This window comes from Cryptomeria japonica, chromosome 4 (assembly GCF_030272615.1).
Source record: "Cryptomeria japonica chromosome 4, Sugi_1.0, whole genome shotgun sequence".
Classification (NCBI taxonomy): Eukaryota; Viridiplantae; Streptophyta; class Pinopsida; order Cupressales; family Cupressaceae; genus Cryptomeria; species Cryptomeria japonica.
This window is the reverse complement of record NC_081408.1, coordinates 655946061-656018149: the sequence shown is the minus strand read 5'-3', so window position 1 is coordinate 656018149 and position 72089 is coordinate 655946061. Positions and strand designations below refer to the sequence as shown.

The window sequence follows — 72089 nt, the reverse complement described above, 5'->3', positions numbered from 1 at the left end:
TCACTTGACAATTAATGCTTCTGACTCTGTTTCGGTTGAATCCTCTCAAGATGAAGTGCCCCTTACTGCTGATGATGCCTTTCGGAGGTTACTACGGTTGTAGACTCTTCTGTCCCCTTGGCTCCTACATCCGTTGCTCCTGATCCTCAGCTTCGCTCTTCTCCTGACAATTTTGTTCTTCTTCAGCAGCAGTCTACTGTGTCTCTGCAGCATCTAGTTGCTGGTGTTTTGTTGCAGCAGTCTGACAGTGTATCTGCGGGATCTCCCCCACCTGATTTGTCTTTGAATATTCCTAATGATAGTGTTGCCTGGACGGTTGTTTGTCGTAGGCGGAAAGGAAAATCTACCCCCCTTCCCCAGCCCCCCCTTCGTCAAGGTGTGGATTCTCCCCACTCTTGAGTTGGGTTGGTTTGTTGATGGTTTGACAATGGGTTTGTTTGCCATGTCTAACTTTGTTTGTTCGGGGTTTCACCCTTGCTTGGTCCGTTTATTTCTGTTAGCAGTTTAGCTTTGTAATGGGTCAGCGCCCTTGTTATCGTTGCTTTATTTATCAAAAACATAATTGAAATTTACAAAAAAAAATGGTTAAAATGCCAATACAAAGATTAACGTTATTGTGGTATTTTTTTACTCAACATTGAAAGACACAAACCTAATGAATATTGCACTAAAGATCTAGTTATTTTCTTTCAATTTACAAAAATATGCTTTTCGGCATTGACATGCAAGTTTGGATGCCCAAGGAAAATCCAACCCTAAGGATTGGCAATAACCAAAGCAATTACAAATGCAAGTGCATTATAGTGTGTTCATGTTTAATGTGAGTATGGTGGAAAGGGTTCCCTATACATCTTACCACTCATGCATCTTTTGCATACAATTTTAGAACAAACAATACTAGGCAATCCTTCTACAATATGAGATTTTTGCATCAAGACAATATTGTTAGCATTGATACAACCAAGTCTTTCATGTCAAACATTGAAATTATGATAGTAAGTAAATAATATTTTGAATGAGAAAAATCATAAAAATTGAATAAATTGGCATTGTCCCACTTAGCATTAGCAATAACTTTTCTCTACGAGAGAAAATTAACATTTTCAATTAGATCAAGAGGCAACCACAAAACCTGAATCTAACTAACAAATTCGGTTGCAATTCAATAAAGAAATATAATTGAAATCAATAATAAAACGATATGAAATTACAAAATGATTAAACCCATGTTGACTTCGATACGCGTGCTCTCCATTGTCCTTCTTCTTCTTGTGGAGAAAGGTGGCTCTCAAAGTTGCACTTTGGAAGTACCTACAATATTGTTAGCACAAGAATTACGAAGATCATGGTTGATGAAAAGGGAGGATTTATGTTCAATTTATAGATTTTGAGAGGTTTGATTCAATGGCTAAGATTGATTGTAAGATATAATTGATCAATGGTTGAGATTTAATTTGACAGGTTGGCGAGAGATAATTACTCATTCTGACTGAATCTAATTGAGAGAATAACTCACTTGATTGACTAGTCAAGAGATTTCATTAAGAGTAGAACTGAGAGAATTGATTGAATTGTTAACTAATTTGATTGATTTGAAGACCAAATTGATTGATTAGTCAGAAAAAGCTAATTTCAAAAAAAGGGGAAGTGACTAACTAGTTAGAAAAAGATGATCGAGGATTGACTGAGAGTTGGTTGCAATTAGGAATTTCCACATGTGATGTGAGAATTTTATGATGAAATGTCATTTAGATTGAATTTAGATTTTCAAAAACTTGAAATAAAATTGGAATTAGAGAGAAATGAATTTGAATTGAATTTGGAGGGAAATGAAACTCTTTTGAAATGAGAGTGAAATGAAATTAAACAAATTTAAGAATTTATTTAATTTCAGAATGTATCATTAGATAATTAAATAATTTGAAGAAACTATTTATTTAATTATTGCAATCTTAAATGTTCCCTTCTTTCTTCTATTTATAATGGAATATTTAAAATTATATATTGTGTCTACTAAAATTTTACTTGAGACCACCAAAAATTTTACTTGTCTTCACCCGTCTCTTTGAGCTTCTAGCTTCTAGGTTCTAGGTTCTCTTGCTTATTGTCTTGGACTTCCTTCACTCCATCTATTTGTTTTGCTTGGTTTGCTAACATCCTTGAATTTTGTTCTCTTCTTATCTGTAATGATGATGGATCATAGAGTTGGATCTAAAACGTTGGCAACAAAAAATCTACATGGCCAAATCCTGAAGAAAAATCTTAATATCATTATAGATTGTGGAAATTTCATGAAATTAAGACTTAAATCTCAAAATAAACTAAATTGTAAGAAGGCAAACCATTTAAGCACTTTATTTATTCTTATATACCAATTTTTAAAATCATAGTTGAGTTCTTAATGATATATTTTCACTACAAATTATTCATATTCATAATTGATTATGGTATTTTATTTGTAAAGAACAAAACATATTTTGCAAAATATTTAAGTTAATGAATTGATTTTAATTCAAATTTTAGATTAAAAAAAAAAAAGTTCAATGTGTTAATTTAATTTATATAGAAATTATGCAGAATAAAATCAAATTGCTTGAAGGATTATGGTTTATTTGATTTTAATAGTTGATAAAGAGCTTTTTATTATTTTGATTATGTTTTTAAAGTAAAATTTGAAACCACTTAAATTTGAATGCATGAGAAATAAGTGCCACGTAGTAGCCATTACTTGTCATTTTAGATTTGTAATAGTAATTGAATATTATATTTTGCAAACAATTATCAAGTAGAAGAGATTAAATATTGTATTTTGCAAACAATTATCGAGTAGAAGAGATTAAATATTGTATTTTGCAAACAATTATCAAGTAGAAGAAATTAATAACACACTGTAATTAGTCGTATAACACAATAAAAGAAAGTAATGATACATTGCAAAGAAATATCTATGTAAGATATTAATTAAAATATGAATTTGAATAGTGAAGTTAAAAAAATATTAAAGTCACAAAGTGTCATGTGTATTGGAATCTAAATAAGGAATTTTACTTTCCATATTTAAATATGTTTAATGCAAATAAAATTAGACTAAAAATTCAAGTAATCTTCAACAAAGTTTTAACATAATAGTTATTTAATTTAATATAATATTAATTTTTTATCAGCCTTTTAAAATTAATAAATCTAGTTGTTGAATTGTTCTAATTTATTATTGCATACTTAACAGTTTCAACCTTAGGGCTGCAAATAAAATTTCCAAGAAAAATATGAGTATAAGATTATGAGTGAGGAGAGTGGTATTCTCTTTGTAAAAGGATAGGATTATGGTTAAGTAAGGGTTACGTTTAAAGTTGGTGTTAGGTTAGGCTTAGGTTAAATATGTTAAGGTTCAATTAGAGATATGATTAGATTTAAGATTAACTTAGGTTTAGTGATATATAGAAATCTTATAATTATTATATTATTAATATATTATAGTTATATACCAATAAATAAATGATATATTAAATACAATCCAAATTAAGTTTGGATTATGGTTAAGTTAGAGTTATGTTAAAAATTGATGTTAGGTTAGACTTAGGTTAAATATTATGATTCTTATATTATTGCATTTTAATTATTATATTATTATTAATATACTATAACTATAATATAATATTATTGTATAATTTTTTATATATTTATTATTATATTGTTATTTATTAATTTATTATTATAAATATTAGTATTATATTATTAATAACATTCTTTTATTATCAAAATTTTAAAATCTAAAGACAACCCACGTAATATTTTGGCCTTGAATGTTCCCAGATTTAATTTTATGACCATACAAGCTCACATGATGTATTATTTTAATATTTTTTCGGTGCAACAATATGGTTGGCAAGGTCAGTTTACAAAGGAAGTATCATGATTTGGTGAGTTGTTCAAAAATGGTTAAAAACCCATCTGTAATTTTAATTATCACAACTCCTCGCAAATTTCCACAGCCCCAGGATGTATGGTTAGTTTCTGGTGAATTTAATAACAAGTGGTTGCAGGAAAAATTAACTTTCTTAGTCATTTATGTGCAACAATTTAAAACATTTTAAAAAATGTTTTAAATCAATTGGAGAGTAGCAATTTCATGGGAAGATGAAAGGTTAAAAGAAATATTCATTTCCAAGAATAAGTTATTTTAAAATTGAAAGTCTCATCGAAAAAGGAGGCTATATATATAATGAAAAGAAAGAGTATGCAAGGTTTTTTATTTTTTCTACTGTAAAAAAAGGGGCAGCAAGGGGAATTTTTTTATTTTATCATTGTAATGGGGAGAGTATATTTGGATTGTCTTTGATCATTGTACAAGGGAATAATGGTTTGTGCACCATTTCTTTTACATTAGAAATAAAGAGGGAATGCATTTTAAATCTATGTTTATATATGTATCCCTTGGCTGCATAATTCCCTTGTACACCATTTCTTTTACATCTTGTACACCATTTCTTTTACATTAGAAATAAAGAGGGAATGCATTTTAAATCTGTGTTTATATATGTATCCCTTGGTTACAGAATTGCCTGTGAGTTGTTGTAGTTATTTTCTAATGTTTTCCCCTGTTATCTTTGATTGTGCATGCAATTATTACAAAGACTGTGAGCTCTGAATTCTTTGAAATTTTAAATCTTCTCCTTGAATCATCTATTGAAAGTATCTAGAGAATGAACTTTGTATCATTTTCTATTTTCCTTTGTTTATAAATCTGTTATTCGAATATGTGCCATGGCTATGACTAGATGTTAGTTGTCCTTATTGCTTTCTGGTTAAAAGCATATTAAAAAAATGTACATTTTATCCAACGAAAGGAGTTGTACCTTCATATCAAAATTTAGAGAGCACTTGCACTTACCATTACAAGTGACTCAATTGTTGGTTCTTTTTTGTCTTTAAATTTGGGACTTTGTGAATCATTTTTGAAAGGTATTTAAGGACACACACACACACACACACACACACACACACACACACACACACACACACACACACACACACACACACACACACACACACACACATGTAACCTTAGAGAAACTAACCATCTAGAAAATTAGAGATTTTTTTTTTTTTTTTTAAAAGAGTTACAATAACACATAAAACTTAAGAGGAACACATACATTAAATTAATATGATCACACAAACACACACACACACACACACACACACACACACACACACACACACACACACACACACACAGTGTGTGTGTGTGTGTGTACATATATGTAACCCTAGAGAAACTAACCATCTAGAAAATTAGAAAATTAGAGTATTTTTTTTTTTTTAAAGAGTTACAACAACACATAAAACTTAAGAGGAACAAATACATTAAATTAATATGATAACATAAGCTTAAGTGCACAAGTGGAATTATTTATAATATCTAAATTTCATTCCCTAGGGTAACTCAACAACATTGCTTAGATACAACAATAATAAAGGCATGTGCAACATTAACCAACAATGATACATGATTTTCACCTACTTACACAAATGTTCATTTCATCACATAAAACATAGGAAAGAAACCATTAAACCCATTGAATAATTAATCATGAATTATATCATATTTAACTCTTCTAACATATTAAGAACATTTTAATACCCAATTATCAAATTTCCTAAATTAATATTCCTAATATACAAGATTATCCGTACACCCCTAAAATATAGCCAATACCTTTCTATATAGAAGGAATCACATAACTCATCATTACATTACATATTGCATCTCATACAGGGTAATCATTACAAATATACATTATCTACTTGAAATAGGAGATCATGATACACTAATTGCATGATTAATATCCAGGTTACATATTACAATGATATTCCTTGAACATATAGAATAGATCACATTTGCTCCATGAATCTATAGCACGAGAACTGAAGAGAAGTAGAATCCTCAATGACGCACATGAACATCCAACATGAAATCCCAATGGAAGAAGGCATCAAACCACCCGACCATGTGGAACCAAAAAGGCCCACCCCCATGCTTCGGAGAATGACATAAGGCCTCACACACACTCTAAACCTAGGCTGACACCTAATATCCAAGGAAACATAATACATAGGAAAGATAGTAGCAAACTAAGAACTAACAACATAATATATAGGCTTAACCACAATGCAAAGACTTAACAGAGGCATCCAAAAAAACATAGAAACTAAGGTTGTAGGACACACATGGGAAAGAGTGTCACTGCATGCCATCAACAAGGGTTATCTTGTCAGTCTCTCACTAGACCCCAATACACACACACATGTGTGTGTATATGTACATGTATATGTATGCATATACATATATATATGTATGTATGTATGCATGTGTGTGTGTGTATCTATGTATCTGTGTACATATGTGTGTGTGTGTGTGTGTGTATCCCTTCCTCCCTATCCATCTCTCGCTCCCTCGCTAGATCTCCCTCCCCCTCCATTTCTATCTCCCCCTTTTATCTCTACCTCTCTCCATCTCTCTCTCTCTCTCTCTCTCTCTCTCTCTCTCTCTCTCTCAATTTCTCTCTCTCTACTCTATATATCTCTTTCTTTCCCCCTCCATCTTTCTCTAGATATCCCCCCTCTCCCTCTCTATGCAATGAGTTATCTCTCTTTACTTCTCTCTTTCTCTACCCACATTCCCCCATCTCTCCCCCTTTCTCTTTTCCTCTATCCCTCTCTTTCTCTATCTATATCTATTTATCTATCTCTACTTCCATCTTGAATCTCTCTCTCTATATCTCTCCCCTTCCTCCTCTCTCTTTATATTGACCTCTCTCTCCATCCCTCTCTATCTCTCCCTCTTTCCATCTCTATGTGTGTATAGATCTGCTTCTCACTATCCCACATCTCTCTATATATTTCACACTCCCCCCTCTTCCTCTCTAGACCTGTCTCTCTCCTCTCTCCCTCCCTCCCCCTCTCTCTATATCCCACAATTTCCCCCTCGTGCTCCCTCACTTACCCCTCTCTTTATCTCCCACAAGGAAACACTTCACATAATAAAGAGTACAAAATATTCTGTATGGTTAATTGGATTGAATTGGTTAGATGAATCTTAAGTTGTACATAGTTTGTAAGCATTCTCTATAGTATTGAATTTATTTGACCATGTTATTGATGCTAGTAAACAATTTGTTCTCTATGGAAACTAGCTAAATTTCAACTCCATTTGCTCGATTAGTAAAGACAAATGTTACTAACTATTGGAGAGACCACAAATGTTACATTATTGTTGTTATGGGAATTTTTGTAATATTCCAATGTTTTTTATATTAAAACCAACAAAACAAGGGTGTTGTCCCTAAATACAACATCCCAGAGGGCATAAAGACAACCAGAAAACAATTAACAACACATTAATCACAAGCTACGAAGAAAAAAACAAAGACAAGTCATTATTTATGGTGAAAATGGATAAAACAATATTGAAAGACTAAATGAATTCAACCACAAAACCCTAGCCTAACAACAACAAAGATCCACCATAACATATGAAGATTACCTAAGACAATGCAAATCAAATAAAATCACAAAGATTATACCATCACATGTACAATAGGGTTTGGATCTCCATTCTTCCTATCTCCATTGATCTTGCTTGATATATTTGTTCTCAGATTTTATGTGTGCACAAGAGCTCAACAAAGAACAGAAATGTGGTTGCAAGTAGGCTTGATCGCATGTGAAAGTTTGAAAGCGTAGAGTAGTCGAGGTTGAATGATTAGAATTGAATAGCTTATTAGAATAGATTGATTAGGAGAGATAATGAAGGAAGCATATCCTTATATAGAAGACACTATAAGAAATGGAGGGATAAGATTGAGAGGTGTAAAAGATAAATGGTCGGCTAGGATTAGAGGGTAGGTAGAGAAAATAAGAAAATAATGAGAGGGTAGGTAGTGTAGGAATTAAGAGATGAATGACATGTGTCATAGGTAGAAAAGGTTAATGAATTAATTAAATAAATAAAAATTTATTTAATTAATAGAAGAAATGGGATCAATTAAATAAATAAGATATTTATTTAATTTAGGGATATGATAATTTAAATAAATAAATGTATTTATTTAAATGAAAAATAAGGCTAGAAGAGGATAAATGAATTAATTAAATAAATAAAGATTTATTTAATTAATAGAAGAATTAGGCTCAAATAATTAAATAAATAAAGATATTTATTTAATTAGACAGGACAATTTTAGGTGTCAACATTTTGCCCCTCTTTGAGACAATGTCGCTTGTCGCGTTGTTCCAAAGAAGATAATATGAACTGATACAAAGTTGCCCCAAGATGGGAATGATATGCCCCCTCGAGAGATTGGATGAAAATGTCTGAAAAGATCGCAGACAATCTCTCGATAAGAAAGAAAGGCTAGAATGGATTGATCGAATAGCATAGACTGATAGAGTCACGGGATAAATAAGACTGACTTGGGAGACTAGGGCTAGGGTAGTCTATAAGATAGACTACGAGGGAACACATCCTCATTGTCATCCACACATCTAAGAGATCATAGTACAGAGAGAGCAAAGAGCAGTCAGCAGCGATGACATTGGTGCATAGATTCGATCGCGTTCGCCGATATCAAAGGCCAACAGATGCAGGAGAGCCGGTGAGTATCACAAAACCTCCTTGTACTTTGGTGCATTAATTGTTGTCATAAATGCATGCTAGGTAGGGTAATGAATGTGGATTAGGTATGTTTAGAAAAATGTCAAGCAGGAGGAAAAACACTAAGGCGTGTCTGCGTTGGTGCTAGGCGTGTCTGGGTAGGCTAGGCACGTTTGTGTCATGAATGCACGTTTATGTCTCCAAGGTCGAATCGACTTTTTTGTGATAAACATACATTGTCGATTGGATAAGCTGCTTAGAGGATATATTCAAGCAGGTCCTCTAGGGAAGACTAGGATAGCAGATAGGGCTGGGATCGACAATTCTGTGATAGAACATACGTTGCCAATCAAGAAACTACTCAAGAGGATACAATCAAGCAGAGGCCCTAGGATATGATAGAACAAGGCACTTTGTGATGAACAAGGAGTACCAAAAAAAATTGACAATTCTATGATAGAACATACGTTGCCAATTGGATTAGGTTGAAATTGGCAATTTTGTGATAGAACATACGTTGTCAATTGGATAAGCTACTCAAGAGGATACACTCAAGTAGGTGCCCTAAAAGATAGGATCAAAGCAACACTTTGTGATGAATAGGGAATGCCACTAGGATAAAAAGCAACACTTTGTGATGAACAGGGAGTGCCACTAGGATAGGAAGCAACACTTTGTGATGAACAAGGAGTGCCGCTAGGATAGGAAGCAGTACTTTGTGATGAACAAGGAGTACTAAAAAGAGCAAAACTTTGTGATGAACATGGAATGCCACTAGGATAGAATGCAGTACTTTGTGATAAACAAGGAGTACCACTAAGATAAAAAGCAACACTTTGTGATAAACAAGGAATGCCACTAGGATTGACACAGTTGATTTGCCTGACTGTAGGAGGACCTACCGATGTTGGAGTCATGAGAGAGATTCCCTTCGACTCAGAGTTTACGACTAGAGATGACATTCTAGGATAGAGCAGTAGTTCAGGCTATGGGCTTGCGATATATTTTGTATGGGCTTGAGTTTTGGGCAAACATGGGATTGCTTACTACTTTAGCTGAGAGATGGCACTCAAAGACTTGCACATTTCATTTGCCGATGGGTTAGATGATAGTCACCTTGGAGGATGTATAGAGGATACTGAGAATGTCGATCGATGGGGAGTTAGTTCCTTACAATCGAGAGGGAGACAACAATGCATTGAGATGAGTGTTTCAAGATCAAGGACTGGAGATGAGGGTTGGACATGTGGCTTGGGATACCATGACAGTGACGAGATTGTCTCTATTGGCGGTGCTGGTAGGAGTGATCAGTGGGTTCCTATGTCCGGATAGGGTGACATGAGGGTTGGTTGTGGGATGGGGGAGGAGAGGAGGAGGATGAACTACTATCCTTGAGAGAGATCTGACAGGGATAGGAAGATGAGATCTAGGATCTGGAGAGGGATGCAACTAGACTCAGGAGATACCTGAGAGATACTGAGCGGGAGAGGGATTAGGCTATTCAGTGCTATACATAGGTTGAGACAACATTGAGGGCAGGGAGGCAAGCAGCAGAGGACATAGGGGTCAGATACGCCTATGTTTTGCGAGAAGGGGAGGAGATAGCCTATTGGAGAGACTTGTACTATGGAGTGGTGTCACCAGATCAGTGAGCTAGGAGCTTCTGGAGACCATCCCGGACTGCGACGACCACTGGAGGGAGAGACAAGAGAAAAGCGTCTAGTGGTGGGGTCATGGGTCCTCCACCACCACCAGATAGAGGGGATAAGAGAGATGATCCTGGGGCGGGTCCTTCCAGGGCTCAGACTTCATCAAGGCCAGTCGGCTCCGAGGGAGGGAGTTCATCATAGCCTTAGAGGGCTCCCTATGTATCAGTGTTGTACCATTTTTGTATGATGATGTAGACACCTTTGGGTGATTGTAGCCATATGATTTTGACATCATTCTATCATGACACTTATGATGTTTGACATATATGTATATGAGATGATTCATCCTTGCAGAAGCTATATGCATGTGTACCTATGTGATGCTTATGATATGTCTTATGATGTATGTTTCTATGTGATGCTTATGATATGGATGCAAATATGCACATGATGGAATGCAATATATTTTTGTTATTTTATGTTTTTTAAATATGTTATGCAAATGCAAATGTGAATGTATGATATGCAAATGAGTATGATAATGCAAATAACTATTTATATGATGAGAATATAAAATGTGCTAATATGTGTTGTGTGCAGGATATGGTACAATTGTGATATCTATATGTATGTTTGAAATGCTTAATATGTGGTAATGCAGGTGCAAACTACATGAAATGCAAATGTTTTTGGTGTGTCGTTATACTTAGTCATGTGATAATAGGCTACGCAAACTCAGGAAGGACTATGGGGGTCAATCAAGAAAGGGGGATGGAAGATAGAAGATATGAAAGTGAAAGAGATTCTTGTGCGTTATCATCATTGAGCTTTATTATGGAAAATAGGTTATGACAATCGAGGTATATGTTCGACCTAGAAAGTCATTGTACTTGTTTGCATGGAGATAGGACAGTCGCAAACAAAGAATGCCCTAGTTCATACTAGACTCACAGTATCCTCATATCCTTGGACAAGTCATAGCATTACTAAGAGACAATCCACAAACAACAAAGAAAAATAGGTGGTGATACCCCATCCTCGCCTTTCTAGTCAAAGACATCCTAGAGATAGAATCTCTAGTCAGAGACATCCCGGAAAAGCTAAAAGACATGTCACCAAATGAAAAAATCAAAAGAAAACCAAGAATCAACACAAACATCCACTGTAGTCCTCAAGATTAGTGTCTCTTGTCACTTGTATAAGTCGATTGATTGTGGTCACAATGTTTACTTTCACAAAAGGATAGATAGCATTGAACCATAATGTTGTCTGAGTCTGCTGAAAGATTTGATTTGTTGAAGCCCATTGTTGTTGTTGTGTCTCATCTGAAACTGACTGAATCCATAAAACTGATACTTTATTGTGGAGAAGACGAAACTTTATTGCGGATTTGTGATGCAAGTGTTGCTTTATTGTGGATTGTGCGCAGATAGACTGAAGAAAACTGGAAGAAATTGTACTCCTTAGAACGTGTGATGCTCTCCATTCCACACCCATCACTAGACGTAGGATTTGCCTTAGCCACAGATAGGAGCTGATTTATTATGGATGGAAAAGGGGTGAAAAAGGAGGTTTATTATGAATGGCTAACCAATCTTGGGTAGATCAATAACAAGCCATGATGGGAATGGGTAAGTTTATTATGGATGAAGAGGTTGTGAGTGTGTGCAAAGTGAAGGATGAAATGGAATCTTGAAAGAGGGAGGAGCAATGTCTCTACGCATAGCGCAGGATGAAATGGAATCCTGAAGGAGGGAGGAGCAATGTCTCTATGCATGGCATCGGTGACCCGATTTTCACCATGGTACTTTCCTAGGGCGCCACCAAAGTGGTTTTCACCGTTGGACGAAATATTTTTCTTTACTTTATTTATTTATTTATTTTTGTGTCACAAAGCGCCTGTTTGCCAGGTTTTCACCAAGTAACGATTTTTTTTTTTTATGATTTTTTTTTGTATTTTTGATTTTTATTTTTATTTTTGTATTTTTGAATTTTATTTGATTTTTTTGTATTTTTGAATTAGGATATTCTGAAGAGCTATGTGTAAAACCTGCGAAGGTGCATGTTGTTGATAGGATCCTCCAAAGGTTTGCCCTCTGTGGTTGAGAGTTGATATGCACCAGATCCATAAACTGTTGTAATGATGTAAGGACCAAGCCAATTTGGTTTGAACTTGCCCTTCTTCTCTCTGTCTTGTTGATTTTTAGGATTCTCTTTGAGAACTAAGTGACCTACCTCAAATGTACAAGGCTTAACCTTATGATTGTAGCTGCATTGTTCCTTGACTGAATGATGTGTAGCTTGACTGATTGTCTTCCTTGACAAAGGAACTGAGATAGAATTACTAGCGTGTAGACTACACAGGCTCGTATGCGTGTCACCTAAAGAATTTTGGGCATCCCTCATAACAAAGTCCCTTGAGGAAGTTCCATTAGAGGTCCATGATGTATTGCCAAAAGGCAAAGGATGTGCGGAACAAGTGGATGGGTGATGAAGGCTTATGATTGCAAAAAGAAGTGAAAGTATCGTGACATGATGGAGACTTAGGATCAATAAGTATGCTTTTTGACTTTAAATTTTAGAACTTTTGCTCCCAGTTATTTTGATATTAGGGGAGATCAACTCTTGTTCTTTTTCTTTCATAGAATTTCTATCCTTAACCTTGATTTTTTTAGAGTCCAATAGCTTTTGATTTTGATTTGGACTAAAGGACTTCTCTTTATTTTTTACTTTTAGATTTTTCTTTTCAAAGCTTGATTTTTCATCCCCAATGAGTAAGGGCTTTTCTGATTCTTGTTGATCCAAGTCTGGGAAAGGAGTGGAAATGGAATAAATGGTAAAGCTATGTGATTTCTCAAGAGGGTTGGCGATATGCTCAATATATTCTTTGTTGGAACCACTCTTAGGATTATTGATATCAAGAGTTGCTTGCACCACCAGAGGAGATTTGCATTCAGACTTAGTAGCCACAACCCTAGGTGGTTCATACCCAATTCCTTGGCATTGCAAATTATTTGTAGGTTGTTCATGTCAACTGAATACCTTAGGAGATAGTGGGAGTTGATCAACATGGAAGATATACTCACCACATCCCAGGTCTTTAACCTTGAATTTTTCTTTGAGCTCTGCTTGTGTGGATGTAGAAGTATTTAATGATTCTAGATCAACATATGCTAATGAAGGAACAACCTCTTGATTGATCGGGATTGTTATTTCTGATCTAAGTCACAAATTGTTGCAATATATGAATGGATTTTGGTCCGCTTTGATGGTCACTTCAACTCCATTGTCTGGAAACTTGATACATTGATGATATGTTGAAGGAACAACTCTCATTTCATGAATCCATGGAAGTCCCAAGAGTATATTGTATATGAGATCTAAATCAAGGACTTGACAAACCACATCCTTTGTAATTGGCCCAACTCTGAGAGGTAAGGTGATTGTGCCTTTGGATGAGCGCTCTTCATCATCATATGCCTTGATGGTAATTTTGTTTGTAGCATTCACAACTTTTTCAGAATATCCCAATTTCTTAAGAGTGTTCAATGTACAAATGTTCAGACCTTCTCCTCCATCTATCAGAAGTCTTTTTATTCGATGCTTGTGTAGGAAGGCTTCAATGTGTAAAGGTGCATTATGTGGCTAGCTCACGGTTGCGTCGTCAGCTTCTGTTAATGTAAGGGAATGTGGAACAGAAAGGTATCCTACCATGGATTGAAACTGGTCCACATTCATATCAATGGGGACATAAGTGTCTCTCAAAGTTTTGTCAAGAATGGCTTTATGTGTGGGGGATATGCGTAAAAGTTCAAGGATGGAGATAAGCGTGGGTGTCTTCCCTAACTGTTCTACAAGGTCATACTCAGGTTTGGTTGATGAGGAAGCGATGGTTTTAGTTGGAGCACCTTGCAAAGTGAATTTACCTCGATGGGTTGTGACATTACATTTAGAGGTAGGTTCAGAAGAAGATCCAATGCCTTTTAGGACAACCTTGGGTCTTTGGGTAGAATTTTTAGGTGTTTTGTCCTTGATGATAATGGTAGAGACATAATTGTCCATTGAAATGTGATCATAGTTATAGGATGCTCTGGTATAGTTGGTCTTCTCATCTGTGGCTTTAGCTTTTCCCTTGTCATGTTTTGGGAATGGTTCTTTAAACATTTCATGTTCTTGATTGGATGAGTGTCCTTCAATCTCAATGTCACCTCTATCAATGGGATCTTGTATGATGTTCTTCAATCGATGATAATTTCATGTTTTATGTCCCTTGCTTTTATGAAATTCACAATATTCATCATCATTCCACCAATTTGGTTTGACCTTTGGCTCATATGGATGCAGATCTAGAATTGTTATTATCTTGTTTGCCACTAGCTTTTTGAAAACTGACTCTAGTGGTTCTCCCAATGGGGTGTACTTCCTTCGTGATTTGGAAGTTGTTTGAGTATTCACTTGATTGTTTGTAGAGATTGATTTCAAAAAAATGATTCTGGGTCGTATTGTATTGGCATCCACAAAACCATCATTGACTGTGTTTTTGCTTTTATTCCAAAATCTTGGTTTGTCTTTTCCTTTAAAGTCCTCTTTGTTTTCTTTGAATATTTTGACGATGCCTTGCTCAATTAAGACCTTTTCTGTCGCTAAGCCTTTTTCAATGACATCCTTGAAGGTGGACAAACAAGCTTTTCTCAAGTCATTACCAATGTCTTTGCTAACATTTTGGGTGAACATCTCTACCATTTGTTTATGTGGAATTTCACAAGAGCATCTGCTGGCTAGATTCCTCCATCTTTGTAAAAATGATGAAAAAGATTCCCCATCCCTTTGTTTGGTGTTGCACAAGGTAGTGACTGATATGTTTGTCTCTATGTTGTATGAGAAATGTTGGATAAATGCCTCTGCTAAGTCACCCCATGACTTAATTCCAGGTGGGAGTTGGGGAAACCATTCCATAGCTTGATCACATAAGCTTTGTGGGAATATTCTCATCAAATATGTCTCTTCTGTTGCTACCTCAATGCAAGTTGTGAAACATTGTCTTATATGTGCCTCAGGATCTCCTTTTCCTTTGTACTTATCTAACTTAGGTGTCATAAAGTGTGTAGGAAATGAAGGCATTGGAATGCTTTTGTCAAATGGATAAGGACATATGTCTCTCAATGTGTAAGCTGGTTTCGATCTATTTATGTCCTCCATTTTCTTTTGTAAGTCCTTAATTTGCTATTCCAAATTGTTCTTAGGTGGAGACCAACTTCTTGGACCATATCCCATGCTTGAACCACCGGATGGAGGAGGAGCATGTTGCATATATGCATGGTATTGATCATACACATGTTCATATGGAGGAGGTCTATAGTGATGTTGCGTATAAGGACCACTTGGTATAGAGTCATGATGAGGAATGGAATATCTATTTTGTTCATGTATACCATACTCTATAGGCATGTCATGAGTTTTTTCTAATGTGTTGCCCCCAAATTTGACGCGGGGTTTCCTTGTGTCCAAATTTTGAACATGCCTTTGGATATCCAATTGCTTTGGTGGTTGGTCCTTAGCATTGGCATGTGATTGAGTATATTTTGCTATATAAGACTTCCATAAAGGTCTGCGAAGGTGAGTATCATACGCTTGACCATGTGTGTATGGGACCTCAGGTTTTTGAAACAAAGATGATGGTGATTCAGGTACAAGATGTGGTCCTCTATTGCCTCCACTATTAGGCATCCTTTGATCCATGTTGAGGTGAGGTTGTTGCAAAGGTCGATGTTCCATTATTTGAGACATGTCAAAATCATGAGGGATCTTGGCTCCACTTTGTGCCATCACTTGTAAGAAGTATTGTCTATCTCTCCTCATTATTTCCTCAACCAATCGATTGAAATGGGGATCCATAATGGAGTCTTCCACTTCTGTTGAATGTACGGAAAAGTTGTTCGTATTGTCATTGTGTGTATCATTGTTGTTTATAGTGTCCATGTTCTCAACATTTGGAATGTTTCTATAGGCATCCATGTCAGGTAATGTAGTATGATCAGAATTGAAAAAGACATCATTGTCATACTCATAGGCACTCATGTTTGCGGACTCTTGAGCCTCTTTAGCTGCTCTCCTAGATTTTTGGGAATGGGTTTCAACCATGAACTAGGTATTGACCAAGATGTTTGAGACTAGATGAAAATGGAAAGAGTATGGAGGACCAAGAGTTGGATGGAACATAAATGAATCTGAGGTGTACTTGCAATGTCCAAAGTGTAAGACCAAGTATGTATGTAGTAGAGTAGGTGTGACTTCCAAAGAGATGATAGTTTCTCTTGATGAGGTAAGTTGACCTTGACTCTAAGTAAGCCAAATGAGACCCAAAGGTGATAGACCTTGATGAGGGACCACCTAGCAAAATGTTGTTGTATGTAGTATGTTGACAAAGCAAGATGAGGACGAGCAAGTGACCTTTTGACTCAAGTTTAGATAAATGTGAATGTAATGCAAGATGTAAAGCAATGATGGACTTTGTGAGACCCAAAGACAAGTTGAATGCTAGATGAAAACCTGGAGAAATAACCTAGGAAGATCAAGAATTCTGAAACTGATTGCTCTTGTTTGTTGGATTGTAAATTTTTCCAATTTGTGAAGTTGTTTGTTGTGACCAATTCTAAATTTTTTACTATTTTTCGTGACAAGATGACACAATGTTGATGAAGACTCAATGTTTGCAAGTGTTTAGACTCAAAATGACTCAAAGAAAAGTGTGTTGTTTGATGTAAAAATGTTTTGCATACACTTGAAGACACAATGTTATGATGTTTGGTCTTGAATGTTTGAATGTTTAAAAGAAGACAAGCACAATTCCTATGTCTGGCCAGGACAATAGTTGTTGATCCCACATGGGGTTTCCCCCGAGGCTACGCTATTCAAAGCAGATACTTAGATGCTTGACCCTGCTGGCTCCACCCTCGACACTCACTTCTCTGGGGAAGCCAAGCATCAGTCCCCACGAAAACTCCCCGTGGTGAACTTTGTATCTCTACTAAGAACCGTATGTGTGTGGGTCGCTCCAAAGGTTCGACCTTCTGACCCAACAACTAGAAGGATTTTGGCTTTCTAAAACAAAAAGGTGCTAGTAAGAGCATCCACTCATGTGGCCATACATGCGACACTTTCATCTCTGTAAATACAGAAGGCTCCCAACCGATAGGGGTTACGCCCTACAACTAATCAAATAAATTTGATCAAACGGGTTTATGGGGAGACATAGTGTCGGTACGAACTAATCAGCACACGTTACCCATGACTTTCACCATGGATACAATTTTTTATAGTTGTTCGGAAGAGGATGGCTTTTCCTCGCTACCACTTGGGTCGTTCTCTCCTCACTAGTAGTCCTAATGACCACACGGGGAGACAGGCCCTTTAGAGATTAAACAAAAAGAGCTTATTGCCCAAGACACAAAAGACACTGGTTCAATTTTAGTGCACCAATTGAATTGTTTGATAATCTATGAAAACAAGGCGCACAATGAAAATCAAAAACCCTTGCCAAAATTCTGCAACAAAGATTTGTTAGTAGTTTTGCAATAACACCCCTCCTGCAAGCACACAAGTTAGGTAAATTTTAGATCCAAAAGGACTTTGTGAAATAGGGGCCTTCAACAATGCATTTTTTTGACTAATTCAAAGATCTTATTCATTATAAAAAAAGACCACCTATAAAATTTCAAGAAATTTTCAAAAATGTAAGAAAATCCAAAAAAATTGCTAATTTGCTCCAAAAATTAATTTTTTATGAAAAATCATAAATATAAAAAAGCAAAATTGATCCAAAAAATATGAAATTTTTACCGGACACTCCTAATGGTCTTCCAAACCCGCATAAAAAAATTCTGCAAAAAATCCAAGCAATTTGTGAGATATGAGCAAAATAATGCAAAACCCTAATTTTTAAAGATCCAATTTTTTAGGAATGATTTTGCATCAAATTTAAAATTATAAAAAATAGATCCTGTGTATAATTCTGATAGATTTTCAAAAATGTAAGAAAATCCGAAAAATTCGCTAATTTTCTCTCAAAATTAATTTTTTATGAAAATACATAAAAAATTCATAGAAATTTCAAATATGATCCAAAAACTCTATTTTTTTACTGAGAATTTTTGATAATGTTCTTGACCTGTAAAAAATTGTTTATGTCAAAATTCAAAACCGTTTGTGAGATCTGATCAAAATAATGAAAAACCCTAATTTTTAAAAATCCAATTTTTTAGGAAAGATTTTGCATCAAAATTAAAATGACAAAGAACAGATCATGTGTATAAATCAGAGAGCTTTCCAAAAGTATAAGAAAATCTGAAAAATTCACTCATTTTCTCTCAAAATTATTTTTTATGAAAATTCATTAAAAAATCATAGAAAATTAAAATATGCTCCAATAGATCTGAATTTTAGTTTGAGAGCTATTGATACTGTCTTCAACCTACCAAAACATTTTGGTGCAAAATTTCTAAGTTGTTTGTGAGATCGGATCAAATCTCTCCAAGATCTTGATTTTGTGTCCAAAACCCTAGCTGCACAAGGTTATTCTCCAAATTGTTTTACAAAATAGCAATATAGGGTTAGAAAAGCCTGCAAAAAACACAAATATAACAAAAATCCATGTCCCACGGGGCGTGCCAAAATGTTTATGGTGAAAATGGATAAAACAATTTTGAAAGACTAAATGAATTCAACCACAAAACCCTAGCCTAACAACAACAAAGATCCACCATAACATATGAAGATTACCTAAGACAATGCAAATCAAATAAAATCACAAAGATTTTACCATCACATGTCCAATAGGGTTTGGATCTCCATTCTTCCTATCTCCATTGATCTTGCTTGATATATTTGCTCTCAGATTTTATGTGTGCACAAGAGCTCAACAAAGAACGGAAATGTGGTTGCAAGTAGGCTTGATTGCATGTGAAAGTTCGAAAGCGTAGAGTAGTCAGGGTTGAATGATTAGAATTGAATAGCTGATTAGAATAGATTGATTAGGAGAGATAATGAAGGAAGCATCTCCTTATGTAGAAGACACTATAAGAAATGGAGGGATAAGATTGAGAGGTGTAAAAGATAAATGGTTGGATAGGATTAGAGGGTAGGTAGAGAAAATAAGAAAATAATGAGAGGGTCGACAGTGTAGGAATTAAGAGATGAATGACATGTGTCATAGGTAGAAAAGGTTAATGAATTAATTAAATAAATAAAAATTTATTTAATTAATAGAAGAAATGGGATCAATTAAATAAATAACATATTTATTTAATTTAGGGAAATGATAATTTAAATAAATAAATTTATTTATTTAAATGAGAAATAAGGCTAGAAGAGGATAAATGAATTAATTAAATAAATAAAGATTTATTTTAATTAATAGAAGAATTAGGCTCAAATAATTAAATAAATAAAGATATATATTTAATTAGACAGGACAATTTTAGGTGTCTACAGTCATAACGACACTTCCATAGATACTAACAAACAATCGAAAAGGCGAAAAGGAAAAACCTGTCAAACCAACAACCCAAACCCAACTCAAGGAGGGTAGAGGCACCCAAGCCTTGACAAGGAGGAGTTTGGGGGAGAAGGGAAGACTTTCCCTTTTGCCTGCGACAACCCACAATCCAGGTGATACTCTCATTAGGACCATCAAGAGAGAGATCATCGGGGAGGGACCTCACAGGGTTACAATCAACATCGCTAGCAACATGTTGTTGTAGAACAACAATAGGTTGTTGCAAAATAGCAACAGTCTATTGCAAAGGAACAACATCAGGAGCAGAATCAATAGGCGTAGGGCGGAGCTGCACAATAGGGGCAATAGGAGTTGAATCCTCGAGGATAGAAGGAGCCACAATAGTGGCATCAACTATAGAATTAGCAGCAGTAAGAGGCTCCTCATCCTCCCAAGAGGAGCCAACTGAATTAGAGTCATAAGCATAGATAATCAAGTGATTAGCAGTAGCATCTTTCCACCAAGTAGCAACACCTTTATGACATGAAATGGAGCAATATGAAGCTAAGTGACCCATAGAGAAGCATTTCCGACAGCAAAAGGGGAAGCCTTCAAAATCCAATGATTGTCTCCAAGGCCTATCCCCCACCATGAGAACCATGTCCCTTGGAAGAGGCAAAGAGGTGTGAATATCGACTAAGATACGAGAAAAGGTGGAATTGCCTTGACAATGTGGCATCATCAACCTTCAATAAGTATCCATTAGAGTTACCAATGGCCTATTAGTAAGAGTGCTCCCAAAAATGAAGTGGATGATTTGGAGGCGAACCCAAACTAGACACACATTAAGTGGTTTAGTAAGAGGGTTAAAAGAAGTTGTCCAAGGCTTAAGAGAGAGAGTGAACTCCCCAAGCCCACAACTTGTCAAAAACGAAATCTTGATCATCCAAAGAAGTGAAAGAAGAAATGAAAAAGCCTTTAGCACACGGAAAGAGCTCAATACTATGAGTAATCAAAGGCTTCTAGGAGTCACTTACCTAGCGATGGAGATTTGGCAACAAAAGACAGAATCCAGAGAATCTACACACCAAGGCATGGCATTGGTAGAACTCAATGTTGTCCACAACATCTTGTCCATAGACAACCACAAGGGAGGACTTGGCATAGGGAAGAGGACAAACACCACTAGAGGGTTGGGCGACAGATTTGGCCACATGAGAAAATTTGTGTTTACTAGCGAAAGGAGGTCTGAGAGAGACTTTAGCACCCACAGTATGGTCACCACTAGTAGTAGCATTAGTAGATTGAGAGGCATACCCATGAGCCAAAGATTCAACAACAAGAATACCCACTCGATGGGCATCCACAGGAGGGGGAGGGCACAAACCATTCGTTGATAGGGCAGGAGCACTATCGGCAAGCATAGAGGGACTCGAGCCTCCCACCACTAAGGGAAAAGCCCTAGCAACAACAACGTTCGAGAGAGCAGCAGGAAATGGGTGTGCAGAGCCATCGTTGGCCACATTGTAGGCGAGAGTTTTTGCTTTAGATACGGAACGGGCGGGAGGATGCAGGGATGTTGCATTTGAATCGGAACGGGCGGGAGCGTGCAAAGCCATTCCAATTTTAATGAGCATATATAATTATTAATTAATTAATACTAATTTTAAATTATTTTAACAAGATTTTTTCAGAATTTGAAGATGAAATTTAGAAATAAATGGAAAAAACGGAGGAAGGATAAAATATGTAGTTATGTGTAAATTAGTGTATGATTGCAACTTTTATTTTACCCTTCTTTCTTCTACTTAGAAATAGAAGATTTAAAATTGTATATTGTGTCAATTAAAGTTGTACTTGAGACCACTTAAAATTTTACTTGTCCCAACCAATCTCTTCTAGTTTCTAGCTTCTAGGTTTATGTGCTTCTTCTCTTGGACATCCTTTACCCTGTCTATTTACCCTACCTAGTTTGCTAACATCCTTTCAATTCTCTTCGCTTGCTATCTCTCGCGATGATAGATCGTAGCATTGATCCAAATCAAAATATATATACATGGTCAAATTCAAAAGAAAAATCTTAATATCATTATGGATTATCGAAATTTCATGAATTGACCACTTAAATCTGAAAAAAACACTAAATTTTATACCATTTAAACAATTTATTTGTTCTTACATACCAATTTTTGAAATCATAATTGATTTCTTAATAATATAATTTTCACTAGAAGTTATTCATATACATGATTGAATATGATATTTTATTTGAAGAGATAAAAACATGTTTTATGAAATATTTAAGTTAAAAAATTTGTTTTAATTCAAATTTTTTATGAAGAAAAAATATAATTTAATTTATATAGAAATTATATAGGTTCAATTAAATTGAGATGGATTGTGGTTTATTTGATTTAAATGGTTGATAAAGAGCTTTTTATTGTTTTGATTATATTTTTTAAACAATGTTTGAAAGCATTAGAAATAAAATGACAAATTTGAATCAAGTCATCTTCATAATTTTAGGGAGAAGTGCAATCATGGATAATTGTATTATGCATAGTGTGATAATCCCTCACAATGTTTCCTTCTATATAGAATTTTATCTCTTGTACTTACAAAAGATGTTTGTTGGATAAGGAAAATTTGATTGGTGCTAAGAAGCAATATTGCTAGGACCCACTATAATAAGGTGCAAGAGCAATGGACTTCCTTGTTGATAGTCAAGCCTTGAGATTGAATCAACAATGGTAGAAATTGAGGTTTTAGACATTAGTGAAAATAAAGTAACTTATAGTTAACTTACATGTTTTAGTGAAGCTAAGTGTATGGAAATGGAGAACCAAAAGGCCCTTGAGTGGTCACTTTTTTTTTTAAATAATTTTTTTTTTTTTTCGATGAGAAATTCTAGATATTTATGCTTAAAATTTGAAGACGTAACAATAACAAGAGTTGTAGTGCTCTAATCTTATTTTTTAAACTACTAATTTGTTTTGAAAATGGCAGATTAAGGTGTTCAAATAGGGAGAATATAAATTGCTCATATTTTTGTCAAAAAATATAACATCTTGTCTATAGTGCTCCCTTAAAATGATCTCCTTTGAAGTATTTAAAAAAATATTTTAGTGAAAAATTAGCTAATGCCATGTACTTTATGCTTAATTTTCTAGTAAATATATGATCTTTTACTAATTTTCAAAGTCAGCACATCCTAAAAAATAAAAAAATGAACTTGCACCCTCTTGACTTTTGGAACTAATTGAAAATCATTTTTAAATGTTTATAGAAGAGTCTAGATTATAAAAATGTAATTTGTTTCATTTTTTTATGAATGGATAAACTATACAAAAGTTTCCAACAAAAATGGAAGACACTAGAAAAAGAAATTAAATATCAAATCTTAACATAATTGAAATGTACAAAAAATTGCATGGTTAAAATGCCAATACAAAGCTTAACATTATTGTGGTATTTTTAACTCAACATTGGAAGACACAAAAACCTAACATATATCACACTCAAGATATAGTCATTTTCTTACAATTTAGAAAAATATGCTTCTAGTCATTGACATGCAAGTTTGGATCTGCCCAAGGCAAATCCAACCCTAAGGATTGGTAATACCCAAAGCAAATACAAATGTGAGTGTGTTATAATGCATTCATGTTTAATGTGAGCATAGTATAATATGCTAGCATTTGTGCGAAACCAAAATTTATTTCTCTTCCCCCTCTCCCTCTCTTTTCATCTCACTTCATTATCCTCTCTCCCTCTCTCTCCCCCTCCCTCTCTTTATAGACATCTATATCTATATCTCTATATGCCTCTCTCTCTCTCTACATATTTTTCCTTCTATCTTTATCTCCTTATCTCTCTCTCTTCTCCCCCTCTGTCCCTCCCTCTCTGTATCTACCTCTTTGTTTCTCTTCCCATATTTCCCTATATTCTCCTCTTTCTCTCTCCATCTCTCCTTCTCTATTGGTCTATCTCTACTCTTTATCTCATCCTTTCTCTCTTACTATCCTTATCTATCTCTCTATATCTCTTCCTCTCTCTATCTCTCTATCCATATCTTTCTCTACCTCTATCTCCCTATGTCTCTATTTATCTATCTACATATTTGTCCCTCTCTCTCCCACTCTATATATTGACTCTCTCTCTCTCTAGATCTCTCTAGATCTCTCCCCCCCCCCCTCTCTCTCTCTCTGTAGATCTCTCTCCCTCCCTTTCTCTCTTACTATCCTTATCTATCTCTCTATATCTCTTCCTCTCTCTATCTCTCTATCCATATCTTTCTCTACCTCTATCTCCCTATGTCTCTATTTATCTATCTACATATTTGTCTCTCTCTCTCTCTCTCTCTCTCTCTCTCTCTCTCTCTCTCTCTCTCTCTCTCTCTCTCTATCTCTCTCTCTCTCTCTCTCTCTCTCTCTCTCTCTCTCTCTCTCTCTCTCTCTCTCTCTCTCTCTCTCTCTCTCTCTCTCTCTCTCTCTCTCTCTCTATTTATCTATATCTAGTTCTCTTTATCCCACCCTTTCTCTTTTTTCATATACCTCTCCATCTCTTTATATCTTTTCCTTACATAGCCTTCTCCCAATGAAGTTGAGGTAAATGAACAGATTCCCAATCATATTCCTCTTGCATAGCCTTTTCCCAATGAGGTTGAGATTTAGCTTTCTCAAAAGATTGAGGATCATTTGTATTCATAACATTAGACATGAAAACATAATTGCAATAGGTGGTCTTTCTAACCTTAGATTGATTCATTCTAGCTAAAATATCTTGACTTTCTTGAAGCATATTTTTAAACCATTTAGGCTTTCTTTTAGATGTAATAGAATCATGAGCATGAGGAGTAGAATTATCATTATCATCATCACTATCACTATAAGTAAGAGATGCATTAGGAGGGTTTAGAGAAGGAGGATTATCCTCCACAACCACAACTTTACTTTGAGCAAATTCATTATCATGAACTTTAGAACAATCATCAACACCATTTTCAGCAACGCATACATCTCTAGAAACTTTAACTTTGTTAGTGATAGAATTAAGAACTCTACAAGCTTTAGAATGTTCATCATGCCCAACAAAAATATGAGAAGAAGATTTCAAAATTTATTTTTTCTTTTTTTGTTTAGGTTATTAACATGAGAAATCGAACCAAAAATCATTAAATGCTTTGGATTAGGCTTCCTACTAGACCAAACCTCTTTAGGAATTATATGTTTTAAATCTTTGGTAGGAGTCCTATCAATAAGATAAGTAGCACAAGACATAGCTTCAACCCAAAATTAATAAGGCATATTTCTAGCATGTTATATACATCTAGTCATTTCAACAATAGTTCTATGATTCCTTTCCACTACACTATTTTTTTGAAGTGTATAGGGAATGGTTAGCTCATTGTTTAATACAAAATGTTTTTAAATAACCAATGAAAGCATTATTCACATATTCCAAACCATTATCATTTCTAAGAGTTTTAATCTTAAACCATATTTCCTTTCAACAAACTTATGAAATTCAACAAAAATACCAAGAACTTGATCCTTAATATGAAGAAAATAGATCCAAGTTCTTCTAGAATAATCATCAACAAAAGTATGTTTGTACCTTCATCCTTAGATGGAAGTATTCTCTATAGGTCCCAAAAGGTCACTATGAATGAGGTACAACTTATGATTTGCCCTCCATGCTTGACCTTGTGGAAAGGACTCCCTATGCATCTTACTACTCATGCATCCTGTGTATACAATTTCATCATTGATATGACCAAGTTTTTCATGCCAAACATTGAAATTATGGTAGTAAGTAAAGAATATTTAGAATGAGAAAACTCATAAAACTTGAATAAATTATTGTCCAATTTAGCATTAGTAATATCTTTATTTTGGTTTAGATCAATCACATAGCAAATATCTTAATAAAATTCAATTTCGTAATCTTGACAAAGATTAGTAACTAAAAGAAAGTTAGTTTTCAATTCAGGAACATATAAAACATCATGCAATTTACCATTATGCACATTCACATCTCCATTTGCTTTTACTTTACAACTATGATTATTAGCTAGTGGAAAACATTAGAAGTATCGGATTGCATAGAATCACATACCTCTTTACATGAAGTGACATGTTGAGATGCACCTGAATCGATAACCCATTCAAGAGGTTTTGAAGCATTATAACTACAAGTAAAAGCATGACGAGATTTGATTTCCATTGTTATTAAACTTTTTAGGATTAGTTTTATTTTGTTGATTATTTTGTGTCATTGGCTTTTCCTCTTTTTGCTCAAGTATTAGACCAATGACCGTCTTTACCACAATAAGTACAATGGGGCTCTTAGAAGAAGTATGCTTTTGAGTATCATTCATATTATTGTGATAAGATTTAAAATTAGAATGAGATTTAGAATTAGATTAGTGATTATTATGAGACTTGAAATGTTGATTATCATTTTTAAACATAAAAGTATGCTCAATAATTTTAAACTACCAAATTGAATCAACTTAGCTTCTTCTTGGCGTATCAAATTACGAAAATTATCATAAGTAAGTTGACTAATTAAAGAAGGAATAGCTAATTACACATGAATATTAGTAATAAACCATTGAAATTGTTTAGGAAGACATTTTTTAAGAATAATGTGAATTAAATGAATATCTACAAGTTTAACTCCTAAATCATTTAATTGACTATTAAGAGAATCAAACTTTAATAAGAACTCATCAATAGTTTTGAAATTTGTCTACCCGGGGTCTTCAAGTTGATCCTGAAGTTGGATCTTTCTTGATTCATTTGAATGGTTATAAGTTGATTTATGAATAGCCCATGCTTCATAGGCTTTCGCGCAATTCTTAATGAGAACATAAAGTTTGGGAACCATTGAAATGCCAATGAGACCAAGGGCTTCCTTATTTTTAGCCTTCCATTTTTCTTGGTTTGTGGGAGGTGCGGCCAAAGCCGACTTCGACTTTGAATCGATCGCAACATCCAAGAGGTGCTTAAAATGAAAAATTAACAAAATATGTGTTTTCCACAAATGATAATTGGAACTATTTAATTTAATTTCAAGAATTAAAGTATACACAATTGCAAGAAATAGGTTAGGGAAAAAATACCCACTTTGCTTGAACAAGTTTTAATTTTTAAAATTTTTTTTTTTGAAAAAATACAACTTTTTTGGGAAAAACTTTAATAATAATATAAATTTTCTTGAAAATTAAACTAAATATGAATTGAAGATACGATTTTTTCTTGTAATTGAAAAAAAAAATTGTGTTAAAGCTTAATACAAATTGATTAAAACTCTAATCTATGATTAAAAAAAAAGACATAAATATTTAGACTTTATATGGTTTTGATTTAAAGAACTTGAAATAAAAGATACTAACAAAGCAATTAAACTAGTTAACTTCGAACTCTTTAAAAAAACTAAAAGAACGTAAAATTATTAATTTAAACTTATAACTTTAAACTCATCTATAGGTGCACGAACCAATACCAAGTAGTAAAATAATTAATTTGAAACTTTATTTGAAAAATGTTAAATACAAAGCCAAAAATGGGCGACAAAAGCTAATCTAGCGAGCTAAATAAATTATTGAATTGGAATACCAAAAAAGGCACTAGTGAACTATGAAACCCTAAAGCGAGCAATAACAACATGATTCTTCCCACGAACACTCGATTTCAACAAGTTTTTGTAGGGTTTGAGGTCAATTTTAGTGGGGTTTGATTCAAACGCCCTTTTGTCGATGTCCGAAGCTTTCATCGCACACCTCAACCATGGAAAAGCCAAATCCTCGTCCACCTTTGTATTTAAATGGGTCCACCTTACCCCTTGTCAAATCAACAGTAATGATCATTAGTACATCCTCTAGTCAAGGATGCACGATGCGACCAAATGAACAATTTGTGTTTAAATTGCTCATGGCACCTCTAACTCAAATTTTATCAATCCATCACACAGTTAATTAGAGTAAAAAATGGTAGCGTACTAGTTCCAAGCGCATTTATAACGCTGCATGGATTGTTATATAATGCACCCAAATGATGGAGGAGATCGTGGGCAATACACCACTTCCCAACTCCTCAATTATGTTATTCTCCATCAAACCATTAATAACTCGTGCTCACTAGGGCCATCCTACCACCTCACATTTTGGTCATTTAAATCACACCCTTGATTTGATAAGTGATCTGCTTCGACATTTCCTTCCCTTTAGACATTCGAGATTTTAAAATTTGAAAGTTTTTTAGGTTTTGCCCAAAAATAGAAATGATTTTATTTATTTTCCATCATTGGGAGAAACCTTTAACAATTGCCTCTATTACTATTTTTGAATCTCCTTTCAAATGTAACTTAATGACTGAGAGTCTGTCTGCTAGAGAGACAACAAGCAAAGCAACTTGTGCCTTCACTTCATTATTGGTTCCATCCATCAGTCTTTGTGCTCCCCTTGCCAAAACAACCCCTTCATCATTTCTCACAATGCATACCCCACTTTGAGACTCTTGGATTCCCCTTTGATGCACCATCAAAATTAATCTTTATCCATCTCATCTCCAATGTTACTCTACCCTTCGAGCCTTGAGTAAGATTAATCCTCCCAAGCCCATTAACGGGCCCGCACCACCAATACCTTAAATACATAGGATATCAAATTATATAAAAGTTTGTAATCTACCAAAATGATAATTTTCCAACAAGTATGGAATGCTCTGAAAATGTTGATCTACACAGAAAGTACCATTGTACTCATCTTGACTCTAAGAACTTCGTAATTGTTAAAATACATTTCCAATAAAACTAGCTCTTGAAGAGAGTTAAAGAGTTTCCAAACAAGTTTATTTGGGGACTAGAGAATGGAAATTTTCAAGCCAATGACTGATTTTTGTTTCAAGAAGGGATTTCTCTTCAAACGTAATTTTTTGTGCATTAGAAAAGGAGATCAATGTTTTTGAGGGAAGCATATATTTCTAATAGTATATTTATTGGCCTATATACAAAGAGATGTAGCAAAATTTATTTGTAGATGTAAATCATGTAGCATAAGCTAGCCTTATTATTGGATATTAGGACTATATTAGCCATTTCCAACTCATCTATAAGAACACATTTCTAGGGATTTTATTGGAGGGTTACCAATGACACGTAAATGTCATGATTATTCTTTTGTGGTGGTTAATAGATTCAACAAAATGCATGCTTTAATTCAAAGTAGAAAAACATCGATAAAGAAGGTGCAATCATGCTCTTTTTTTTGTAAATGTATGGGTTCACTTTGTTATGCCTCAAAGCATCAATTTAGATTAAGATTCCAAAAAAAAATAGTAATTTTTGGTGCACAATCTAGGAGGAAATGGATACCACATTGATGAGGAGCACTAATTTCCATTATAAAATGGATGGAGAAACTAAAGTGGTAAATAACTCTCTGATTCAATTCCTTCATGGCTATAATCTAAAATATTCAAAGACATGATGATAGCATAATACTGAACATTCCTACAACAAGGCATACTCAATCTACCATTCCTTCACCATTTGAAACATGTAGTTTTTTATCTCCTAGCCCACTAGATGTACTTGTAGGACAACCATATTAGAAAGGTAAGGAGATTAACTCAAAGATTGTTGATAGAGCTAAAATGTTCATTGAACATATCAAGCAAGTGTAGTTCTAGGTACACAAGAAGCTTAAAGATAATCACGTATAAGAGAAGCGAAGATTAATATCACACAAACACAAATTGAAGGTGGGTGATCAACTTCAATTGTATTGGAAGCATATAAAAATTAAACCTCTGAGGTGTACAATTTTCTAAATTCTAGAAAAGTCCACAAAAATGTCCTTTGACAAGATTTACCATCATACATAAAAGTTCCCTTAAATTTTATTTTTTTTTCAATTTACTGTGGGTAAACTGATGACAGAGTTCCAAGGGTGGCCTTCTTCGTGTTCTACGATCTAAAATATATTAAAAAGCAAATGAAAATGAAAATTTACAGTTTTATTCAAATATTAAATTAGATTATAATTAAAATAACACAACAGTGTAGCGAAATAATAAATTGGAATATATTTGAACAAAATAATTATTACTCATGAGTCGATCTATTTTTTTAAATTAACCTTTAAGGAAAAAGGAACTAAAAATTACAAAGCTTTTTGGCTTAAATAACTCTTCAAAGTACCATGCAAGTGCTTCAACTGGATACTTGCACAACGTTCAAACTTTAAATATAGCATAAACACAAGAGTGACATCTACCACACTAAGACATCAATATACACAGCTCCAACTTATCAAGTGTGCACAAGAGTGACATCTACCACACTAAGACATCAATATACACAGCTCCAACTTATCAAGTGTGACTCACAGATCTCCTATGAATTTGGCAATAATTTTACCATATTACATGTCACGAGCATCAAGATGCCAGCTGAACCCAAGCAAATTCCTCAATATAGCCAACTGAATTCTCCCCACATGATGCAGCACACGTATAAATAGCTATAGTGCTCCAATCCAATGAGTCAATATCATTTTGTACTTTGAAAAAGTACAGTAATTGAGGTAATACCTGCAGAAGATATCCCATGTGCATTAAATCTCTACATTATGTATCCTACGTATCTCTAAAGCCTACATGGAAGTCATCAAGAGGATGTAATCAATATACTATACATGTACTTCATTAGTACACAATTAATAAGATTAAAAATTTATACAGAAACAGAAAACACAAAGTCGTAGACTTGCAAGAACAAGAAAAACACAATAGTATAGAAAAGTTAGAAGATGAAGACAAGTAATTCAGTACATATTAAGTAGAAATGAAACTCATTGCACTTTATACATAAGAAAACGCAAACGCTTGATTGCAAAGTTATTGAGGGAACGACGTATTAATGTGACTGTTATCAATATTTTTTGGAATTCTGATGCAATTGACATCCACTATAACTCGTATGAGCATTTTATTTTTATTTGTATCGTCCCGTGGAATAGAAAACCTTTTGATACTGTTATAATGACATACCAAGCTTTGCTATTCACAATAGATACAATAAAACAACTATCAATATCAAACAGTCTTTTCTTAAAGAAAAACTATGGTTCTTAATGGCACTGGATAAAACATAATTGAAAGGCATAAATCATAATGTTAATGTTACTGTAGCTATGATCAGACTCCTTCAGGCCGACATAGATAATATAATTGAATAAGTCAAGTTCTTTCATAGGCCGACCCTTTGTGAAAGGGTACCTCTCACATATATATATATATGAAGTATGATCTCATTTATTCTATCAACTAATCAAATTCAAGAGCAGTACAAATAATAGAAGAGCAGATCAATATCATAAGAGCAGATCGACATATAAGAACAGACTGAATATATTAGAAGAATAGATTGAACCAATTAAGGGCAGATCGTCTTGGTGAAGGAGGCGAACCAATTAAGGGCAGATCTATCTTGTATAGAAGGCAAACACTACCTATCATTGTCTTATTGTGCTTCAAGGAGTGAAGTGATCTGTATAGGCCCTTATTATTGGCCATTGTAAAAACTTCGCGCTGTTCTTATTTAATATATATACAGAGATAAATGTTGGTGGGTTTCTCCCTCAAGTAGAAGGGTTTTCCCAGGGTATCTTGTTGTGTTCATTGTTCATTGTGTTGCCTTTTCTAATTGCTCTTAATCTGATCATAAAAAAAACAACACACAAGACTTTTTGCTACCTAGATATACTGCATGCAAGTTTTAAAAGAAGAAAAAAATTAAGATACAAATGAATTAGTCACTAATGATAATAGCAATACCTGACATGGAATGATTATATCCTTTATGCATATGTGTTAGAATACTGCCTTAAAAACAAATCTATTATCTAAGTTATCTACTTTGAATTGAAGGTGTTAAATTTTTGCTTAAAACAGGAGTACTTTCTTTGGTTTTGAAAAAATGACTTTAATAACACCTAATCCTCGCATACTGTTGACCTGTATTTTGTACACTGCCTAACACAGAATAAAATACCCAAGGGTACCTTATCCTCTCTTGAATAAAGCCTCTGATTGCTGAAGATGTCGCAAAAAAGGATCAATCAGGATGACTCCAAGGTTCTTTAATGTAGGGTCTCTACGTGTGGATATGCACCAGTGGTCGTTGTGAATGTTGTTTCATCAAGGGGCCTTACGTATCCGAATTTGCAAGAACAGAATTTCCTAATACTAATGAATTCCAAAAAGATCAAAAGGGTAGGGTTTGCAAGAGATAGATCCTAATCTAATCCTAAGAATGACTTCAATGTAGGCTAGACTTGGTAGGATTCGACCAATTTCAGTATTGCCAAGGAATTACAACTCTACTAAGATTGATGCGATCTTCTAAGGTGATTATTGATTTTCAAATCATCAGGAATCATAGACACTACCATGAAGGTACATATCAATGGTTCAATAATGATTGAAGGTTTAAGCAATCCAAATATCTCCAGTTGACCACACAAGGCGTCCTTACAATCAGTAAGAAGCTAGTGGTTTGGAACGTGAATCTCACCAAAGATCAAGCTCAACACTTAGTCTTTCAAATTTAAATACTACTTCGACTGAGAATGATTCAAGAAAGTAAACAACCATGAAGATAGCCACAAGAATAGCAATAAAACACCATAACTTCAATATTTTATTGATCTCAAAGCCAAAATAGACAACAATTGCTTGGAATTCTTTCTTCAATGCTCAATCTTGCTACAAAATAACTTTCTTCTCTCTAATATTTAATCTCTCATCTGATCTCCTATTCTCTAATTGACAAAATGAAAATGAGTGAGGGTATATATAGCATCCTCAATTACAATGAACGGCCCAGATCAACCGAAGATCAATGGTTGAGATTATGACACCTAAACCCTAATTAGGGTTTATTACAAATAGTCCCCTTTTTATTGAACAATATTAAATGCATAGCCAAATATTTAATTGGCACAAAAATCTAGGAAACATAGACCAATGATAATTAAGGTGCCACATCATCTATAACAACCTTTCTTCTAGAATCTTATTCCCTTTCCAATGCTCTTTCTTAGCATATGCAATGAATCTAGACACGATTCCTTCAATCTCAGTAATAGGAATCTCGGGAAGATTCCTCATTCGTTCTTCCAAGTGGATGACTTGATCAAAAGCCTTGAGAAGAGCCGCATCCCATCCAGGTTCAAGTTCTTTGATTTTCTCAATCAGGAGTATGGTAGCAAACATTTGATCCCGTTGCTCATCTGTGATAACATTCTCATCTTTGCAAAAGATGACCTTGACTCTTTCTTCTAACTCTTGAAGATCCACATCTGTCTCAACTTCGATCCTCCTGCCAAGAATAGTACATAACACTTCGAACACCTTGTCTTGAATCGGATGGATGACCTCTTCAACATGATTGCATTTGGTACTGATGTCTTCGAAAAGAACTTCCTTCATCTGGAGTAGAGTTGACCACTGGAGTAAATTATGAGATCCCCCATCCATTATCTTTTCTTGTGCTAGGATCTTCCTTGATGTTTGCTTGATCACTTGTAGAACAGGAATGATAACATCTCTAGTATGGGCAAAGGCGGCTACAGTTATCATTAGGTTGTGGATGATCTCAAGAACCTGGATAGCTCGGTGGATGGTCTGCATCATTCTTGTTGCGAATTCAATGGCAACTGTATGGGATTTGTCAATCCAAGAGCTCATAAGCTGGACCAAGCTCTTGACTCTCTCTGCCTCACCAACTGATTCAAGGGGAAGTGCTTGCACAGGAGATACTGCTGGATCCTGACGTCCCAAAGGCTGATTGAGATGGCTAAAGTAGCCTCTCCAAGCACCGACCTCTCGCTCAAGCTTTCTATTTTTCTCAATTTCTTCCTTAAGTTTATCTTTAAGTGCCTCAAATGAATCGGTTGCCTCATCCAGTGCCTGCTCAGCGGTGAGTGGACCAAGCTCAAATGTTTCTACATCATACTCCTCTGCGAGGATTTCGCCTTCATACTTGTCCACTGCTGGTGTAGCTATCTGCAATTTCCTGGATCCTGTCTCATCTCTGATCATCTTGGACATCTTAGTGGCCTTCCTTTTCTCTGTTACTTCCTGAGAATTCCCTACAAGACTCTCTAAATCAATCACATTATCTTCGTCCTCGATCACAATCACCCTTGTGAGTCTCTCCTTTAACCAATCTGGAATGGGAGACCTCGTTTCTCTAACTTGTATCTCTTTAGGCAATGTTTCTTCTTCTCGGAGAGGAGATGTCACTTCATCATTATTTTTGTCTTCATGTAGCTCATTGACTTGGAGAGATTGACTTGATGAACGTTGAGGTGCCTGTCCTTCTTCGTGTTTATCATTCTGGACCATTGATTCCATGGATTCCTCAACTTCGAGTGTTCTCTTCGCTTGTCTTACAACTTGACTTGTCCCTTTTTCATGTCGAGAAGATGTGCCGGATGAGCGATCTCGATTGGCCTCTTGCTTCTTCTTGGAGGATTCCCTTTTCTCAGGTCTCTCTTTCCTCTTCGAGCCTTTGGGATGAGGATTGCCTTCACTTGCGCTTCGAAGGTTGCCTTCGCTTGTGCTTCTAGGATGAGGATTGCCTTCACTTACACTTGCTCCTCCTTCCCCTGGTCTTTCCTCCAAAGTAAAAGTCATAGATATGTTCTGTTCTCTCAACTTTTGATGTTGCACATCAACCCATCTGTGAGTACAAGACAAAACTGGAGCCATCAAAGCATCTAGATCCAAAACCTCAAGCTCGTTCCAATCTATCCTCACTGCTTTGTTTTCTCGGTCATAAGATGATTGGAGATGTCTGCCACTGTCCTGAGCTTGATCGGCCACTCTGTAGACTTTGCATCTCCTGATGAAATCTAAAGGCAATCTGGAATGCATCTTTCTTTTAACTTCAAAATCATCTGAGAGATTCATCCAAAAGTCCTCTACCTGAAATTCATGCTTGTATTTTCTACCAACTGTCTCTTCTATATACCCATAAGGATCAAAATTCTCTCTCAAGGCAAAGAATGAAAATGAATATAAGGCCAACTCCTCCTCTGCGTCATCCATGGCTAGAGCATTAGGACATACCTCAACTGAATTACCTAGTATGATAGGCACAGGGATTCCATTTCCATGCCTGTGTCTGAATGCCTTCGCATAAGCTGCCAACTGCCTACTTACCTCAAGTAGCACTATCCTGTCTGTCGGATATCTCGGTAACATGTAGGGAGGTGAAGGACACCCATGAACTCTAATATATGTAAACTTCTGGAATTGGATGAACCAAGCACCATACCTCTTTACAAGCTCTTGTGCATCTTGAGATAGCTGATTGTGAATCCCGCCTTGCAATGTCCTGGTGATGTTCATCGTGAAGGTGTCATTGACTAACTTGTAGTCACTTCCAGGTGGATGATGCAAATGGGCATAGGAATCACAAACTCTGACTTCCCCGGGCCCTCTTCCGATCACACCTCTGTGAGGCAGTCCTGCATATTCAAAACTCCTGATCAAGGCATATATGATGTACGAGCTCATATGGAATGACTTGGTAGCCTTCAGTCTTCTTAACTGTACGTCCAAGCAATGGCTAATCATTCTAGCCCAATGAATTGTTCCCTTTCCTTGTACTATCACTTGGATGAAGTAGAACATCCACTTCTCGAAATAGAAGGCTTGAGGAGCCCCTGTAACTCGGTTGAGCAAAGTTATCAAATCTCTGTACTCCTCCTGGAAGTCGATCCTATGTGGTGTGTTTGGAATCTTGCTCAGGCGAGGACGACTTTTGAGTAACCAATTCTTATTGATGATGCTCAAGCAAGTGTCTGGATCATCTTCGTACATGGACCTGGCTCCTTCTAAGCTTTTGTAAATCATATCTCTATGCTCTGGAAGATGGAGCGCCTCACTTATAGCCTCTTCTGAAAGGTAAGCCAAAGTGTTCCCTTCCTTAGACACGATCGATCTTGATTGTGGGTCATAATGGCGAGCACACTCGATCATCAGCTCACGACACTGGACTGCTGGAGGGAAACCGACCGCCTTGATGATACCACTTTCAATTATTCTCTTTGCGACAGGTGATGGCTTTCCAATGTAAGGGACCTCTCGAAACTTCTTCACACTGAAGTTTCCCAAGTTGGTATCTCCAATGTTGCTCCATTTTGACACGATCTTGGTCTCCAATTCTTCATTCTTTTGATCTTCCTTCATGAGAGCTGGACGACTAGTGGATGCTCCTGCCTTTGGGGTCGCCATCTTGACACCTACACAACATTTCATAATGAGTAATATATTTTGCAACATAGAAATATAGACTAGATTTAAGTTTTAAATTTAGGAAACTTCATGATAAATCTTTGAATTATCATTTCCTAAATGTCTACACAATTTTTCAAAACTTGAAGCTCACAATTCAAAACTTCAAAATTGAGACTAGGATAATCTCGCCATACCTCCACTTGAGAATTAAATCTAAAAAACGATGCAAAATAAGGCAAATTCGCTAGGCAAAAAATGTGGGTCGAAGTCTTCAAAATGCGCTTCCTTTATCAACTTCACCACCTCTAGCCTTCAATAAAATTCGCTCCTCTTGAATCAAGTTTCGCACTCCTTCTTGCCCTTCCAAATCGCACTTGAAATGATGAGTGAATGATGGATTAAAATCGCTCAACACCCCTCTCTTATATGGGCGCTCACCACCTCATTTTCCCATAGGCCGACTTGGAGAATAGGCCTCAAAATAAATAAAAATTGACAAAAGAGGAGGCCGACTTAATTAAAATATTAAAATGATACCCCAAAGCGCTCCATTTTTAAATTTAATTTAATAATAATTAGTTTTGAATGCCTTTATAATTAAAAATTCGATTTTTCTAAGGCTCAAAATTAATTATTAAATGCTATGCACTTTTATTAAATACCAATTTAATTTTTTAAAATATTTTGGAGTTTTAGCGAAATTGGCATTTAATGTGGTTTGGAGGACATTGGCGTCTAGGCCTGGTAAAGATATCAATTTGTTAATAACCTCGCTCTGGTCCCTGGGAGAGGGACAGGAGCGCCTTTTCATTTTTGGCCTTGTATTCCTTGCTTTCACGTTCAAAATCTCTTCCTGGACGTCCAAAATGGGATTTTCATTTAGAACTTTGAGTTTGATTTATTCAATCTTTGGAAGAAACTTGCCTTAAAACATTTTCGCCCTGGTCCCTTGGTGAGGGACAGGAGCGATCCCACCCTTTGTCCTTGGTCTTTGTCTTTCAACTTGCCGATTCAAGTTTGGGGGTAAGCAATGATCTTCGTTCGTCCCTTGAGTGCAAATTCAACTCGTTTCTTCAATGCAAAAATGTGCTTTCCAAAGACTTTCGCCCTGGTCCTCCAGTGAAGGACAGGAGCGATTTTTACAATTGAGCCTAGGATCGTTGATTCTTGGGGGCAATTCTTTGTTCATCATCTTTCTAAAGATATTTCTCACTTTGCACAACCTTGCCTAGACGTGATTTTGGAAGGAAATGATTGGTTTTATGAAAATCGCCTTGGTCCTCCAGTGAAGGACAGGAGCGCTCTTTAGTTTATTGCACAAATTCTTAACCACATCAATATCTCATTACGTTCAAGGCATAAAACATCATTCCTTAGTCCATCTTGAGTCTTGAAAGCGAAAGTAGCATTCCAAAATGTTAGGCTATTAGGCAAATTTGAAGATTTCGCTCTGGTCCCTTGGTGAGGGACAGGAGCGCCCTGGCCATTTTCATCAAATTTCGTGGTCTTTGCAACTTCATTCTTCCTTGAAACACTTTTAAATATCATTCCAATCTTGTGCCTTGGTCTGGATTCGTCCAAATTTGGAGAAGAAGGCTTGTTAATGTATTTTTCGCCCTGGTCCCTTGGTGAGGGACAGGAGCGCTTTGGCAATTATGAGCTTACTTATGCTTTGCTATCTTTCAAAATTATCTTCAATGGATCGATGACGCCCTCCTCCATTCATTCGAAACATGAAACTCGCTTTTTCTTCGCCAGATATTTGCCTTGTTAGAAAATCGCCTTGGTTCTTTGCTGAGGGACATGAGCCATCTTTGAAAATCGCCCTGGTCCCTTGGAGAGGGACAGGAGCGAATTTGTCACTTAGGTTGGTTTTCTTCACTGTGGCCCACTCAAGTTATATTCAGTGGACAGAGCACACTTACCTTGATGTCTTCAAATCGCGAAATCACTTAAATCTTGCAAGGAAAATGCAAAATTGGAATTCAAGCTCCAGTCCTTCAGTGAGGGACAGGAGCGCCTTTTGTCCTCAAGGCCAAATCCTTTCACTTTTCACTTCAAATTTCCTTTGCTGGGGAAAATATCATCTTTTTACATGCCATGAGTAAGAGGCCAAGTCCAAGAAAGGTCCAAAAGGGTGTGCAAAGAAAATCGCCCTGGTCCCTTGGAGAGGGACAGGAGCGAATTTGTCTTGCTGGACAAATTGTTCAACCTTTCATTGCCTTTGACTAAGTCTGGATGTTCTATCATGTTCAATTCATCCTTCATTGTGTCATTAACGCTTCAATTTGATGAACCAAGGCCAAAAATGACCAAAATAAATCATTTCACCCTGGTCCTTCAGTGAAGGACAGGAGCAAATTCACCTTAAATCTTCAAAATTCATCATTTTCGAGTCTTCAAAATCTTCAAAATCTTCAATTTACGTCCAATTATGTCTCCTGGCACCCTGCACAAAACAATTTAAACAAGTCGGAGACAAATATGCATTAAATAACATTTTCGCCTTGGTCCCTGGGAGAGGGACAGGGGCGATTTCACCTTTCCAAGTTAAAATATCCACAATTTAAATCTTCAGATCACTTCACCATGCAGGGTTAGGTCATCGTCAAGGTCGGGAACCAGTTAACAAGTCTCCAAAAAACTTGGTCAAAATTCACCTAGACAAAATGCACAATTCCATCATTAAAATACTAACACTTAGGCATAGCTTGAATTTGCCCTCAAAAAACCTTGGCTAGACCTAAGCTGAGATCCAACTGACCTTCTTGACAGGCTCATCCTATTTCAAAATTTGCAATCTTCGGGAGGATGCTTAAATAATCTTTCAAAATTCGATTGGACTTGGCTTGAAAAAAAAAAAAATCCAAAAGAAACCCCTAAGGCTTAACCCTAGTCCAGACAACTCACTCACTCAAAACCCTAAAAAACAGAGAGAGAAACAGGCAAAACCAAGCGAAAAAAAGAAGGGGGTCCCCATTCCAATGGGGCGATGTGTGAAATGGTCACAACACATACACATGCCGATCTTTTCTCCTCTCAATGTTCACACTAACAGCAAGCCAAAATCATATAGTATGCCTTTGATGTAAAACTACATAATGAAAGACTACTGCTGAGGTAAGCGTGTACAAGCAAAAACATTAACTCAGTATTTTATAACTTTCAGCAGTCACGTGCCTAGGGCATAAAACCCACTTTATAGTCCACTATACAATTAAAAAAAAAGTTAAAACTACATGTGCCTACAAGTTTTTATAAACCTAAAAAATCATAACACGGTCAATATTTCATATCTCAAAAATATGATTGTATAAAAGTTTATTCAAAGATAGATTGGTGTTTAGCATTTTAATCCTTCCTCTATCTCAGTCACATCTGTCCAATTATCCAAAGACCTCCCTTTCTAAATTCAAAACAAATTTCCACGAGCAAAAATATCGGATTATTTTCACCCCCAATTAAATATTTGTTCTTTCTATATTCTTAGTAATATTCTCATTCCAAATACCAGTGATTTGTGGAATGCTACCCTCATCATCTGTTGTCTTGCTAGTACTAGGATAGGAAAAAATATATAATTGCATTCATCTCAAAAACAAACCTTTCCAATATCAAGCAATCTAAACTAATGTTTAGAATCACTGATTTTCTAAAATCAGATGATATTAGCATACAAATCATAGTAAACCACACAAATTTCAGATAATAATTTTACCCAGTTAACATGTCAGACAAACTAAACTTGCAATACTATTTAAATGTACTCAAATAGATCCAACCATCACCTTAATTTAAAAATAGGTTAAAGATTGAAAGTTTCTATATATCATGGATCTAAAAGAAAGTTAAAGAAAGTTCCTCACATTCAACTAGATAATTTAACTGGTCATATAATCAAGTTGAACGCAAGCTCCCTTACCTGGAATTCAAAGTACCGAGGTCCATTGCACACAGTACAATTAGGAATGTCAGTGTTTTGTGGTTGTCCTCCTATTCTTGGCCACAAGATCTTTGCATTCTTAGACCAACAGTACCTGTTATATCAATATGTCTATATCAAGCAAAAAAGAAAATATAGTCTGCAGCTCACAATTTCTAATGGCATATAACTTTTCTTATGAATCATCAACTTTCTAAAAAGTAGCACAAAGCTGAAATAGCACAGGATTGCTTCAATGTTAGATACTATTAATCCGTGAGAAAAACATAAAACTAAAGAACTCAAGAAGATCATGCTTCTAAAAATCTTTTTATTGCTAGTACATGCTGTTTGGTAGGAGATGGGTGCCTAAATTCATTGTGTTCACTACTGGGATTATTGAAAGAAGAGAACAGGTTGTCATTTGTATTCTATAGCAATCAACAAGTATGAGAACTTGTATACGAGACGATGAGTTGTACTTTGGTACCAGAAAGTGGCTTCACGGATTCTGAGAAAACTGGAGGCACAGAATAATTCTGTTTACATTCCTCCTAGTGTGCAGACAGAACTAATTTTTAGCACAAATTAATTCATTGGTTGAAAACCACACAGAAATCAACACAGTACCCTCATGAAATGAAAGGAAGAGCGAGATTTTTCACATAATACAGATGAACTGTTTTTACTTTTTAGCTTTGTCACAGGTGATGGACTGTCATTCAACCAACTGTACAAATGTTTTCTAGGTGTAGTAAGAGGTAAGGATATAGCTTTTCGAAGGAAATATTGGATCATTTTATTTTTTTGCAGATTTTGTATAGGATATAAATGGCAAATTAAGTAAGCTATTTTATCTACCATGATATTTACTGCTGACTAATTTGATCTGCAAATTCATCTTGATGCTTCTCAAACTAAACAATCTTTAAATTTAATAATGCATTGTTCAGATTCTGACTATTACAGATTGATAAAAGATGGTAGAAGGATAGCAAAAGAGTATATAAATGTCATATGCATATATTGGTATAAAAGTTAACGCAAATGATTACAAAAGATAAAGCAAACAAACAAAAACCTGTACCAATGGAATCAACAAATTTTGGTGATATATCCGATATCGGCAGAAATTCAATTTTAGCTAGCTTCAATATAAATAATACTACAAAATAGTAGAGACCCATCTTCCTATATTGCAATGAAAAACCTTCATATCAACCTGGATAGTGCAAGGAGATTTACTGGAAACGAAAACCCAGAATTGAATGTACAATAACTTGTTGCAACATATTCACATGCAACAAACACCTTCACATGATCAAACATTGATAAATGATAAATCTCGTAACAAAAGTGGAACAAAAGCCAGAGTGTTATCCCTGCAGAGTCAAATTGTCATGTCCAAAAGTGTTGGTGTTGGAAATAAGCCACACCCGGACCGACGATGGACTGGTCCAACGATAAGCCACACCTGGACCGACGATGGACTGGTCCAAGAGGGGCCAGTAGCTCAGTGGTAGAGCACTCCAGCAGCGTATGGAATGTCCTAGGTTCGAGTCCTAGCTGGTCCATGTCTCAACAAAAAGGCTTCCCAAATCCTTTTTTTCAATATTTGGAATGCTCTTAGGGTCATCTCTCAATAGTTGAAGAGATGCATAACTAAAGGATAATCTTGAAATTCAAAATAATCGAAATTCACTCATGTTGCATTCAATGGTAAACAGGTTACAACTTACAGCTAAATTATTGCGATATTTTTCTTTTACAGAAGTTAATGAGGCCTCCGTTTACTAGAAAAAATTGCTGCCAATCGAGTAAATATATTTGCATAGTAAGAGCATGTAGGCCTTTCATAGTTTACTCAAACAAGAACAGCAGCTCACCAAAATGAGGTGCTTCACTATTAAAGACAAAAAACAAAGCCACATCAAATAGGCTCAAATTCTCAATATCTTACTTTGTGAATAGTCAAGCATACACTGTAGATCAAGAATAAAGCGCGAACTTCAAAATGGATTCAGATACACTTCCAAAGGATTTATGCTGGTATCCCTTGCACAATTAAGACTCTTTTCTGAACGAGATTGATCTGAAATTTGATTGCATTGCTACACCTTTCTCTCCCAAAATTTGGCATTTCTCAGTATTCAATTAAAATGACTCAAACTGGAGACTTTCTAGACAAAGAGAACAGCAACTAACACTATTTATTGATATAGAACACAAAGAAATGGCAACATAAACAAGCAAGATAATAGAATAATGCTTCACTACTAAAGACAAAAGACAAAGCCATATCAGATGGGTTCAAACTCTGAAATGTCTTAATTTGTGAATAGTCAAGCATACTCTGTACATCAAGACTGAAGCATGAATTTCAAAATGGATTCAAATACACTACCAAAGGATTTATGATGGTATCCCTTCCACAGTTAAGACTCTTTTCTGACCAAGACTTATATGAAATTTGATTGCATTGCTACACCTTTCTCTCCCAAAATTTGGCATTTTTCAGTATTCAATTAAAATGACTCGAACTGGAGACTTCCCAGATAACGAGAACAGCAATCAACACTACTTATTGATATAGGACACAAAGAAATAGCGACATAAACAAGCAAGACGATAGAATAATATTATTTTTACTATATTTTCACAATTATTTCATCTGGATTCATTCCAGGGTGCAGCAGTATCATGCACCACTGACAATGAGATCCCCCATCCAAACATGGGAACACTCAATTACATTACAAACCAGCCAGCACTGGAAAATTGAAACTTTCTATGATTATAATGTTTAACAGTGGATTCTGTCTCTGCCCCATGTAAAAAGAGGATACATTCTTCACCAATATTGAAAGAAAAAAATGTGTATGATTGTAATGGTGAAATTTGCATACCCATACTAATTCCCATTTAGTTTTAGACGCATTTTGACGTAATAACTTAATATAATTTTTTATCAACAAATGGCACTCTTGTGCTAAGTTTGGCTCTTTCCCTAATCCTTATCCATCCCTATTTATTCTACTTACACACATCCCCATATATTCAACCTTATCCCACCTCTTTTGCACCCATTTCTACGTATTTGCCTTATTGTCAGCCCAGACTTCAACAAACCTGTTCCTGATCCCAAGATTTGCATTTCCTGTCCCAGGTCAATCCCACAGTGCTCAGGCTCAATCCCAAGGATCTCAGGATTGACCCCAAAATTCAAATTTCCAAGTTTGCAAAACTTATTGTTATGTTTGGTATTTAAAGACATTCATTGTGCAATTACAGAACAAGGAGCATCAAAGAATCATATGGTTGATCAAGGAGAAAGTCATTCCAGGAACATTTCAATTTAGAGCTTAAAAGGAATCCATTGCATCAGAACCCGCATATAGGTCTTCTACATACTTGTCTATGCTATCTTCAAATATTTGCCCAAGTCCATAAAGCCATTTCGACAAGGGGGTTGACCTGCTTTACCCTAGAAACCCAGAAACTTTCCCCAAAGGTATTTTTAATACCGTCCTTACACACATTCAGATATCAGCCGTTACAGTGAATCTGATTGCAGAAATCTGTTGTCGGCCAGAGCACACATGCTGCTCAGGATTGACCCTCATGGAATGCTGTGTCTCTTCTGATTCTAAGATAGTGACCATAGGGCATCATTTCTGAACATGGCTGAATTGAGTATGAACACACTCAGCTTCCATATTCCAGTATCGAATTAAGAGCTAATTGTACCTATCTTTCTCTTTTGAGTTCAGAATATATATTGCAATTATCAAATCCAAGCTACTTAATTAAATATAGGTTAATTGTGCAGTTACTAATTGTATTTAAATAATTAGCCTAGATTTATATAAAAGGGATTGTTAGCAGCATTGTTTGTCATTGATGTCAATTGCGTTTCTATTAAAATACTTGCAGAGAATCATTTTGAATCAGTTTGGAGGATTTTTGTTTGGCGAAGGTACATACTTCAGATTGTGAAGTTTAGGTGGTTCATGTTGTGTCTTGTCTCCCATTATTTCTGTAGGTCTGATGTTGCGGATTTGTTGATTTTCGATCTTAATCTACTAAGAGAATACAAACAGTAAAAGTAATGTTAGTTTGATGAACAAACTGTATGACAGTCTATACTACTGATTTCATAAGAATCAGATTGTTACCATATCTTATTATGTTTTGATCGATGTAAGAACACAGACTTTCATTCATGGACACGTATCTTGTGCTTGGTTTATCGTTTAATCCATTCAAACCAAAGTATTTTATAAATGCAGACCCATGAGTGATAGTTTACAAGGAAGGTAAGTAATTAAAGCAGATGAATTCGGGTTCTAACTGTCTTAGACAGTTTGTAATTTGCATTCATTATTCCTTAATGAAAAGACTTTTCTTTGTTGTTTGTGAAGAGTATCAAATGTGAATAAGAAGACAACTGTCATAACTAAGACAACAGTTATAACCGATATTAAAACTGTCAACTAATTCAGTTATGTTCTGATGTACAAACTTGTTTTATATATACTGGTGTCTATTTAGAAGAAGATGATGATGCGTATGAGTGGTGAGTCTGATGCACGGGAAAGGAAGAAGTATTTTCTAAATCTTTCAAATAATGTACACAGTATAAATCCATTGATTGTGATAAGAAGTTTGTTGAAGAATAGTCTCTGCGGTGCATGAGAAAACAAGAAATGTGAAGTTTCAAATCAGGTATAACACAGATTGCAATTTAACACGGCATTGTTTTGACAGTACATTCTCTTCAAACTTATATACATATCTCATCTCAAACAGTTCAGATAAGTTCAGATTTGCAGGTTATTGTGATAGTTTACAGTGTTCTACCTGGAGAAGTTTTGTTTGCAGGTCTCAGATTTTAAGTGCGGCATTACACAGCATATTTGGAGGTCGTTGATAATCAGATTGTGAAAGTTTGTTCTTATGTTTCAATTGTTGTAGAATGTGGTGCTACTGAAGTTGAAATCAGTCATAGTTTTGTAATTGTTACATTCATAAAAGTAGTGTTTTAGAAGTACTGCCTTGTTTTTTATTAAGGAACAAACAGGTTTTGAGGGGACCCGAAACCCCTTACAACAAGTTTTGAAGGGACCTGAAACACTCTGATTTTTCACCAATCCGGAACTCAAAGAAGAAAGCTGCAATAGGATACACTGTAGACAACCAGCAGCCCACCATCAGCCTAGCATCAAATTAGAATCAATGATGAACTAGCTAAACAAAAAGAAGGCCGAAGCAATTCTCCTACAAACTCAGATGACCATGACTATAGGGGTTTTCCAAGCCCCCTTAAACTTAATAATTGGTTTTAACAAGGCTCCCAAAACCTTAAGCTTGAGGATGAACAGCACTGAGAATATCAAACCCTCCCAACTCTCTACCTCAATAGGAGATAAAGGAAAGAAATCAGTAGTAATATCAGTCTTAGTATCCAACCAGCCAAAAGTCAGCACAACATCAGCTCCCCAACAACATTTCCCAGCATCAACCGCAACATCCACCTTCACCTTGATAGAAGATTGGTGATCTCCAACACCATCCATCTTCGCCTCTAAAGAATATAGGGCCACCTCTATAGGAAGAACTAGAGAAAACCAGAGATACTGAAAAAGAAGCCAAGAAATAAGGGGGAAGCCAAAAAAAGGGCCATAAAAGATAGAAGCGTTCATAACTGCCCACAGAGAAGGTACTTCAAACAGCACCAGGAGGACCAAATCCCTCAACCGTTCCCACACAAAAAATCAAAAAGCAGAAAAGGGTGAAGAAATGAAATAAGCAATAACGAACAACACCCTCCAAGAACAGAACAATAGCTTTGGGGATCAGAACAAGATCTCCAACTTCCCAAAAAACCACCTCAAAAGTGGCCTCTGAGACAGCAGAAAGAGCACCACAAAAACAGAGAGGATCAGCAATCCCAGGTCTGCAAGATACATCTTCTCCAACCAAACCTGTCTCCCCCACAAAGAGAAACAGGACCACCTCCATTGGAAGACCAGAGGAAGAGACCTTAGGAAGCACCAAGGGGCTGCCCCAAAAGATAAAATCACTGGTATCCATGAAATCCTCCAGGACAGTACTCCAGAAGGGGAACCAATATAAGTGGCTCTTAGTGTGAGATGGATGGGAAACCAAACCCTAACTGAACCCCACAGCAGGCTCTCAAACATAAACAAAAATAACAAAGCCAGAGCCACAACAGATCCCCACATGAGGAAAAAAAAGACAGCGAAACACAAGGATCTCAAAGTAGGAAGAAGACCAAACCCCTGGGGACCCGAGGAGAGCCCAAATCCACTCAAAGCCCTCCGCACACACGCTCCAAAAAAGAGAAAACCCTTGCAACCGTTCTCGGAGCATCCAAACAAGCTTCCACCACAGTCAAAACAACAGCCAGCCGGGCAAAATGAGGGCAAAGCTGGGTCAAAACACCCCCAAACACAAGATCTCCATCCACCATAGCGGCAGGAGCATCCAGCACAACCGCCTCCCCATCCCCATCTTCAACTTCGCCAGCTCCAGGATCCCCATCACCACTTTCCCCACCATGCTCTGAAAAACCTAGAAAAATCGATGAGCAGCCGCCACCAAATAGGGGACCAAAGGAAGCTTCTGCATCAAACAAAGCCCACGACAGCCTTGCGACAAAAGAGAAGATGCAAGCCACACCTTCCTCAGCAACAGAGCCATCATCATTTGCCTTGTCCTCCTCCCCTGCAGCTTCTTCCCCAGCAGAACCCCTAACCCCCATCCCGCTCCTACTCCCGCTCGGCACTTCAAAATAGTAGCATGTCTATTATTCTCTAGAAATACTGCCTCGTTGCTCAGATTCTTGAATTGTGATTCTAAAAAGTCAGTGCTTTGATAAGGGATTTGGTGATTCCTCGGTGTTGGTGCCCTAAAAGTTAGTAAATTCTCTTAACTGTGAGGCTGGATTAGGACAGTAGATCCTAGCAGCATTTCTCACCATGGTTTTCCCGTCCTAGGTTTCCATGGATCTCCCTGTGCATTGATCTTGCTGTGTGGTGCATCTCCTTTAAGCTTCACTCTCAGATTGTTTTTATTTCAGAATTTCAGATTAAATTATTTAATTAATTAAGGATCTAAATTTTGTCTACTACTGATTCACCCCCTCGCCCCCGCCCCTTTCAGTGGTAGAATTGTGTTCTTTAGGGATTTCATTCACTTACAATATTGCATATACAGATCTCCTAGTACATACAACATCTTGCCTGTCTCAGACTACAACATGCCTAACTTCTGTTGTGCAACAGTGGTTTTGCCCTATTCTTACAAATCATAAGGATATATATCATGCCTATGGTGTTTGCCTGAGTAACTGATTAACAGAAACACAGTATTCAATTTCAGCTATTAGCACTGTAGTTCTGGTAGTTGGGTTGCCCGATGGGTTTCTAAGCTACCTTAATATGCAAATTTGAGAAAGAACCTGTCTAACAACTTCTAGAAAGCAGAATTGCTTCCCTCTTTTGGTCTCATGCAGAACTTGTCTCAGATTTCGACATCCTCTTCCCTCTTTTGGTCCCATGTAGAACTTGTCTCAAATTTCAACATCCTCTTCCAGTTTGGAAAAATAACCTTCATTGGACTGAAACTCTAGAAATGAAGGCTCACAATACACCTCAAGAATGGCAGTAAATTTCAAATCTACCTGCCCCTACCTGGACATGCATCCTACATGACAACAGCCATACAGCTTTGGCATGTGCCCTCTGTGACAGCAACACATACAACTTAAAGTGTTGCTGTCACAGAGGACACATGCCAAAACTGTATGCAATGTAAAACTGTATACCAATGTTATCACAGAAATATTTACATTAGGGATATTAAATCATGAACCCTGGCCGCACCCTCGCCTGCATGCGACAAGTCTCCGGACGCGAAACGGATCGTACCCAAACCAGTAAGGTAACATGGACAAACTGGTAACATAGCATATGACCAATAAAAAACATGCAATCCTCACATGTCTACAGAAAAGTACCGCACAAAAATAACCAACAACATAATTGTCAACCATTATAAGAAAGCAAATGCAAGGTCTTATAATGACATTCGAAAATAGACAAATCTAAAGGGGCCCAACTTGATAATTCTATGTAGTAAGAAATGTACTCTCCTTAGAAAACTCTCCTGACTTCCAAAGCTAAGAAAAATTCAAGGGAAGAGAACTTGATAATAGAAGTGAAAAGGAGATGCCCTATGATCACATGGTATATGCACAAATCAATGTTTATGGCAAAAAGATATGTTCATTAGATCTTCCACCTATCAGTAACTCCCAAACTCTCAGGTAAAGCCTCCTCTCCTTCTTCTACACTTCTGTATGTAAATCCCTGGTGAACACTATGTAGCATATTAGCTGGGAAATTTTCTGTCTACTTCCCCACGGTTGTTTTCAATAGGTTATAATTTAGTAAATAGTTTTAATATGCTGCATATAGCAAATGGTGTTCGTGTCAAATTACATTAAACCAATAGTTTACAAGTACAATAAGAAACATGCATATCATGCAGTAACATTATATTTCCTGCTGATGGATATAGCCACTCTTGAATGAATAAAGGAGACACCTCATAACTTGATCTGGAGCTTTTGCAATGTGTTCTTGAAAGGAAGCCCAATGTTTTTGATCTTTGGATGCCTGTTAAGCCAGACAATAGAATGGAAAAATAATTGTAAGTGTGCAATACAGATGTCCGAAAAATAAAAATTACAAATAAATGACAAAAACAAGCATACCTCCATCTTGATAAACTGCTTATCAAAATCTCCAGCCTTTCCCTGCACATCTTTAATTATACTTGTGGGGACTTTCTCACTGCAATCTCCTGTATCGGAATCATCCAAGTCTTCATCAACCACCTCAAATTGAGGCCATAAACAATTGCTTGCGGGTTTCATCTGGCAGTCAACTTGGGAGCCTGTCTCTGGAAATTTAAGATTAAGATAAGAGAAACATAAAGCTATCTATTATCTAGATAATTAGAGCAAACATGGCCAGAATATCAAATGAATCACACCATGTCCATTCACAAGCTCGGACGAACTATGGTTTTCGGTAAGCCCGCTCAAAGCTGCACCAGTCTTGGAACTTGACTGAATTTTACGACATGTTGCTGCATGACCAGTTTTCCAGTGGTTGACCTAGATAAACATTCCAATAACTAAATTTGTGACAAAACATCATGAATAGTTTAAATGTCACATGAAGCTTCACAATAAATACATAAAGTTATCAACCAGAAACACATGGCAAAATTTAGTAGTTGCCTGATGATGGCGAGAACAATAACGTGCAAGCTTGCAACCACTGCAAATCTTCCCACCTCTCCATGTCCCACACCAACTGCAAAGAGCAACTACCCTTGCATCCAAAAAATAATAGCACATAGCTTCAATACATTGTACCGATGTACTGATAAGTGATGACATTGCAATTTCCAAACATAAATCACTAAATTCTAAGAAATGAATACAATAAAAACAATTTAGAATATTTCATAACTTTTAAGAATGCATTCCAAACCCAGAATCTTGTTACAGAAACATTTTACATGTTTTGCACACATTCAATAAGTAGTCAAAAAGAATCAGTACATTATGTTTGGTGACATGCACCTAATCCTTCTCTTCTTCCTCCCAACATCCTAAGAGAAAACTTCTTTAAGATTTAAGATGGCTTTATTGCTCATCCTAACTATATGTGATAACACTGATCACATGGTCTTAAATGTTTGCTTGTCTGATCACAAGGCATTTACACCCAATTGTGACTTGAGATATCACCATATTTTCCTCATAAGGACATTATTTACAGATTGTGAACTCTTTAGAGGGTGAAGAGTAAGGAACATCTCATTTTCAACTGTCCTAATTAATAAAAGATTCAGAGGAAGTGTTACTGTGTTTTCTAGGGAGGCCTCAACTAGAGATGTTCTAGCATTATTTCTAAAGTAGGTAGTGTCATCCATGCATTAATTGCTCAGGAGCTTAACTAGAGTTATGACTTTGATCGTGTCATTCATCTGAATTGTTTCAATTAGCAAGAACAGCAAGTCTCTGATGGTCGCCAGTGAAGGTGTTGGTGAAGACAATGGACAGACAGTCAGAAGGCATTCCAAGAGCTATACTGCTATAGCATTTGTCCCCAAATCAGCAAGGATGACAGCAGCTCCTTGGATCCAGTCAAAACCCACATGACCAAAGCTATAACAATAGTTTCAAACTTTCAAAGTTACTTCTAGGGGACATTCAGCCTTGGATGTTAAGAAACTTTCCTGCTCTTCTTTGCCAACAAGTAGTACTTCAATTCTTTCAATAATAACTTATTAGTTAATAACTCTATCAAATCCTGTTATCCCAAAACACTCTCCAAATGACAACCTTGAATTTGTTATTTTCACCGGTTCACATTGAGATTATGGTGAGTTTTGTCCCACCACTTCTTCTGACTAATTGCTTTAATGGGTCAAGATATCATTTAACTTTTGTATATTCCCTAAGGAATGCAAATATAATCATGAAGTTTATGCTTTTCTTTGTTAGCAATATTTTATACACCCCTTTGTGCCACTATGATTGTTGGTTCTACTTTCCAAAAGTTTACAGTTGAGCTAGATTTAGGGTTTATGCTCTAAAGATTTACAGAATTACATCAAACCTTACAGTTTGGCTAACAATATTTTAGCAAGAAAATTATGTGGAAATTACTGCACATAAATTAAAAAACATTGACTGATCCAGGTGGATAAATCAAACACAACTCCAGTGATGCCACCAAGCCCATTCTCATTGGCTGCAGTAATGCTGACTCATGTTTCATGGTCTGCAGTGCTCCAAAACATTCTCTTTAAGTTCATGGTATCTCCATGATCATCAGTTCATCTCAGCCAGATGTCACACACTTTTCAATGGCACAAAACAGTCTAGGCAAATCGCTATCATCAACTTTTGGCAGGATTCCACACACCTACAGACCCAACCACTAAGGTCCATTCAGAACATGTGGTACCAATGAGTGCCAACAGTGTTGCAGCCCTCAGCTGAAAAAGGGTAGAATGTTACATTTCAACATTGTTCAACTCAGCCGTCAGAGAGTAAAGCATCACAGGGAATAGCAACCATTTCAACCTCCTTGAACAGTTCTTTAGCCTCTAGATTTGTGACATCATTTATACATCTGTATCCTCGACTTCTATCAAGGATGATCATAACATTTCTCTAAAAAAATGATGACTTCTTCCTGATTCACTGGCTAAACAGGCTCAACAAGTACTAGTCAAACTTCTCACCAGGTTGGCACAAATCTGCAGGAAAATGTCATTCAGCACATATACACATCAAGATATGTCATTTTTTCCACATTTCTGTCTTTTGTTGCTGTGATTTACCCCCATAATACGGAGTGATCATCAATGAGTTTCAAGAATTTCTTAGCCAGATTTGAAAGGTATTTGACCTTTTTTTGTTTTAGATTTTTACTAATTTTCTTCCACTTTAGTTCTCTTCCAGGGTTTCAATCTTTGCTTTATGTTTTTTTTCTCATTTTATTCTTTCTTTTAGATATGCAGTTTGAAATTTTTTAATTTGATTGTTTTATTCTTCCTTTTTTTCCTAGGGTTTCTAATTTTGCAATGGTATAGAGTTGATACTCTCAGCTAACAAATTCAAGGAGCCCATCTAGAAGCATGGCAAACTAGGTTCAAATTCAGAAATAGTGGCATGCAATTGTTGTGGTTTTCGGATGGGAGGCAGCATCAATCAACTGAAATATCACCTTGCACAAATCTTTGACTGAGATTTGCATATGTGTAATGCAATGGAACTTAAGGTTACATTAAAGATGAAGGCTGTCCTTGCTCGCTACATGGAAGAAACAAAAAAATAAAATAAAAGAGAGAACACTCGAAATAGTTGCAGCCATGATGAATTATCCCCGACTCAAAGATAACTTGCACAAAGGAGATCTGATCATCTAAGGTAAGAATTTTACCTGACTCTTTAATCTTTTAACAAATTTTTTCAATTTTTTGATATATTTTCTCAATATTTTTATTTTTTTGAAAAAAAGAAACAAGTTTCACTATTTGTTTTAATGTTTTTAGGTGTTCGTTTTGAACTTTCTTTAGTTTGTACTTTGTACATATTGTAGGGTTGCATTTATTAATTTAGTTTTGATTTAAAATTGTATAATTTCTTATGACAGCAAAATAAAATTGCGAGAATGGTCAATAGTTTAAGTTCAGTGAGTATTGATGCAAACAGAAAATTTCTATGATAGAGCATCTCCTTTAGGCTTTATGTAAATATACTATGATGCTTGAACAACTTGTCGGAGGTGGGGCATACATTCGGAATTGTAGTGAGTGTGGAATCCAATTTAAGAGCTTGTCTGGTTGAGTGAAAAATCACTTTTGTGCAATAAGTGGGAAATGGATTAGAGCATGTGAAGGGCCAAATAAGAAGGGGTTGTCAAACGAAAAAATTATGGCATACATTAGAGAACAAGAAGGAATTGATGTTGTGACTGAAACAGAAAAACTAAGATCTCATCCTTTAGCAAAGAAAAAATAATGAATTTACCTATAGATTCAGTAGTGGCCTCCCAACATCCTTTCTTGGAGACACCCTATATCCAAACAGAAGATCCCACTCCTTTCCACAAAAGAGGCCCATTGGACAAGGCATTTCAAAATGAAGCAAGAGACACTGCAGAGAAAAAAGTTGCACGTTGCATTTATACTAATGGTCTTCCTTTCAACTTGGTGAGAACACCATGTCAGCAGGAAATTGTCATGCCCCCGCCATGAAAAAGATATCAATGCTCAAGAAAATCGTCTTATTTATAGACTTCACAATTTTCTGTAGAAAGCAATATACAAAGCCAATGATTATAAGACAGATGGAGAAGGCAGCGATCATGCAGCGATTAAATAAGGATAATAATGAACAATAAATGATCATTTAAGGGGCAGCGATTAAAGAGAATCAATATATTATAAGCTGTGATTCTATTATTTTAGGAGCGATGATTAGTATAAAGGCAGAAGAAACAACATTCATATAATGCTAAACAGCTATTAATAAATAACAGCAATTAAGTTAATGAGGAAGTTGAATTGGAAAGGGGTTTGACAAAATGATCTGTATGCTTTTCTTAGGAGTTGGCCGAACTTGAATAGATTGTCATTTTGGAAGGACATTTGGATTGCGTCCCACTCCATGGTACTGTGGCAAATCTGGAAAGAGCGCAACAGGTGCATATGTCAAGGAGAAGAACAGAGTTTAGAACAATTAATCAGTAGCATTGAAGCAGGGATAGTGTAAGTATTGAATGCCCAGGCCTCCTCAAGATTGAAGGATGCATTCACTGCATGGGATGATAGGTTATTAAAGAATTGGAAGGATCTGAAGATGCCCAAAAACTATGTGTCTATGCCTCCAAGCTCTGAGGCAGCAAGATTGGAGGCTAGATGGACATGCCCTCCAAGTGGACAGTTAAAGTTGAATTTTGATGGTGCTTCCTGGGGAAACCCTGGGAAATCAGGAGCAGGTTGTGTGATAAAAGCAAGTGATGGTCGGATGGTATGGGGACTGGCGAAAAAATTGATTGATGGCACAAACAATGAAGCTGAGTTTGCAGCGATTAATGCTGATTTGAGCCTTTGCTTATCCAAAGGTGTCACAGACGTGGATGCAGAAGGTGATTCCCAGGTATGCATAAATGCAGTCAAAAACAAAAAAATAAGCAGTTGGAATCTGCAAGGATGGATTGAACAGATCTGGGCGAAATTGGAGGTGTTTAAGTCATTCTCAATCAAACATGTATATCGAGAAGCAAATCGAGTAGCCGATTCCTTGGCCAGCGCAGCAATCAATGGTACCAGAGAGGAACTTATCTCAAATGATGTGGCTGCCTGGCAGGATCTTACGGTCTGAACAAGGCAATTGTTAATAGCATTCATAAGACTTGGATATGATGTTAGTGAGTGACGGTCTAGACAGGTACTTTGTGGTCGCTATATCCTATGCTAGCAGTAAAGCAGATTGTGGGAGAGGAGACATGGAGGAATGGTTGTACTCATGACGATCTGTGTTGTCTAACTCTGCCACAAACATAATACAAATTCTTGGCTGTATCAGTTGGGGGACTCGGTTTGTGCACAATCTGGTAGCTGCGGAAGTGGTCAGTCAAGTTCAATATCAGCTTGATGAGGTACCTGTGTCTCCTTCCAGCGGGCTGATTGTGGGAATATTGGATGCCATGGCAGTGCAGAGGAAAGGTGTGACAGCAAAGCTTTACAATTATACAGAGAGGGAATAGATAAAAGGGACACTTCTGCCTTTGGTGCCTTTCTCAGCAACAATGGGGATCTTCTTTCTGCCTCTCAACTGGAGAGAGCATTTATACTTGGGGAAAGGGTGATTTTCATCATGCATGAAATACTGTAACTTTCTTTGCTGATTAATACAAAGGGTGCTACCCACTTTGGTAGAGCTATTCTATCAAAAATAAATAAATAAAAAATAACAGCGATTAAGGTACCCTGAAGCAGCGATTAATAAATAAACAAGCCAGCCATTGGTTTTGGTTATGAAGAGGCATCATCAAGAAAGGTTATGACCATTCTTAAGGGTCGGCATCTTTCAAAGGTTGTCTCTCTTCATAGAGACAAAGTTATAAAATGTAGAAGACCACATTGGAGGAGGGCATCAAGGAAGAAAAAGACAAGTCAGTACTGAGTAAATAGATCTACAATTCAGAATACAGCCATATTTGGATATAGTAAATTGTGTGGTATGCATGAGAATATGTCTGATATGTATTCTTAGTGTATGCAATGTGGATAAATATTATAATATATCAAGATTTTAATTATAAATTATCTATTCGTGATTCCCACAAGCAACTGTTTACTCCCTACGGTATCAGTTTAGATTACAGAAGTAAACAGAATGCCGGGAATAATTCACAGAACATGTAAGCATAAATAGAATTCACAATACTTGGCAGAATGATATAGCTTTATTTCATCATGTAAGAGTGGATACAACAATCAGAATATTCTTGTTCCCATTACAACGTAGCTTATATACTACTCGGCGGTTGGTGGAGATACCAACCTTCAGCAACTACCAACTAATCCTTCTAGGAACCTTACATGGCCAATTATTAACTAACATAACCAAAATATTATTCCTATGTTGGCAAATTACTGCCAACATCAGCCCCCCCAAAAAAAGAAGTCATCTTCCAGACGACAAAGACAAAATGGGAGCTAACCTACTACAGACTACTAATGAGAATGATCAAAGGACCTCCCTGGCAAAACAGAAGACCGAGGGGTGCCCGACTGCTTCTGTAGATGTTGTAGGCACTTGTTGGTCGCCAATTCTCATTCTCATGTAGTCTTCACCATATACGCAGCCTCTATGACCACCTTGCATGCCTTTTGGAGCTCCTCACCTTGCCTCTTTAGTTGCTCATAATTACTTGCCAAGCTTGGCTCCAAATGTGCCACCTTCTCCTCTAGCACGACCTTCAGTTTGTCCTTGGCATCCAACTCTTGGACGTGCTTAGTCACAGCTTCTTCAAGAGATATGACCCGTGAGTGCTCCTAGGCCAATTGCTCTTGGCTTTTTTGAATATGGTCGACCAATGTCTTTCGTGTTGCTTCTGCTTCTCGTACTGCCTAGTCCCGTTGTGTAGTTACCAACGCCACCCAAATTACTGCCATCTTTTGATGTTTCAAAACCAGATCAAAAGGCAATCTCCATCCCCCGTAAGGATCCAAAAATGTCATGTTGGTCTTCTACCACCAGTGTGGAGGTCCATGTACCCACCATGCCCTGTGTCTCTAATGAATTCTCCTTCATACACCTCCTTCATGAATGACAATAACCTCTCTGCTACATGGGCAATCCGAGGGTCCTACAGAATATCAATATTCTTCACAATGTGTCCCACATCACCCAAGAACTTTGCCACCCCCTCCAATTGGGAAATGCATTGTTGCATAATGCCGAAGGGATCCTCTGGGTTGGGTCTACCTAGGCATAGTACAAGCTCTTCTCCTCCATGAGAGGAAGATTCCTCCCCTCCTGTGTGCTCACCAGCTCCTTGTGGTTCCTGTTGTACATGCGGTGCCCTCCCTTCTACATCATGAAGTCTCATTTTGCCAAATGGTAGTATCATTCCGTCATGGAGTTCCATTTCGCCAGGTGGCGATTCCATTTTGCCAAATGGTTGTGACTTGTCTGTTGGGTTCTCTATAGGAACACCCAACGTCTCTAGCAACCATGAGTCAATTGTCTCTTCCTAGCCTTCAGTAACCACCATAGGGGTGAAGTGTGCCAATGTCACCCCTGCCCGTGGTGCCACTCTAGGTGGCAGTGAGGCCTCCACATCAACTATCACTCGTTCTGATACAACCAGGACCCTTCCTTCCCTCGAAGGTGTCGCATTCCCTGCTTTGCCAACTTGTGCAGGACTGTCATGGCTCTCCAGAACTCTCGACAGTCTCAAATCCTCAATTTCGCCAAGAGATGCAAGAATGTCAACATCTGTCATTGTCTCAAGAGGAACTGTCTGACAAGCTCAAGTTTCTCCTACACCTTCAGCCAATAGTCCTAGTCATCTTAGCCATTTGCCTCCCATATCGTTATACATGTTTTACAATGTTGTACAGGGTCCTCTGACTTATCGCCTGTGAACCTTGGAAGTTTTTGCCTTTCCAGGTTATTCTGATTTTGCATCATTGTCCTTGCTTGGAAGGTACTATGTGCTGCCTGAAAGGTATTGTGTGTGTTCGATTAGATTGGACCATCCTGCTCTTTGCGTTTCGATGCCTCTCTTGCACTCTTAGCCACGCACAAGCTCTCTACGTGTCCCCTTTCTGCGTCTTCCGCACCTTGGTCCCCTTCGATTATATAGTCTCTCCTTCCCAAAGTCTTTGGCTTAGGCCCTCTATTTTTTAGTCCTCCACTAGGGATAAATTTCCAATTCGGTACAAATTGATTTCAAAAATCTCGGCAACCTCGGCTTCAAGGTTTCATACTTCCTCTTCATCACGTTCATAGTGTTCGGACAAATTGTTCTCAGACTTGGTTCCAAACTCTTCACTCAACGTGAAGTGTGCGGCCTGGTCGACGAGATCTTCCTCCACTACGTCTGGAAGTGGTAGGTTTCTGGCAACCTTTATCAACTGGTTCCACATACACAGTTGCTCACTCTCCCAACTACAGCTCCAACTCACACTTCGACTCTAGATCCTTCTTTTCGAACTCTTTGAGCCTTCAACAATTTCCCGTAGCTGTCGTCTCCGCTCACTTTGTTCTCTTATATGAAGAAATCTCCGTACTAATCCCTTCCCTACCTCTCAAGTGGTTCTAGTACGTCGTCGATCCTTGTTCGATCGTAGGGGCATTAATTGCCAAGGTTACAACGTCTGCTCGTATCCCTCTCTTCCTCTTCCCAACGGTTGTGTTCTTTGTATCGTTGCAGTATTTGTTGTCGACGGCATTCCTAATTGCTTTCCTCCCTTTGGTCTTGTAGTTCAATGAGATTTCGCGCCAACAACCTCGGAAGACTTCCAGGAAGATCGAAGATAGCAATGTTGACGGTGAGTTCGCCACGCATCGTGCCTTCAGGGACAGCTCTCTCTTGAGCTTCCCTCTGCATGTACTAGGTGACCGAAACATCCCACAAGTCCACCAAATCTTTCGTCAGTTGATCCTCTCGTGCTTCCACCTGCGTCACTTCCTCTTGTGTATCACTTTCGGTTACTATCAACTGTTGGTCGATTGGTTGGCCCATTATACGTGCCTACCGCTTGTCGCCATATTGATCTTTGAATTCGTATCGACAATGGCACCAAAATGTTTAGTGCCTACGGTGTTAGTTTAGATTAGATTACAGAAGTAAACAAAATGCAGAGAATAATTTACAAAACAAGTAAGCATAGATAGAATTCACAATACTTGGTAGAATGATATAGCTTTATTTCATCATGTAAGACGAGATACAACAATCAAAACATTCTTGTTCCTATTACAACATAGCTTATATACTACTTGGTGGTTGGCAGAGATACCAACCTTTGCCAACTACCAACTAATCCTTCTGAGAACCTTACATGGCCAATTATTAACATAACCAAAATATTATTCCTATGTCGGCAAATTACTGCCAACACAACCATAAGGGAACAGAAGGAAATATGTTAGGGAGAGGCAGTAGACCGGTTCCCTCGAATTAAGTAGGCCACCCCAAGTGATGGAATTGTATTAATGGGGTATTCCTGCCACTTGTGGGCCAAGGGGCAGGTTGTCTTAGTCGGATGTTGCATGCTCTTGGACTTGATTGGGTTGAATAGTCTTCCTCAATGACCCAGGTTCCCTCGAATTAAGTAGGTTACCCCACGTAATGGAATTGTATTAGTGGATATTCTTGCCACTTGTGGACCAAGGGACAAGTTGTCTTAGTTGGATGGTGTGCGCTCTTGATCTACTATATAACATGGTCATCAGCCCAAATTGATCTATATGGAGGCAATCTAGCACTTAAAGAACAGCAAAGGTAAAGCAAATGATCCTAGATGACGTTTGGTGGGATAGTATTGAGTATCTCCTCAGTTACATTAAACCCATATAGAGCATGATCCATTATACCAACATGGATAGGCCTTGTTTGGGTGAGGTATATGATGGCATCGACTCAATGATTGAGAAGATGAAAATGTAGCGTCCTAAAATTGTACCCCTTGCAATTTTGACTCCATTTGGGTCTTCATCTTAGTGTTTGGCCCCTTGGCTTGATTGAAGACCTGATTATGCTCATACACATCACAAATGACATAAAACTCAAAATGCACCTCATCAAGCACTCTAAGCCTACCCCAAAATAGGGCAGGACCATGGCACCACGCCATGGTCCACCCTAATTTGGGGGCCCTCAAAACCCAATGCAACATTTTAAATTTGAGCGGGATCCCCCTCTGTGTTGGCTCATGTTGGAAAAAAAATCAGTTTTTTTCAATGGGCAAGTATATAAAGAGGATTTCCCCTCTCATTTGAAGACCCACATTCATAAATCAAGCATCCGACAATCACATGAGATCAAGCATTCAAGCATTCAAGAGCAATTGAGCATTTTCAATCTTCCTTCAAGCCTTGGGGCAGCAATAAAGTCAAGGATCAAGCATTGAAGTGGAGATTCATATCCTATCTCATGAAACCCTAATTCCATGTGGAGGCAAGCAAAACTTCACAAGGAGGTATCATCATTCAATTTTCAGTCATAATTCAGCATCTCCCTCAAAAGGAGATCCTTTTTCTTTCAGTCATTTCAACTATCTTTATTTCAATTTCATGGTTAATTCCAAAACAGGGGTTTGACCTAAGGCAAGCCCCTATTCCCAACCTTTTTCCCCTTCTTTCTGTGTGCAGGAAACAAGTATAGAGCTGTACTCTTCAAAATAAGCTTCATTCACAGAGACAAAGCAACCCTTGTTGCCATGCGAAAAGTTCAGAGGACCATTGTGATGCGCCATGGTCCTGGCTTTTTAGGAGTTTTTTGGAGGGTCAGATCATACTCGGCTTATACTGCTCAGATCCAAGTGCACGTGAAAATCCCGCATCTGTAGCTCATTGTTTTCTCAGTTTTACCTTCATTTTTCAGCACTTTACCTATTTCAGCATTTCAACTTACAAAAGAGAGGAAAAACATTCACAAAATCAATCAATCCATTCAATATTCAGTCCTTAATCTGATTCGTGACTGAATCTAGTGGAATCCCTTCCCTCTTTTGAAAGTAAAGATTTTCAAACAAAATTGATTTGTCATTTCTCCCTTCTATGTTGCAAATTGCCAAATTTTTCCCCTTTACAGAAAAGTCATCATAAATGCAAAAGAGCAAGATCGTGACGAAAATTTCTTCAAAGAACTACACAAAATCATTGTGGAGAGATGGAACAAAATGACCACTTCATTGCAACTTTTTGCCTTTGAATAGAGTCCCAAATATTATAGTACCCAATTCCTTTCTATGACAGCAAGAGTTGCCCCATATAGAGATCCTAAAGTTGCTAAAGGGTACAAGGTAGAACTTCACAGACTCTTCATTGATCGTGAAATACAATGTGTGGTGAAGGTTGAGTTCATGGGTTTTGCATGCTCCAATGACTATGGTCCTGATGCTCTTCAAGACAAGTATATGGTTGATGTTCATAGTTAGCGGTATTTCCATGGCAAAACATACACACACCTACCACTGTTGAGAACACAATTATACTAAGAGCGGGGGGGTGAATCAGTATAACGACAAACTTTTACTTTTTCAACTTTATATTATGAGCATCTAACTTGATCTCATTAACATATTCATTGCATATTAACATTAACATGAATCTAACTGTTATGCATCACAAGTTGAACACAAGATATATTCGTGGAAACCCTTACGAGAGAAAACCACAGTAAAATAACTTCTTTATATATAGAAAACGTTTTTTATAAATTTGTAGGTATCAACACACTAGAGGCACCAACCCCTCATTCTGTTTGTGAGATACGTTCCCACAGATGCACCAACCCCTCATTCTAATTTGTGAGCACTTGGCCACTAGAGGCACCAACCCCTCATTCAAATTTCCACCCTTTGATGGATGATGGATGACCCTATTTTTTACAACTTATGCTATACTTCTTCCTCTCAACTTGTTCTTCAAATCTACTATGAATTGACAATAAGACTGCCACAAAACTGATCTCAATCCCTCATGAAACTCATTATAAATCTGCTATAGAGTGTTCACAAACTTTACTTGAAAATCTGCTACAATCTTCTCATTAAATCTGCAAATGATTTATCTTCACAAATCTGATGTATTCTCTTTGCAGCATACAACTCTCTATCACATTCATTGAATCGTTACTTTCCTCTTTTCGTGTTTTATTCACCAAATCTGCTTATATACTTCTATTATTCATACATTCTTCTTTGCACCAAATCAATGCTAGTGTATAATAATATTCTTCTTTATTTCACTGTGATGTCCCCAAACTGAACCTCATCAAATGTTGTTGATATTGAGGAAGCTCCTTGCATTATCTTTATAAAATATTAACAGCCAATATAACAAAGACAAGAGATTCCATATGTCCCTCTCATAATCAAGGAATGAAAATATAAAGATATAATCTACTAAGTTACATAAAGAAGAGATGATAATAAATAGCTCTTACATCTACGCAAAGAAAACAACTATCGACTTTATTATGACTTCATCATATAGCAATAAACGATACAAAATAAAATCATTATCTTATGGAGGAACATGTTTGGAAAATAATTTTATTCAAAGCTAGAGTTTATTGAATTAAAGGGGCATTAAGATGGGCCATCAATGAACTACTATTCCAAGCTGGTTGATTATTTTATATTGTTCTAGAAATGGTTAATAAAGGTGTTTTGATCGTTCAGATGGTTAGCTAAATATGAGGAGAAAATTATTTTAATCATTGGTCTCCTATCTTGAAGCGAATAAGATAATATTCTGAAGGTTAATATATAAAACGAGAACCTCATAAGGAGATAGCACTATATAATTGTTGGCCAATGATTGGCTGTCATTTCATGCTTGTCGTGCACAATGGACAAGTCATGAGGAAATATTAACATAAAGGAACTATCTCATCTTGGTCGACAAACATGATGATGACCGTCTGAACCTATTATGAATAAGCATAGATGATTCAAACACGGTGGTTTTTAATATTGCTGGGCATGACGATCTTGGGTGGAGACATTCAATAACCTTTGGCTGGACGAATTAATTTTGTATTATCGAATCAGAGATTGGTATAGGGTCTTCGTGGGGCAAGTTGGAGTCTATGCGTATAAAAATTGGAGGGCACGAGTTTCCATGTCAACATGGACCGACTAAGAGATTACACAATGTGATTTGTTTGGTTATGAAAGGGTGTGATCAGCATATGAAGAGACATAGTTTGAATAAGAAAAGTTGTTATGAGATAACAAAGAGGTGCCATCTTGGCAAAAGACATGTCCATACATAAAGGGTGCCTCCATTTGAGAGGATATAAAAAGGTGGTTTGGGAAGGGAGATAATTCTACAGGAGTAGAAATCAGAAAACCAGATCACATGAATACTTGGATTTATATCAAAGACTGTGGCATCTTACCTATAATTAAGGTCATCACCATTACAAAGTTAATATAACAGATCAGCAATTGGTTAGGTCGATTGGCAGTATAATTCGTGCATATTATAAAGAGGAAATTTGGAACAGCATATATTCTCAAATTTCAGTTCATAAATTTGAAACAAGTATATAGGGATCAAAAGGGAAATAGATATGGAAGTGATTGTATCAATCCAGTCCAGAGCATTACAAGAAGATCATTTACAAAGAACAGCTTTGTATGTAGAATTGTTAAAAAAGATATGATGCGCAGAGTCAGACGTTGAGATAAAAAAAGAAGAGTTTTATAGTAGAATTATAAGGAGATAGTAGGCAGTCTTATGGGAGATTTATGATCAGCATAAATTCATTGGCAAACCAAACAAAACAATCAAGATAAGATCTATCTTTCCATTTGTTCCTAGAATTTTAAGTTAAATATTGTAACGAAATGTCTTCAGATTTGATAAAATTATATGTTACAATTCTCAACTTAAATTGGGATTGTCATCGCAGGTCTAAATTAAGGGAAACCCCACGTGGGGACATTACATTCACTCACTAATACTACACAATCCTCCTCTTTTTTTATTTCAATCTTTAGTCATATCTGCACTTTATCAAAAACACATGCCTCTTCACAATGAAGAGTCTTCTCCAAACTTCTAAAAACACAATTGCTTCATTGTACTAATCGTACTCCTTGGATAAATTAATCTCTTTTACAAACAAAGCATTTCTCTTCATAATCACATCTTTGAAAACAAGCATACCTCTAAAACAGGTTGCACCCTTTGCACTTGCTAATCACTGTTCTTTAAACGATATCAATCACTGCTTTTCCCTTATTAATCTTCAGCGCTACCTCCCTTTTTACACCACCATAATCACTGCTCCATTTAAAAGCTTATTTGAATATTAAATTAAACTGCCACCTTAATAAATAAACATATTAATTAACATCACCACGTTCCTTGTCTTAAACATAGAATTGATTTTATTCATTAATCCACCATCTTTTTCAAACTTTCTTTGCCATGTTCAATATAGAGCAAACTTCATATTATATTGCTGTTCACTGTCTTTAGTGTTGTCCTTTAGTCACTATGCTCACTGCTGCCATTATGCTTTCTCAATCTAACAGACACTGCATATTAATCTCTTAGTCGGCTGTTTACCATCGTATTTTATTATGAACAAATTTCCACTTCCTTTTATGTGTATTCACTCTTCTCCTTAATAAGGTTGTTGTTCATATTGTCCATTGATCAATGCTTTATGATGAACACCCAGCATATGGATTGCTGTTAACAATGGTCACCTGTCCAAGGAACAAGATCAACGACTTGGTCATTGGTCTGTATTGATAATTATATTGCTACTTGATGAATCTGCCAGTATCGTATTGCTTAATCCAACCACTTGAAGAATACTAAATTGTTTCCTTGATAGTACCTTCATCATAGTCGAACTAATTCTGATCTTTGTATTTGCTGTGTGCTCGATATAAACACATCTTGTTAAATTGTCTTCTCATAAGCACTGCCTTTATTTCTTTTATGAAATCCTCATAGTCAGCTGTCATTTTAATTCCTTCTTCCATAGTCTTAATTAAATCGCTGCTCTTTAATAAGTCGACCATTATATGACAATCGGCTATCCAATCAAAAGAGTCGGCTGTTAATATCGTCTAATCCATCGCTCAAATTTTATTTATATCGCTGTCTTTTCTCTGTGTTTATTCCCTTAACAAATTGAGTCCCACTGAAGTTTATAAAGTCATCTTAAAGATGATGAAGTCAGATGTCCACTTGAAGTTGACTGCTCAAGTGAAGTCACTGCCTTAACCAATATAGTCGCTGCCATATAAAGCGTTCTTCTTTGCTGTTATGAAGTCACTGTTCCTAATAAAGGAAACTCACCATTTTGAATAACCCACTTAAGTGATTAGACTTTCTTGGACTTGTCCGGTTGCTTTGTCACCTGGCCGGTCAATATATTAATCATATTTTCTCTTTGAAAAATTGGTTACTAAATTCCTTATGTCATCAATGACAAATAATTATTCAATCTTGTTCATTTGTTTTCACATCAATAATAAACTTCTTGACATCAACTATTTCAACAACAACCTCTTGCGATCAAAATTTTATCACAAGTAAGTTTTATGAAAAAAAAATCTTTTTTGTTTTATTTATATTTTTGTAAACTCTTAACTCTCTAATTATGTATTAAATAGGTTGCTAGTTCATTTGCATCAGACAGGAATTGGAGTACATACTTCTTCATCCACGCAATAGAGCGCAATAGACTACACTAAAAAAAAAAGGCAGAGGACTTGGTGTATGTGCATTCAAACTTGCAGCTCAATATACACAAACAAAGTGGCTACAAAGAAGAGGAGACAAGGAAGCCAAATCTTCCACTACCCACTTTGTTGCACTTCATGTTGATGATGACTATGAGCCACCTAGTGAGAATAAGAGTGCTAGAGCTAATGGTGGTGCCAGTGCCAGTGCTAGTGGCACTACTTGTGGTTCTTCTAATCTACCACAACATGGATCATCTAATATGGACGATCATGATGATATTTTTAATGACCCATTAATATTTGATCAATGATGAGTGATGGCTGATACTTGGCATTATTATTTTTAACTTTAAAGTTTAATATATATCAAGACATTCAAGTTTGGCCAATATTTGACTACTAAAATGGTGGTGTATTTTGCTATGTTATTTGTCTATTAATATGGTGGTGTATTTTGAGCTGAATTACTGCTGCAAATATGTAAATATTTTTTATTTTTATATATTTTTGTATCAGTGAACCCAATACCCAAAATCGAACCCAAACTCAAACTGCTAACTTAGATTTTTTTAAATGCAAAAATTTTCACTGAGTTCAAGCTAAAAGTTTGAACTGCCCAGTTTTTGCGAAGTCCAAGTTTAAAAACACTCAATCATAACTTTAAACAGTTAGTGAAGAATAAAGTATAAACAAAAAAACATCTCCCAAAGGAGCATGCCATGTACAGAATCCACATATTGATAAACTTGTTTGTTCCAATTCTAATATCTGATATCTCTCCTATGTGTCTTTCTCTGATTAATGTTCGATTCCGATTTATTATTTATTGCTTTTGTGCAAGTTATACATCTAGATGAGGTTATTTCAGTATAGATTGTTGAGCCCAAATACCTCTGGAGATCCAGATCCAGAAGAAATTAAATTATAATCAAGACAGTCGAAATTTAATAATGCCCTTAGGTTACACTTTTGAAACATTTGTTAAGAAGAATGATTAATTACAAGCTTACTAATGTACCCTGCCACATGAAATTCTCAGACTTTCTTAAGTATAACAGTATACAGTATTAATTTGAAAGATGAAAGTCAACATATTTTACATACCGCCACTGGACAATGGTTTGCCATCTTCATCATAGAATGGATTCTTTCTCGGTATTTGGCAACGGAATACCTTCACACTTCAAAATCAACAAAAAATCAAGATGAGGACATTCAAAAAACCAACCTTGTAAAGTATAAAGTAGCATGTTCCTAATCACTGAGATGTAAATTTCTAAGATACCAAGTTCTTTGGGTTTAAAGAAATTTGATAAGCGTGTACTATTAAAGCTCATTGAAGTTTCAATATTAATTGGTATTTCAATTATAACTCCGTTCATCTCACAGTCGTACATTGATGATGAACGCATTTGCTAAACATTACAGATAATTCTTTTACAAGATATTCATGAATAGTACCTTCTGCATGGCTTTGATTTTTTCTGCTCTAGATGATCTTGTTGCAAACACGCCATTGAAGGGCACATGAAAACATATAAGGTTCTGTGGAATGCATCGTCGATCTTTGCATAAACCTAAAACAATAAAAAAAGGACAAACAGCTCTCAGAAGACTTAAACAACTGTTAATCTCCACTCCAGACCATTACTGTGTACTTTGCACATAATCGTATAGTAATTTAGTAGGTTAATGAGATGAGCTCGAGTGATCAAAACAATGTGATTTTTCTACTAAATAAAGTAACACGCAAAATCAATGCACAACAAAGAGAAGCACCTGGATTAAGAGTTGCAGAGGATTTCCACAGATGCCACAACACGAGTCCTTCTCACTAGGTATGTTAACGGTATCCAACCATAACTGCACATGAAATCATGTGGCCTGAAGCTGACCGTAATTCAAAAGATTACATAGAAACAAAATTGTCATTGTAAGAAATTAACCCAAATCCACATTACATACAGGTGTTCCTCCGGCCCTGCTTTGAGCATAAGGATTTTTTAGCTCCTCTAGAAACCCTAAAACCACACCGTCATTGTCTTCATCGCTTTCTTCTTCCTCGTCGCTTTCTTCTTCTTCTTCGGCATCCTGAAGTTCGAGATCTTCTTGTGGGGGAAGGTGCAAACTGGCAAAGTTTTCTTCAATCCCCGTCTGCTCCATGTCCATTATTGTTGGCATCATTACATCAATTCCCACAACCTTCCCTAGAGTTTCTGGTTCTTGAAAATGCAGGGCATAAGCTTTCCATTTTCTTATTATAGTTCCTCTGTTTAAAGCTGAAGTCTAGAACCACTAGTTTGTAGTTCAGACTCCCTTACCTAAATCACTCAGGAACCCTAGCTATCCCCTCGGTCTTCGTAGTGCACCCTGGGTTTAAGTGATTTGAGTATCTTAAAAAGATTCAAGGACACTTCTATAAAAGAAGTTATATTTTGGTTAATTTGTCATTTTATTGAATAAGAAACAAGCTGAAAAGTGGAAGAGGATCATTGCATTAAGGTTGCGATCTTAAAAGTTCTATTCATCTACTTATTTAGTTTTTTTAATGGTGTAGTTAAATAGTAATTACGAATCTTATTTTGTAAAATTATTTATAAATTATTATTATTTTATATTTAAGTTTTGTATTTTTTCTTGACATTTTTCATGTCAATTTTTCCACCACTTCTATTTATAATTATAAGGCTTGTTGATTAGCTATACTCACCATCATCTACTACACGAAACAATTTGTATATTAGTAAATTTCGATGTTCATTTTCACAAGCATTCTCAAAATTCAAGTTCTTTTGTATCTTTCTACAATTGTGATATCTTAAATGTATAATTATAAAATATTTTGTGAATAACACATTAATAACTATATTTTAATTATGGTATGTGAAAGTTCTGCTGATCATAATATTAACCATAACCTTAATACTAATTAAACCCTAACCCTATAATCCCATTTTAAATCTTAGGAACACCAGAGATAATATAATAAACAATTTTCTATTGTAATAATTAAAATTGCATTGTTATTAATATACTATTTTATATTATTATTAAATTATTATTCGTATATTATCATTTTTATATTATTAAATTATAGTTAGTATATTGTTACTTTAATTTGTATTATTATATTATTATGAAAATATAAATATTAAATTTTTTTTTTCTTCATAATTTTCTCTTAAATATACATGTTGAAGATAAATTAAAAAATATGTCAAAAAAGATTATAGTGTAAAAATTTAATGTTATTTATAATGTCAAATATAAATTAAAAATAAGACCTTTTAATGAATAATAATAATAATAATAGCAATCTAAAAACTAGCAATCGCACCTTAGTGTGCAATGGGTACGCCGAGGATATCTTTGATATTGTATTTAAGTTAGCTTTGGACATTGAACAATATATGCAATTAACACGGTAATGTTCCTTTATTTGTACAAATTATTTTTGCGCACTCTTTTGAATTGGAAGTAACTAATAATACAATGGTGTTACGAATAAGGGAAATTATCATATTGTAAAACTTGTACCTGTAGAGTATGAAAAAGAAATATAATTAGAAAGTCAAAAATTGTACAACTTTTGTTACATGCTTGATTGTTTAACATTGATTATTGAATATTTGTAGATTTAGTAATTAATATTTTTTTAAAGGAACTATTTGTTGAATTGTTTGTAAGTTGAAAAAGTCTAGATTTAATGTACACATTATAAAGATACAAAAACAAGTGATTTATTGAACAAACCTGGAGATCTTTTCACTTGTAGTAATAATAGAATAGTATTACGAATAAGTGTTCAATTATCCTTTTGTAGAATTTGTACCTGTAGAGTATGGAAAAGAGATATAATTAGAATTTGAATATTGTACAACTTTTGTTACATGCTTGTTTGTTTAACATTGATTATCAAATATTTGTAGATTTAGTAATTCAAACAAAATTAAAGGAAGTATTTGTTGAATACTTTGCAAGTTTTAAAAGTATGGTTTTAATGTATACATTTTAAAGTTACGGAAACAAGTGCTTGAGTGAACAAACCTAGAGATCTTTTAACTTGTGTTTGTAGAACTAGTATTTGATAATGCTAGCAATCTCTCCTCCTCTTATTTTTGACGAGCAACATATGGGTTGGTTTGCATGTGTGAATATTTTTCAAATGTGAAGGTGGGGTGTATGCGGAGACTTGCGAGTTCACGAACTCTTGAGATAGCTGTGAATGTCAATCCTTGACGATCAATGTTGTCAATGTCGATTGTTGCTCATTGGAGTGTGAGCCCCTGTGATTTGTGTGTAGTTAATGCCCATGCCATTTTTAGTGGTATTTGACGGCTAACACCCTAACTCATAAAGGTTATAGGAACATTTTTTGGTTGATTGTGATCCCACATTGGCCCTCTGTAATTTTTGAAGCAAACAACAACAAATGATGGAAGTTGAGGTGGTCTTTCTCCATGTCTATATACAATTGATTTGACTTTTCCAAGTGCACCATTTACAAGCCTTGTTTCCACCCACAAATTTGAATATAACAGAACATTTTGGCCAATACATAGGAGTATGTTAGATTCAAGTTGTTCTTCTTCTGGATTTGAGCATGTTGATCCTCTAAGTTGCTCTGTTATGGATAATGCTACTAGCATTGTTGAAAGATAACAACGTACATTTATTATGTGAAGACACCATTTCATTCATTGCAAATAGATGTATGGAGGATGAGAAATAAGATTTCTCTTCAGTTGTGAGTGAAGAGCTTGATCATAACATTAGAAGTTGCCAATCTGCAATTATAGGCTTTGCATTTCGTAAATTTCACAAAAACTAATTTGTGTTGGATCGTCTCCAATTTGACGAAATATTTTGTTCAAAGTTATAACTTTTGTGAAAGAACGCCACAGTATTCTCCCATAAGAAGTTGAAGCGTACATAGGGATATCTTTGACTAGTGGTAGCTTCCCTAAGTCATCGAATTTCATAATTGATCGTCCTCCAAATGGGATATGATTTTGGCTTGGGAATGCTTCACGCAATCTGTTGTCAATTTGTTGTAGTAGCTTTGGGCCAATGAAACTCGTTTCATCTATTAGAATGTATCAAATGAAGTACATGCTCTCTTGGAATGTTGCTAGTGTTTATCCTTGTAAGGGGGGCATTTCTTTTATTGGCATTCTCAAGGCAGAATGAATTGTTGATGCTTGTATGTTGAATGTTGCGATACCTATTGGTGCAAGAAGTAGTAGTGGTGATTGGCCAATTGGTGTTGAGCTCATCAATGCAATCTTGATGCTTCTAATCAAGTGAGACTTTCCAGTTCCAACTCTTCCTTGAACAATTATCTTAAGTGGCTGATGCAAAGTAGTGGCTTGTAGGTGTGAAACAACTATATCATATGCTTTTTTTTGTTCAATAGATAGGTGAAGTTAGGTGTTTTGATTGAGATCATAGGGCAAGGGCATTTGTAAGCACACGTGATTTCTCTTTAATGTCAATTTTTTTTTAAAAAAAACAATAAGTACGTACTTAGAAAATGAGAATTTGGAGTGCATGATATTCTGCTCTACTGTTAATATTTTGCACACTTTGGTTTTTATCTAGAAGTTTGAGATGCTCCTTGGATTGTATAAAGTCACAGCTAGGTACAGGTGTATGGGCACTTGGATTGTTTGAACTTGATACTAAAGAGGTAAGAATCACAAGAATTTTCAAACTATGTTTTGATTTTATGCTTATGGTTATTTGTAAGAGTAGATAGCTGGTATTCTAATCTCTTTTAATTGAACCTGTTGTAGGAGCAAGCAAAAAGATTTATTGCAGGGTTTTTTCAAAGACAATTTCTTTGTTGAATAAATTTTGGGTAATCTTCATCCAATGAGCAAATGGCATGGAGGGGAACGGTGTATAGGCTTTGCTAGGTATGCAAACTCAGGAGTGTAAATTACAAGATAATTTGAAAAAGGGATATTACAGTTTCCAATAAAAATATTAAGGATGGGCATTGACAACAATCACTGGTAATCAATGAATGATATACATGTATATCTTTTAACATTTATTAAAATTCAATTAGTTGAAAAATGAAGAAGATTACACTGAGTGATCAAAATTATTGGAAATAAGAAAAATGCAGAAAAAGAAACAATAACCAATGCAAAGCAGTAAAAATAGTGAAGAATTAAATAAAATAGGGTAAAAACCTATTTCAGAAAGATGCTTTGAGCTCTCTCCTGCACCTTTTCTATTGCTTGTTGAAAATTGAACAAATTATGATTACATGCAAAAGTAGATGACACAAAACTAATTTCTGTAATGAAACATATTATCTAAAGCAAAGAAACAATTATCTAAATGGTTCACTCTGGAGAATAGTGTCTCTTATTTATATAAGAGAATTAGATTTTAAACAGCCAAAAAACCAGCAATGTAAAGCACAAAAAAATGACAAATTGTCATGCAGATTGAAAATAACAATATACAAGAAAAAAACATGGAATGAAAGCAATCAAAATTTTAAAATAGTTTTTAATCTTGTTTTTACTGTTTTATTCTTGAAATCAAGATTATTGTTATCCATTGGTAGAACTTTTATTTATTTATTTTATTTTATTTTATAAAATACTCTCACAAAATTATAAAATAGTTTTTAATCTTGTTTTTACTGTTTTATTCTTGAGATCAAGATTGTTGTTATCCATTGGTAGAACTTTTATTTATCTATTTTATTTTATTTTATAAAATACTCTCACAAAATTATAAAATAGTTTTTAATCTTGTTTTATAAAATGACAAATTGTGATAGATTGAAAATAACAATATAAAGGAAAAAAAATATGGAATGAAAGCTCAAACTATTATAATTTACTATGATTTATTTATATTTTCACTTAAATCTCTATCCACTAGTAAAACTTTTATTTATTTATTTATTTATTTTTGATAAAATACTCTCACAAAATTATAATATTATTTTAAAAATGGATACTTCGCTTTGCTTACACAAAAAATCTTTCTCAATCCCAATTGGCCAATGAGGAAAAAAGAATGTTGAGTGATGAAGAAAATAGGATTAATTAAAATTTGTGAGTCCAATATCTATCCACTAGTAAAACTTCTATTTATTTATTTATTTATTTTTGATAAAATACTCTTACAAAATTATAATATTATTTTAAAAATGTATACTATGCTTTGCTTACACAAAAAACTTTCTCAATCCCAATGAGGAAAAAAGAATGTTGAGTGATGAGGAAAATAGTATTAATTAAAATTTGTGAATTAAATATCCATCCACTAGCAAAACTTTTATTTATTTATTTATTTTTTATAAAATTCTCTTACAAAATTATAATATTATTTTAAAAATGGATACTCTGCTTTGCTTAGAAAAAAATTTCTCAATCCCAACTCGCCAATGAGGAAAAAAGAATGTAATTTGTGAATTCAATATCGATCAAGTAGTAAAACTTTTATTTAT

General features: G+C 35.8%; 1 protein-coding gene across 2 annotated transcripts; it reads right to left on the bottom strand.

The window, feature by feature from the left end:
- Positions 1-29864: 29864 nt before the first annotated feature.
- On the bottom strand, positions 29865-67036 carry LOC131053565 (uncharacterized). Of its 2 annotated transcripts, XM_057988186.2 has the most exons (10): positions 66578-67033; positions 66392-66475; positions 66074-66189; positions 65717-65793; positions 49368-49456; positions 49118-49241; positions 48837-49024; positions 48668-48738; positions 40037-40151; positions 29865-30396 (listed from the first exon to the last, which is right to left on the bottom strand). In XM_057988186.2, exons 1-10 carry the CDS (start codon positions 66794-66796, stop codon positions 30244-30246), a joined length of 1236 nt encoding a protein of 411 aa, XP_057844169.2. In that variant the 5' UTR covers positions 66797-67033; the 3' UTR covers positions 29865-30243. The 2 variants fall into 2 exon arrangements, with proteins under 2 accessions (XP_057844169.2, XP_057844170.2); XM_057988187.2 differs by lacking the exon at positions 40037-40151 and having other exon boundaries at positions 66578-67036.
- Positions 67037-72089: the final 5053 nt, after the last annotated feature.

What these genes read in the sequence shown, in the direction of transcription:
- LOC131053565 (XM_057988186.2), bottom strand. Translation starts at nt 66,796, where the DNA reads ATGATGCCAACAATAATGGACATGGAGCAGACGGGGATTGAAGAAAAC. An exon ending in CGAGCTTGTGAATGGACATG is followed by an intron (nt 49,025 to 49,117) that starts GTGTGATTCATT and finishes TTAAATTTCCAG; the next exon opens with AGACAGGCTCCCAAGTTGAC. An exon ending in CTCGGTACTTTGAATTCCAG is followed by an intron (nt 30,397 to 40,036) that starts GTAAGGGAGCTT and finishes TATCTTCTGCAG; the next exon opens with GTATTACCTCAATTACTGTA.